General features: G+C 42.0%; 4 protein-coding genes across 8 annotated transcripts; 2 read left to right on the top strand and 2 right to left on the bottom strand.

Annotated features, from left to right (window-relative positions):
• Positions 1-11087: 11087 nt before the first annotated feature.
• On the top strand, positions 11088-27651 carry LOC308334973 (myosin heavy chain, fast skeletal muscle-like). 3 transcript variants are annotated; one of them, XM_080791882.1, is made up of 39 exons: positions 11088-11302; positions 11413-11556; positions 12218-12374; positions 12467-12494; positions 12611-12722; positions 12852-12944; positions 13034-13097; positions 13181-13279; positions 13367-13470; positions 13777-13915; positions 14146-14264; positions 14755-14904; positions 14997-15167; positions 15379-15682; positions 15806-15870; positions 16010-16097; positions 16958-17075; positions 17862-17985; positions 18114-18250; positions 18624-18879; positions 21857-22099; positions 22192-22368; positions 22450-22595; positions 22723-22813; positions 22898-23287; positions 23392-23518; positions 23690-23808; positions 23900-24096; positions 24511-24694; positions 24785-24950; positions 25078-25202; positions 25326-25634; positions 25743-25946; positions 26043-26168; positions 26352-26522; positions 26607-26711; positions 26794-26889; positions 27336-27464; positions 27560-27651. In XM_080791882.1, the coding sequence occupies exons 1-39, from the start codon at positions 11096-11098 to the stop codon at positions 27578-27580; spliced, it is 5805 nt and encodes a 1934-aa protein (XP_080648008.1). In that variant the 5' UTR covers positions 11088-11095; the 3' UTR covers positions 27581-27651. The 3 variants fall into 3 exon arrangements, with proteins under 3 accessions (XP_080648008.1, XP_080648010.1, XP_080648009.1); XM_080791884.1 differs by lacking the exons at positions 11088-11302; positions 11413-11556 and adding an exon at positions 11759-11831; XM_080791883.1 differs by lacking the exons at positions 11088-11302; positions 11413-11556 and adding an exon at positions 11942-11991.
• A 3346-nt stretch (positions 27652-30997) lies between these two features.
• Positions 30998-46275, bottom strand: LOC308334990 (myosin heavy chain, fast skeletal muscle-like). The gene is made up of 39 exons (XM_080791909.1): positions 46061-46275; positions 45807-45950; positions 45280-45436; positions 45160-45187; positions 44949-45060; positions 44727-44819; positions 44575-44638; positions 44393-44491; positions 44202-44305; positions 43756-43894; positions 43407-43525; positions 42761-42910; positions 42500-42670; positions 42002-42305; positions 41814-41878; positions 41590-41677; positions 40624-40741; positions 39716-39839; positions 39449-39585; positions 38818-39073; positions 37720-37962; positions 37451-37627; positions 37224-37369; positions 37006-37096; positions 35624-36013; positions 35393-35519; positions 35103-35221; positions 34815-35011; positions 34152-34335; positions 33897-34062; positions 33646-33770; positions 33207-33515; positions 32895-33098; positions 32673-32798; positions 32140-32310; positions 31951-32055; positions 31773-31868; positions 31191-31319; positions 30998-31095 (listed from the first exon to the last, which is right to left on the bottom strand). Exons 1-39 carry the CDS (start codon positions 46265-46267, stop codon positions 31075-31077), a joined length of 5805 nt encoding a protein of 1934 aa, XP_080648035.1. The 5' UTR covers positions 46268-46275; the 3' UTR covers positions 30998-31074.
• Positions 46276-50182: 3907 nt separating this feature from the next.
• On the top strand, positions 50183-58189 carry LOC308335731 (glyoxal reductase). 2 transcript variants are annotated; one of them, XM_080792901.1, is made up of 6 exons: positions 50183-50207; positions 51513-51854; positions 52463-52608; positions 53773-53912; positions 55001-55159; positions 57810-58189. In XM_080792901.1, the coding sequence occupies exons 2-6, from the start codon at positions 51592-51594 to the stop codon at positions 57987-57989; spliced, it is 888 nt and encodes a 295-aa protein (XP_080649027.1). In that variant the 5' UTR covers positions 50183-50207; positions 51513-51591; the 3' UTR covers positions 57990-58189. The 2 variants fall into 2 exon arrangements, with proteins under 2 accessions (XP_080649027.1, XP_080649026.1); XM_080792900.1 differs by having other exon boundaries at positions 50187-50207; positions 51522-51854.
• A 629-nt stretch (positions 58190-58818) lies between these two features.
• Positions 58819-67399, bottom strand: badb (BCL2 associated agonist of cell death b). Of its 2 annotated transcripts, XR_013966088.1 has the most exons (5): positions 67207-67399; positions 65525-65695; positions 64907-65100; positions 59281-63455; positions 59204-59244 (listed from the first exon to the last, which is right to left on the bottom strand). XR_013966088.1 is itself a non-coding variant. In XM_080792902.1 (4 exons), exons 2-4 carry the CDS (start codon positions 65685-65687, stop codon positions 63315-63317), a joined length of 498 nt encoding a protein of 165 aa, XP_080649028.1. In that variant the 5' UTR covers positions 65688-65695; positions 67207-67399; the 3' UTR covers positions 58819-63314. The 2 variants fall into 2 exon arrangements, 1 of the variants encoding a protein (XP_080649028.1); XM_080792902.1 differs by having other exon boundaries at positions 58819-63455.
• Positions 67400-70913: the final 3514 nt, after the last annotated feature.

Genomic DNA, 70913 nt, shown 5'->3' with positions numbered 1-70913 from the left:
TGCGCGACTGCGCGTGCATGCTCCCAGTGGAGTGCAGTGTTGAGTGTGAAGTCGGTAGGATGATCGGTCCTCCAGAACGCTGCAAGCAGCCATACTGTAGTTCTCCACAATGCTGTAGTTCTACTGTGTGCCATACTGTAGTTCTCCACAATGCTGTAGTTCTACTGCGTGCCATACTGGGACCCAAGGAAACAGGCCGTTCTGTATGGCATGTGCTCTGAACTGGTACTGCATTAATGCTTTGAATTATGTCATGTGTAATTGTGTATACGTACGTGTGCACGCATGTACAGATGTGCTGTACACAGTATTGTCAATATTGAGACACATGTACAGTACATGTGAGTACAGTATGTACATTGACTAAAGTATTTCCCTGCCCTGACCTTCGCAACATGTGCACACACACACACACACACACACACACACACACACACACACACACACACACACACACACACACACACACCCTTATCGCTGGTAGACTTCCTCACTTTGGTTAAAGTTCTACCTTTCACTGGCTGTCCTTATGAAGGTCATCTAACCTGAATGGACTTCTCTCTCTGTGTGCGTGCGTGCGTGTGCGTGTGTGTGTGTGTGTGTGTGATTAGTCTGATTGAATGACGTATTCCATATAAAGAGTGTAAACATAGGCCTACAGTATAACAAGGGGACATGAAGTGGCTCAGGGCTAGAATGGCCGGATGGGAACCGTGAGGTTCCCGGTTCGAACCCTGTGGGCTCCTCCAGAGGTTGTGTCGAAGTGTCCTTGAGCAAGACTCTGAACCCCTAATTGCTCCTGATGTGCAGGTTGGTGCCTTGCATTTCCACCGCCATCGGTGTGTGAATGTGTGTGTGTGTGAATGTAATGCACAAATCTAAAGCGCTTTGGCTAACAGCGCTATATAAATGCACCCTTTTCAATTTAAAAAATGACAGTCCTGGCGATTGGTCAATTTATCTATTTAGTGTTTTCTCTCGCAGTGTTGAAGCCACCAACTGTTGAAGTAAGAGCTGAGCTGGTTGGAGTAGAATACTATGTAATTGTATAATGCTGCTGTAAAACAAGTGTTTTCATTTTCTTTGTTTAAATCTTAACTGTTTTTATACCCTAATCAATGCTTTATTGTTTACTACACGGAACCTTTATGACCAAATAAATATAAGAAATAATGTTAAAGCTGGTTGTAATTGGCTTCCTTTGACAATCCATGTGAACGCAACATTAGAAGTCAGTCCACCCAGGAGAACACAGCTGGTGCTTTTACTGTGCTGCGGCCTCATGTGGGGAGACACTGTATGGTCAGAGATGTACATTAACCACTTACTGTACATTTACTGAAGTAGGGAGCGTACCTAGATTTGTCCTGCTCCATATTAGTATATAGCCCACGGTCCAAAATGATGAGAAACGATGCCAACTTTTTTTTTCAAAATTTCAAAAAACATGGGCTATAACCAATCGTTTTTGTAAAATTGCGGAATTGCGGAAATTGCGTAAATGGTAATTGCGGAAATTGCGTAAATGGTAATTGCGGAAATTGCGCGAATGGAAATTCCGGAAATGGTAATTGCGGAAATTGCGGAAATGGAAATTGCGGATTTAAAAAAAAATAAAAATTCAAATCCTCAAAAATGATGAAAAACGGCGCGCTATAGTATGCCGTACGATATGGGCTATAGCCCATGGTCCAAAATGATGAGAAACGAGGATAACTTTTTTTCAAAATTTAAAAAAACATGGGCTATAACCCATCGTTTTTGTCATTTCGTCATTTTTTTCAAATCTTCAAAAATGATGAAAAACGGCGTGCTATAGTATGCCGTACGATATAGGCTATAGGCCCTGGTTGGTTATAGCCTGGTTCCAGACAAATAAAAAGTACACAAACCTGTGGATTTGCGCCCTCTACCGATATTGACGTCAGACTTCGATGCTCTATTGCAAAGACAGGTGAAGGCTGGCGGCTATGCAGGTTTGACTTCTCTCCCCTTATTGGATGAAATATTGGTATCCTGACCCGAAATGTCTGTATTTTTGAGGGGCGCTATCCCCTCCCATCATCCCATGTCCAGCTTTGAGGGTTTATGTCACTTCACATGGGTGTGATTTTTCCGTTTACAAAAGAGCTGGGGAGATGGCACGATCCATGTTACTGAACATTCACTCTATAGCAATTATTACAATGATTGCTATCAGAAAAAGATAAGTGACAAAGTGAAATTATGTAGGCTATCATCTAAATGTATTGTATCATGCATGGATTCAATATATTTTAAACAATACTGTTCTAATACCATGACATTTAAGTACCAACTAGTTGCTGAATCTTTCCTCTAGGTGTCAGTGTAGTGTCAGGAGAACTGATGATGCTAGTCTGAGTGCTCTATATTTGCCTTATATGAATCTTATGATGCAATATTATATTATGTTCTAATAATGTGAATTGTAATGTAACGTCGTCTCACAGCAAGAACCTTTGTGCCTTCTATGAATGTATTGTGGGGGTTATGCATGAGGCCTTATCTTACCTTTACTATTAGGAATAGTGGACAATTACATATTAATCTGGGGTTCCTTGATGTGAAGAAATGTGGGAACCACTGGTTTAAACAACATTAAGCAACTGCTAAAATCCAAATTCCAATAGGCCTACCCCAAATCTCGGGGGTCCACTTAATTGTTCAATTCATCAAAACATTTATAAAGAACAGAAGAACAGAACAGGAATTTATCATAAAGTTAGCAGAAAGGGAAAAGAAACATATACAGGTCTTTAAATATGTGGCCTGCATACTGCTATTGAACTCTGCAAATATACAAACTGCATTGATTTACATTCGGAAACTCAACTGACAGTATGCGATTGTATACACACATATTTCAACAGGTCACCAATTTCATCGTAACACCACCATGCTGAACTTAAGTGAGTGAGCGATCGTGGCCGAGATTTTGGCTATAAACAAGCCCAAAAAAACACAACCAGCTACCAATAATTTATTTACAAGCGACTTTACAGAAAAACAAGCAAAAGGTCGCTTATAATAAGCAGACACGTATGGCAATATACTGGCTGAAGGAAGGAAAATGGGTGAGTTGTCTTGTTAATTAAGGAGCCCCAGCCACCCGAAATTGCCAGCAATAAGGTGCTACCATAGGTGCAACTTCCCTAGCCCAAACATTTAGCCTCTACGAGAATCTAAATGTTTGGGCTACAACTTCCCATAGACAGCCCATTCATCCAAACAGAACAGTCTTATCTAATTGTATTAAATAACGTCAAACTCGCCAACATGCTGTAGCCTACGGAAAGCTTGATTTATCTGCAATGTGTTTGTTTAAAAAAAATCACACCCTGAAGTGAGGGGCGCTAATATTATTAAAGTCTACTCATGTTGATTAGGTGTTGTAATGGTGATGTGAAACAAACGGTGCCAACACAAACATTAAACGCCATTAACAATAAAGAGACAATATGACATAAATGTTCCCTTAATTGTCAAACAATGTGTTTACTAAACAAACAACTAAAGACAAACATTAAACCTGTGTATAGGAAGGCCCAAAAATCCACTGTAGACATACTCCCTGTCAAGAAATTCCTTGCAGATGATATTTCTCTGTGCTGGAGTATCACTCAACAAGTGTTTGTTTAATACAAATCCACCATAGACATTTTATGAGCTACTTCCTATCAATAAATTCCTTGCATGTGATTGTTTTCTAAGTGTTGGAGTTTGGAAGCACTCGTTGGGCCCATGTGTACCACCTGTTTTGAATTTGCACATAGTGCAGGAGGCAGCAGGAGGTTGCTTTACGGATAACGAGCGCTTCCATACTCTCATACCTAGAAAATAATCATCTGCAAGGAAGTATAGCTCATAACATGTCTACGGCATGGATTTTTATGAAACAATAAACACTTTACAGATGGAGGATAATTCAAGCTTTCCCTACAGCTGCAATGTTGGTGAGTTTGGCATTGTTTAATATGATTAGAGAGGACTTTTCTGTTTGGATGATTGGGCTGCTATGGGAAGTAGCACTTTGCCAGCACCTTGCTGGCAAGATGGCTGTGGTCTGAATGAAGACAATATGTGTACCATCTGTTTAGAATTTGCACATAATGCAGGAGACATAATACAATTAAATAGGACTTTTCTGTTTGGATGAGCCACCACCTTGCTGGTAAGATGGCAGCCGTGTGCATCCTATAAATGTGCCACGGCTCTGTGTGTGTGTGTGTGTGTGTGTGTGTGTGTGTGGTTGTAATGCACGTAACCTGAGAACCGTTTGCCCCACCGACTTCACATTTGACACGTGTTCCACACCAATGCAGGGAGTGCAGTGCCCGGTATCGAGTCGGTCGGCCCCACGGTTCTCCACAGGACCACAACCACCACAAAAGGCTCTGGCCAGGCTCTGCCAGTGGGCCTAATCAGCCTAAGTCCCCTCACCTGTGCACCTCTGCCTCAGCCAATATTGATTGCCATGGCAACCCCACACCTGCCAATTGATTACTTAACCAGTACACTTTTCAGTCGGTTTGCACTCTTCAGGCACAGGCAGACAGACAGATACAGAGATCTCCATATACAGTATGGGCACAAAAGGGACACAGACAGATAGTTAAAACGGGTGCTATGACAAGTTGACAACGGGTATTATTTTGTTCCCAAATTGCATCGTTCTCAAGTAGGCCGATGGCCAACGGGCACGTACAGGTGAACATGCTGGGGAGGAAATTTCACTCGTGTTCACTTGATAAATCTCTTCAGAGCATACTGCACTTCCCTGTATACCGCCCCCTTGTGGGTTAAGTTCAGGAAAGCAAGCACTGCAGATTGCTTATGATTGCGTATATTGTTGGTGGAGCAGCAGTGCAAGCGAGTTATTCTGTAGTGTGGGAGTATACACTTTTCATGCTTTATTACTGTACAAATGTATGTGTTGGCTCAATGAGTCTCAAAACCTTATAATTATGCTGCTGACTAACCCCAGCCTCTGTAGCCTATAACTAGGTATCGATCTGCTTTTTGAAAGCACTGGTATAATTGATTATCGTAAAACTGATTAGTTAGGTTAGTTAGTTTATTTTGTATACAGTGTTTTATCTTGTCTGTTTTTATTGGACCCTGAGTCTGGACAAATATAGTTGATTGATTGTTGTCCTTCAGTAGAAGTGGGACTAGTGTGTAAGGGAGTTCTGCATATTTCTCTGTCAAATTAACATCTGATGTAGTCTGTTGCAAATAGTTGATAAAGTAACTGTCATTAGGGGTAAGGGATGGCACAAGATAGGGCCCTATAACTCTAAACTCCAAATCCTGTAAAGAGTGACGTTGCCTGGTTAAAGCAGTTGCATTTCTGGTGAAATGTGGGGAAATATACTTATTGTGGTAGCTTTTACGTTAACCACGTGACACCTTTGTGATGACACTATTTTGGGCATGTCATTATTGGTGCCAAAATGCCAGACAGGCCCCTCACAATCACATACAAGCCATACGTTCTTAAGACTCTGTGGAATTACAAGTTCTACTGGCAAAATGACAGCATGAGAACTGAAAAGGCTCCCTGGGGCCATCCTGAAGGAACCTGGATGTAACCCTCCCCACCTGCCTTCCTCCAAACAAACATTTATTTTAGTTGGAGCGCCAGGCTCAGCTGGAGTCTCCACCGTGGAGGATTTGAAACCCTAGTCTCTGCAGCGACGGGCAGAAACTTTACCCTGAGCCAACGCTCAGACACCTAATGCAGTCATAAGTTACAAATAAAATGGAGTGTGGTTGGCCACAGGGAAACCAGACTATTGTTAGTGTCGAAGTGTCGTTGAGCAAGACACTGACTGAACCCCGAATTGCTCCTGTTGTGCTGGTTGGTGCCTTGCATGGTTTCCGCCGCCATCGGTGTATGAATGTGTGTGTGTGTGTGTGTGTGTGTGTGTGAATGTATGCACAATCTATGTAAAGCACCTTAGATAAAGGCGCTATATAAATGCACCATTTACCCCATAGATCCTTTTTACAATAAATATCATGAGATCAATCAATACTGCAATGTAAAAGTCCAGTTCAAAATTTAAAAAAGTACAGAAGAAAATATACTCATTATGCAGAATGTACCATTTCAAGTTTTCAAATGTTTAAACATCTTGATGCAACGCATTGTGAGCCTTGTAGATCAGCTATTTTCAAATGATTAACTTTAAGGTCTAGGTTGTCACTCCTAGTTCCCTCCCAACTGAACAGGCCCCCTGGCTAACCTGGATAGACTAGATGAGATAATCCTCCCCACCTGCCAAGTCTATGTTTGTTTAGAGCCTCACACCCGTGAAGTGAGGGGCGCTCTTATCATCATGCATCATGATACATCAGCCAATCAAATCATCACATTCCGTGCTACAAACACACTCCGACTCCGAGCTCAAACACATTCCATGCTCAAACACACCTACACACAAAGCTGTGCATAGGAGGGGCTAGCGCCCCTCAAAGATGTTTGCCAGCCAAGTCTATGGACTTCTATGGAATAATTTGTTTCATACAAGAAACAAGCCAAGCCAGGATGGACAATGGAAAGAATCAATAAAACTGTAACCAAGTGACTTACAAAAGCAAAAGGAAAAACAAGGCGCCCCTTACTTCACATGAGTGATCAGTTTAGTCACTGACTTACGGGCCTAAGTGGTCGGTTGGAGGGTTTTTCCCATGTAAGTCATGGTTAAAACAGTTTTTTTTGTTAAAAGGAAAATGCATTTTTGTTTAATAAAAAAGCAGGAGCAGCACTATACCAATGAGTACTATCACAATATAGAGATATTTAACACTTATTTCAACCAAAGAAAATCACTTCAGCCCTACCTTTTAATGACTTCTTAACTAATTTGGAGTGTTGGTTCACACTATTCCTCCTAGTTCCTCGCCCAACTGAACAGCCCCCCCTGGCCAACCTGGAGGACAGAAATAGCCCTCCCCACCTTGCCTTCCTGGTCCGTACATGGTCATTTATCTTTGTTGGAGCGCCAGGACGGCAGGACCAGCTGGACTGCTGGAGGCTCTAGGGAGTTGATTTGAAACCCTAGTCTTTGCAACGAGGGGCAGAACTTTACCCCCTGTCCCACCAGAGAGAACCCTATAGAGCAGGCAGAGGCCGGGGTCCTATCGGGTCAAGGGCCAATTAGCAGAGAGAGAGATGAAGTTTCTACCTTTATGCCCTCTAGTCTAAATCACGACAGTTTTCTGAAAAACCTCATGTTTCTATTCTGTCCTTCTCAAACATTTTCATGTCAAGGACCCCCAAGATTATATGTAATTGGCCGCCGACCCCATCTGAAAATATGTTGTTCCAGGGACCCCCCCCCCCCCCAGAAGCAAAGATTTTAGTTAAAAACGTTGGCTCTGAAAGAATATATTCAAAGATTTGCACTACATTTTCACGATTAAAGAAAAATAGCAGACCTACGTACAAGAGTGCCGCGCTATGAGCTTGTAGATCTGCTATTTTTCAATAGCTAAAGTACCGTAACCAAAAAGGGTTCCCACCCAAAATGGGTTAAGTGCATTTTGATAACAATACTTGTGTGTTTTTTACTCAAGTAAATGTTGAGTACCAGACTTTTACTTGTAACAAGCACCACTGGATTTCAGATCTATTTCACATGGGAGCCCTGTTTGGGGCAGCAGAACAAAAAGATTCAACTGACACAACATTGTGATCGTGTGCATGTTTAAGACAAGTCACAGTCATATGACATATTTGTGTTGCAGGTTTATTTATTGACACTGAATGTAAATTGTTTGTTGGTCATGCCTGTCTGTCCTCTGCAGAGCTGCCAATCTAATCCTGTTGATTGGAATGGGCCAAGCACTGTAGAGGAGGAGGGGTGTTTGTTCATTTTGGTATTATGTTTTGTCTTATTTATATTATACTCTGTAAATTAATTGCCACAGGGAATCGGTTAATGCTCCACCAGAGAACTCCATCCCTTTCCAGACGCAACATTAGTGACTTCCTCCTGGGGGATCCTGTCGTTCCAAGGCCAGTGAGTCGATGTGATCCCTCCATGTGCACCTCGGTCTGCCCGGGGGTCTCCTCCCTCCCAGTGGGACGCACCTCAAAAGGGCGGTAGGGCTCATTCACCTTTCACCTTTTTAGGAGCCCAGCTACTTCTGTGCTCAGCCCTGACCATAGTCTATTCATCATCATCGTCATACTTCATACTAATAATTCACTCAATCGTCTGAATGAATGTCTGAAACACTGTCGTAGCTCCTCACTGGCTGCACCAATCGCTCCGACTTTTCACACAGGCATTGACCATAATATTACGGAGGTCTTAATGTCTTTTTTCTCTTTAACAAATTATTGATTAATAATGAATTTATTAGTGCATTAAAACTTCCCATCGACAATGCGAAAACTCAAATGTTACAAACAACACTTGGAGGGGAGGTTCAGAATAATTATTAAAATTAATGTAATAATTACATCAGTCGGCCTCATGGTGGCGCTATAACAGCCCACTTTACATTTCGCCTTATAACTCTTGAACCATAGGTCGTAAAATGCGTCAGGATAGATTTTCTGCCATTTTGACTTTTCTTCAAAACACACTTTTTGCTCTTCCACCTACAGCTTTAGTGCAAATCTCACAGAAAACGGTACACATGATCTCTGGACCTATCCGATTAAAACACCACAGGCAGAATTTTCATAGTCCGTATCGTTCGGCTGTAATCGGCCTCCAAAGTTAGTGGGAGGGGCCTGTTTTACAAAGAATGACACAAATCACCAACGGAATGTAATATTAAGCCACTGGATTTGGGTTTAGGCTACTGTACTTTGTGCTTGATTTGACACTGGCAAGCTGTGACGAGAAGTTACCACAGACTGTGTCAGCTGTGTGAGGCTGTGTGTGTGTGCAATTATCTGTCACTGAGTCTGCTAATGAATGCATTTATGATGAAATGTAATGCTGAAAGGAAATGTGATGAGTACAAGGAATGGAAATAAAGTTACGGTAGGTTGTGCCAAGGTTACCAGTAAAGGATTGCGTGACGCTGCCCTTACAGTTAAGCCAGTGGCAGTTAAGCCAGGATTTGTTGGCGTATAGTTAACAACTCATTAACATCTGAACTATGACCATGACTATAAAAAAAAAACACACAAAAAACAACCGTAACTAAAGCTCTCAAATTAAATTTGACAGCTGCACTTCAGGAGGAATCTTCACTACATTTTAGAATTCCTCCTGGAATGCAGTGTAGTGGAAGTATGAAGTAGCATACACTGGAAATACTCATACCTCAAAATACCTCAAAATTATACTCGAGTAAAGTATTTGAGTACTTGCTTATTGGCCTTCCTCGCTGAATATTAGCATGTTCCAAGTAATAGTAATAGCTCAGATTTATGGGGGGGGGGGGGATAATTGCTAGAATAAAATGATAAAAATGTTAAGCATGCGTTGGGGAGACATCTTAATTAGACCATCAGTAAATAATGTATCTGACAAGACGTGAAGTAATGTAATGAATTTAGATGAGGAAACCCAGCACCCTACTACCACCCTGCCAATTACACTATTTATATTCCATAAAGTAATTGGCATGGCTTCAGCCGAAGCAACAGGCCTATGAATAACTTTATTACAGGCTCGTAGGGCCCACGAGGTAAGACAGTACATCACATATACGAGAATACAAATAAATAAATATTTACCCAGCCCCACAGGTTACTACTCTAGGCGAGGCACTCATGCCAGTGTCCTCTGATGATGGTAGAAGTGTAACCTTACAGAACTACGGCCTGGTGTCTGTCATCTGTCCAATGAGTTTATTCAGTGAGCGATCCAAGCCTGCTCATGAATTTGAATGTCAGGTTCCTGAGTCAACAGAGCTATATGAATGTACAGTAGTATAAGTGTCATGTGAGTGTTGGAAGTATAACTTTACATGTTCATTAATAGATCCTTTTTCAAATGGCTAAATGGATGAGAATTGCGATGTCAACTGGAATGAAAACAGACCTTGAAAGGCAACTCCCACTTTTACTTTCTGCATGGCCTGCAATTAACACCTCATATAAGCATGCTGGGATGGTTGACATGAACCCATTGCAGAGGAGTGCAACGTTCCATTTGCCGGTGAGACTTCCATCGGTCCGTGATGGTCATACTGCTAATCTTTTAGTGATGTTGGCTATTCATAGTAATCCACTGTAAATGTTTTAGAGATGTTACAGTAGCTACATGTATTCATAGTCATATAATATTATCTATTAGACATATTAGCTCTTCATTTTTAACATTACTCTGTATAGTGTTATGTAGCTATACTGAGTTTACAGACACTGAACAGAATAATTTATACAGTTAATAGTTATATGATCTGTACAGTTATATTGTACAGTTTTAAATGATTATTTTTATTTATAGTGATATGGTTTTGGGCCAGATTGGAAATGGCTTTCGTTTATTCATTTTATTTAGATATTTGATTACTTTAAATCATTTGCATTGTATGTGTTTTTACTCTTATGAATCAAGTACTTCTTTGGAAGAGTACAGATTGGCTAGTCTACACATGCCCCTGGAATGTAACCTTAATTCATACAATGGAATTAAAGTGTAGGAAAGAAATGCTTCAGTAAAAAGAAAAAAAAAAAAATTACAAAAAAAAGCTGAATTGTCAAATATTAATTTCATTTCATTGCATGTTATAATAATATTGAAATGGATCACGATTTTCAGATGTGGAACGGATGAGGGATTTAAAAATGTCTCTTACAAAGTGGTGTGTGGCAAGAATGTACATACCGGTATATGACATATGTCAATAACATATGTTCATGTCCTCAAAATTATGTGTTTTTTCCCACCACACTTAGGGGTTGCTCAAAATATTTCACTGCTTGGTAGAGGAGTGAAAGGTGAGTGTTCATATCTTTTTAATAATACAATAAGCTATAACCATAAGAATATAGTCCTACATACAGTAGTCCTATAATTAGGCCCATCTGCTCAGACCTCCGGTCAGAAAAAGGCATCAACGCCTGCATCTATTTGTCCGTCTACAGAAAGCCGCCACCATGAGTACGGACGCTGAGATGGAGCAGTATGGCAAAGCCGCCATATATCTCCGTAAGCCAGAGAGGGAGAGACTCGAAGCCCAAACGGCGCCCTTTGATGCCAAAACGGCAGCATACGTGGCCGACAAGGCAGAGCTCTACGTCAAGTGTAAGATCATCAGTAAGGCGGACGGCAAAGTCACCGTGGAGACGCTGGAGAAGAAGGACGTGAGTAGAGCTGCGTCTGAAACCAAGTAGTGGCAGCATAGTACAATTGTAATCAGAATACATTCTGAAGTTCTGTGTTTGTTTGTTGTTGTTGTTTTTACATTTCTTAGACAAGAACTGTCCCTGAGGATGATGTGACCCCTATGAACCCTCCCAAGTATGACAAGATTGAGGACATGGCCATGATGACCTACCTCAGTGAAGCCTCTGTCCTGTATAACCTCAAAGAGCGTTATGCAGCCTGGATGATCTATGTAAGTACAGTACAGTACAGTACAGTACAGTACAGTACAGTACAGTACAGTACAGTACAGTACACACTACACATGGCCATGATGACCTACCTCAGTGAAGCCTCTGTCCTGTAAAACCTCAAAGAGCGTTATGCAGCCTGGATGATCTATGTAAGTACAGTACAGTACAGTACAGTACAGTACAGTACACACTACACATGGCCATGATGACCTACCTCAGTGAAGCCTCTGTCCTGTAAAACCTCAAAGAGCGTTATGCAGCCTGGATGATCTATGTAAGTACAGTACAGTACAGTACAGTACAGTACAGTACAGTACAGTACAGTACAGTACAGTACAGTACAGTACACACTACACATGGCCATGATGACCTACCTCAGTGAAGCCTCTGTCCTGTATAACGTCAAAGAGCGTTATGCAGCCTGGATGATCTATGTAAGCTTTTCTACACGCTGAGAGCAATACACTATTTCACCTTTTGATAGCAAAGAAAGAAAAATAAAGAGTACACGCTATGTCAAGTGAAAACCATAGAAATTAAGTTGCTCATTAGTTCATGCCACTTGCAACTCGTGACTGTAATCAGTTGTCACAGATGTGTGGCATAGTCGGTGCTATGTATGTTGTATGATGTAAATGTTCTCTCTCTTCTCCCCTTCAGACATACTCTGGCCTGTTCTGTGCAACTGTGAACCCCTACAAGTGGCTCCCAGTGTACGACCAGGAGGTTGTGAATGCCTACAGAGGCAAGAAGCGTATTGAGGCTCCACCCCACATCTTCTCTGTCTCTGACAACGCCTTTCAGTTCATGCTGATGGGTACGTACTAGTCAGGACAATGTAAACAAATGCAGAACTATAATGGTTTTGGGCTGTATCCATGACTAAAAGTTTTGCTTTACATTTTACAGATAAAGAGAACCAGTCTGTCCTGATCACGTAAGTTTCCATCATCTATACTATTATAGTATATGTAGGCATTAAAAAAAGAACATTGTACAGTACACAAATTGTGCAAAAAGTGCATTTCTCTGAATGTATGAATTTATAACCAGTGGAGAATCCGGTGCTGGAAAGACTGTGAACACCAAGCGTGTCATCCAGTACTTTGCAACAGCTGCAACTGCCTCTGGAGAGAAATCGGCGGCTGATAGCGGTAAAATCAAGGTATATTGTATGTTTTTAACTTTAACAAATACATGTTTTGGAACTTAAAGCATTTATATGCAATATAGCAATTCAATTTAAAAGAATTCGGAGCTAATTCTAAACTGGGCGATGTCTAAAACATTCTAGGGGTCACTGGAGGATCAGATTATTGCAGCCAATCCCTTGCTGGAGGCCTATGGTAATGCCAAGACTGTGAGGAATGACAACTCCTCTCGCTTTGTAAGTGTAAAATAATGTAATTTTATGAGGAAAATCTGCAATAATTCCACAATGTAGAGGGATGCAACAAATTGTGCTGTATCAAACAGGGTAAATTCATCAGAATCCATTTCAACAATGCGGGTAAATTGGCCAGTGCTGATATTGAGACATGTAAGTATGAAGTTCACAGATGATAAATTGTATATTCCTCCATGTAGATTATTATTAATAAGAGTTATGTACAACCCATATAGATCTGCTGGAGAAGTCCAGAGTGACCTACCAGCTTCCTCTAGAGAGAGGTTACCACATCTTTTTCCAGATGATGACAGCCCACATCCCTGAGATTATTGGTAAATGGAATGACTGATGATGCAGTGAGAACATAAATAAATGAATAAAAACACATGCTCACCCATAGCTTTGTAATGCCTTTTCAGATATGTGTCTGATCACCACCAACCCCTACGACTTCCCGTTGATCAGCATGGGTCAGATCACTGTGGCCAGCATCGACGACAAAGTGGAGCTGATGGCTACTGACGTGAGTCTTCCTACTGCTCACTGTGTACTGCACAGTCAGTTGCTCTGCACAATGTCTTTTCTACAACACCTCCCAAAAGAATCCTATTTTAACTTTGCATTGAATTTAGTTTGTTTATGTACTTTTATTTTGACGCAGTAATGGTCTTTAAATGTTTAGGTATTGAAAGGTCTTCTTAAAAGTCACTTCAGAAATGTGCAGACACTCCTATGCAGTATGTTGGTTTGTTGACTGTTGAGTTGTAGACCGTTTTAAAGGATGTTTGTTAATCTAATGCTTAATCTCGTCTCTGCTTATTTCCATCAGGATGCTATTGACATCCTGGGCTTCAACAAGGAGGAGAAGCACTACATCTACAAGTTCACCGGTGCAGTGATGCATCATGGAGTCATGAAGTTCAAGCAGAAGCAGCGCGAGGAGCAGGCGGAGCCAGATGGCACAGAGGGTGAGAGGAATGAAATGAAATAATGCTGACTTTGTCACGCGTATTGAATTTACTCATATTACAAATGAATTGTCACACTTAGACTGATTGTTTGGATTTCCTGTGTTACTATCTCTACGCATTAATTTGACGTACCTTGCGTTTAACTTCCGTACTGTAAGTCACTCTCTGGATTTAGAGTGTTTGCTAAATGCCCAAATTATAAATGGCAAATTGTATGAATATTTCAGAGGCTGACAAGATCTGCTACCTGATGGGTCTGAACTCAGCAGACATGCTTAAGGCATATTGCTACCCCAGAGTGAAAGTGGGAAACGAGTTTGTGACCAAGGGCCAGACTGTGCCACAGGTGAGTAGTACCCCTCCCACTCACCCAGATCAGCTAACGCAGGGAAGCTGTCAGAATCTTCCCTAAAACACCCGGGACAGACTCTTCTCCCTTCTGGCTCCCAAACTGTGAACTCCCTATTGCAGTTAGAACTGCAGACTCACTCCAAATCCTCCGCCGTAATCTGAAGACTCCACTTTAGCCCGTAGCACTTGCCCTAGCCTTGACACCATTACAGGCTTATGTAAAGACTAAAACGTTATTTTGATAGCATGTTATGTAGACAGATGCCAGGTTAATTTTGTAGACCTGGCATCTAGTGTGTAGCCTATAGTTTCAAGACTGATGATAGTTTCTTGGTTTACCGATCCTAGATTACTATTTCTATGCATTCAATGTTGTTTTACTTACTGTACATCACACTGGATTTAGAGCGTCTGCTAAATGTCTAAATTGCAGTTTGTAAATTGTGTAATTCACACCCCTACTAATAATGTTCCTATTTCCTTAGGTAATGAACTCAGTTGGTGCCTTGGCCAAGTCCATCTATGAGAAGCAGTTCTTCTGGATGGTCATTAGGATCAACGAGATGCTGGACACCAAGCAAGCGAGAAACTACTACATTGGTGTGCTGGACATCGCTGGTTTTGAAATCTTTGATGTAAGTATAGACTTGTTTTAAATGGGGGACTTATTATCTTTTTCACAATTACACAAGAGATTGGGCTAATGAAATGTCCACTCCACTCACAGTTCAACACCCTGGAGCAGCTGTGCATCAACTTCACCAATGAGAAACTGCAACAGTTTTTCAACCATACCATGTTTGTCCTGGAACAAGAAGAGTACCTGAAAGAAGGAATTCCCTGGGATCTCGTTGACTTCGGCATGGACTTGGCTATCTGCATTGAGCTCATTGAGAAGGTAGGTACATGGACTTGGCTGTCTGCATTGAGCTGATTGAGGAGGATTATTATTATTATTATTATTATTATTGCGTTTTATATTATGTATTGTCATAGACTTGTCTGTCAGCATTGCGTTCATTGAGAAGGTATACTATTATTTTGTGCTTTAATGGACATGATGTAAATGTTGTTTTTGTTGATTTGTCTGTTTTGTTTCCTTTCCAAAGCCCTTGGGCATCTTCTCCATCCTTGAAGAGCAGTGCATGTTCCCGAAGGCTACAGACAAATCCTTTGCAGAGGCGCTGGTTTTAGCGCATATGGGAAAGAACAAGGCCTTTGAGAAGCCCAAGCCCGGCAAAGGCAAGGGCGAGGCTCACTTCTCCCTGGTCCACTACGCTGGAACGGTGGACTACAGCATCACAGGCTGGCTGGACAAGAACAAAGATCCTCTTAACGACTCTGTCATTCAGCTGTACCAGAAGTCTTCATGTAAACTGCTATCCCTGTTCTATCCCCCACCTGAGCCTGAAGGTATGTTTATTAATATAATATAATGTGTGTTCTATCCACCTGAGCCTAAAGGTATTGTTAAATGAATACTGTTATCATTCTGTATAACTAATGATAAATCATGATTCCAACTAATCTAAACAGATACGACAAAGAAGGGAGGTAAGAAGAAGGGTGGTTCCATGCAGACTGTGTCTAGTGCTTTCAGGGTACGAATATTTATTCATTATTATCAACATTATATCCATGATCCATGTATGTTTAATAATTGTAGTGGAGAGAAAAGTTCAATATTGTAATCAAGTTTTACTAACAATAAGCCTAATTGGCTATTTTATGTCTCAATAGGCTAACTTGGGGATGCTGATGACCAACTTGAGGAGCACTCATCCTCACTTTGTGCGTTGCCTGATCCCCAACGAGACCAAGGTTCCAGGTAAACACAGAAAATATATAACTAGATAAAGTGCCCCTCTGGTCACAGGTCTCCACCAGGGCAGGTCAAGTTGTGGCCTCCTGGTGGCGCTATAATAGGCCAATGCAATTGGATGATTTGAGGCATTTTGTTCCATTAATGAGTTTTGCAAAAATCCACCTGTTGGTGGCGATATAACAGGCCAATGTGAAAAGGGTGGGATATATTCCTCAGCCTAGTAGGAAAGTCTGTGAAAGATTTCACGTAAATTGCACGCTGCGTTCATGATTTGAGGCATTTTGCACCAAAGAAATGTGTTTTGCAAAAATCCACCTGCATGATTTGAGGCTTTTTGTTCAAAACGGGCCAATCCTGCCAACTTTGAAAGCCAATGTTAGCCAATTAGGATGGAATATGAAATATCGGACAGATCCGGCTTGAACACATGACTATAGAGATAATGTGTAACGATTTGAGGGATTTTTGGACAGAATATGGAGGAGTAATGTATAAAAAAAGGGTTTTTCAAATGTTGGTGCTATAATCAGGCCATTCTGGAAAATTTGGGCCAGAGGTTCGTTGGCATCCAGGGAGTGTGTGTGCCGGAGTTTAGTGGACGGACGGACAGACACACACACACACACACACACACACACACACACGGGCACACACACAGGCACAGTGACGGAGTGCAAAACACACTCTCTCCCCATGCCTTCGGCCTGGTGGAGACAATATATATATTATATGAATCCCAACGAGACCAAGACTCCAGGTAAACACAGTAAATAGCCATTTAAACGATGACAGTGAGGTGGTCAGTGAATGCAACTTTGGTCAGTGTCTAACTATTTAGTAATAATGAAGCAACATCTTTACAGGCCTGATGGAGAACTTCCTGGTCATCCACCAGCTGAGGTGTAACGGTGTGCTGGAGGGCATCAGGATCTGCAGAAAGGGCTTCCCCAGCAGGATCCCCTATGCTGACTTCAAGCAGAGGTATTCATTCTTTTTTCAGACTGCTTTATTGTCACATCACAGGTTTACAAGGTAAAGGTGGGAAAGTGGGAAAGCAGATTAACACAAATATCTACATATAGTACCAGAGAGAAACTATAAAGGCTGCAGGCACGTGAGCATAGCAGCAGATATGCTGTGCATTATGGATGTTAGTTAAGGTGCTAGAAAAAAACACAGAAATGGCATGAAGTTGCCAAAATGACAGTGTGTGTCAACCTCAATCCGCATAAGGTTGATTGACTGACAGTGGTATAATCTGCAAGTACAGTAGGTCCATGAGGAAGAGCAAAGAAAAGACCCTTGTCCCTGGTATAATCCATGGGTGTCCAAGGAAGAGCTAAGACCAAGTCACTATATTCCAGCAGCCTGATGACACCCCTGTCATCAGGCTGCTGAACAAGACTCATGCCTTGTTCAGTTGAGAACTGTTCATGAACCTGGTGGTGATGCTCTTGATACTGTGGCAAGGCCCCTTGCCCCGCCACGGTCGTTGTAGTAGAGGGTTGAACAGTTTGTGTGTGACTTCGGTGGGGCTTGTCCTTGATGATGCTTTGACTACACACCGCGTTTTCTACAGTCGCTGGAGTGCGGGCAGCTTGCCAGCCTCCCATGATGTGCCCTGCCGATCGCACTACTCGCTGTAGGCTTATCTTTTCTCGGGCAGTACAGTTTCCATACCAGGCCGTAACACAGCCTGATAGAACGCCTTCAACTGAGCTTTTAGTTCCGAACCGATATGCAAAATGACCCTCTTTTACAAAACAGGTACAAAGTACTGAATGCTGCCGCATGTCCCGAGGGCGCGTTCATGGACAACAAGAAGGCCTCTGAGAAGCTGCTTGGGTCCATTGATGTTCCCGTTGATGATTACCGCTTTGGACACACCAAGGTAAACACACTGTACCTCATGATGAGTATACAAGTTAAACGCACTGCAAATCTGATTTAACGTTATCCCGAGAGCATTAAAAGTCGATCTTACGGTTTTTTAGTTACAGTGTTTGTAACATTATTCAGGTGTTCTTCAAAGCTGGTCTGCTGGGTGTCCTTGAGGAGATGCGAGATGAAAAGCTGGCTGCTCTGGTCGGCATGACTCAGGCTCTCGCAAGAGCTTACCTCATGAGGAAGGAGTTTGTCAAGATGATGGTTAGAAGGTACTTTGAAAACACCAATTCAATATTAAGTACAATGTGTCATGTTGTACTTAATATTGTGTTGTCATTGCTGTTTAATAAAATAAATGTAAAGTCACACTCACTACTAGTAATACAATAGCAAAGATTGTTAAGCAAGATTGTGGTGATGTTGGCAAGGAAAAAACTCTATCCCCTTAAAAAGAAGAACCCTCAAGCAGAACCAGGCTCTTGGGTGGAGCACTTTGCCGGGGGAAACAACAGCAATAACAACAACAACAATATTAATAATAATAACAATAAGCTATAATAATAACGCCCTGCAGTCATATTTCATGGAAACTAGATCTGCAGCTCAGGGGGATCCTCAGTCATGATCCACTGTTTCCCACAGAGAGGCCATCTTCACCATCCAGTTCAACCTCCGCTCATTCGTCAGTGTGAAACACTGGCCATGGATGAAGGTCTACTACAAGATCAAGCCTCTTCTGCAAAGCGCTGAGACTGAGAAGGAGCTGATGAACATGAAGGAGAACTATGAGAAGATGACCACTGACCTGGCCACTGCCCTGGCCTCCAAGAAGACACTAGAAGAGAAACTGGTGGCTATAGTTCAGGAGAAGAATAGCCTTGCAGCCGCATCGGCATCAGTAAGTAGCTACACTTTACAGGAAATGTTTGCTAATATTTCATATCGTTTATCATCTTAAACCTTTTATCTAATGTAGAATGTAGATGTATTGTAGACCAGGGGTGGGCAAATTTGACGATGGAGATGGCCACTATATTTCCACTCTCGCTCGAGTGCCCCGATCTACAAGCTCAAAACGCGTTGCAGTGTGACTACTGACTAACTATAATTATAGTTATGTTAACTGTTAACTAAATACAAATACATTGGACATTAAAATAGACTTACATTTAATACTACCGTTTACTCATAAATTTGTTTGCATGTTTGGAATCTTAACAGCTGAAATTGTAATTTAAATGCCGAATAATGTTTTGCTATTTTTGAATTTGAATCCTGAAAATTGAATTTTTTATTTAATTTAGTTATAGTTATGTTAACTTTATGAACTAAATAAAGAGAAGAACATTTTAGTACTATAGTAATATATCTGATATATCAGTATTCTGATTCATTAAGTGATGGTGGGGGCCACGTACATGTGGCCCCCGGGCCCCAAGTTGCCCACGTATTTTGCAGAGTAGACCGTCGAATGGCCGTTGGCATCATACAATGTAGACCCAATTTGTGGTTCTTTTGTGGGGGAGGGTGTATGTGCATAATGCCACTACTATAGTCCATAGTATATCCTTTTAGAGGAGGTTGATAGCCTCCAGCTTCTTCCTTGTCCTCACCTCCGCCTAGGGTTGCCAACTATTAGATTTTCAAATAAGGGACATTTCTCGGGCACGCGGCGAAGCCTAGTGTCCGCTGCGTAAGGCGCGCGGCGAAGCCGCGCGCCGAATTTTTTTGGTGTCCCTTATTAAAAATTGGTGTCCCTTATTTGAAAATGTTATAGAAAAATTGGGTAATTTCCGGTCAAACCCCCCCCCCCCCCCCAATTTCAGGTCTAAATTACGTTAATCAATTACATTAAATTAAACAACACAGTACAATCTTTTGGCTTCCAGCGACCCCACATTGTTTTTTCAGGAACAATATTTCTAGTTGTAATATTGTAATTGTAATATAATATTATATAATTAATATCAAATACTACCTGACCTGTATTGACATGTAGGCCTATATGAGCTGTTTGAGAGTGTAAAAGTGCTACAGTGTATAGTATGCATTATTTTTATTATGAATAAATATTAGTCATTACATCTACTTGCATTATAATATGATTTAGTTGATTTTAATGGTTTAAAAAAAATATATAACAGTGTATCAGTGTTGGGGTACTTAATTAGTAATTACATTGACCATTTAGCAGTATGAAATTGACAAAAAACGAAATCTAAAAGTTAGTAAAGGTATGATTTGGAAAGTATACATGACTTTAATGAATCTGCAGTCTGCACTGACCTAAAACTTTGCTCTACCCTAACCCTTCCAACATATAGTTCATGCCATAAGGTTTTATAGGTTTAACAAACGGCATACAAAATATTAAGCCTTAAATGGCAAATGTTCAAATCATAAACTTGACCTTATTTCAGACCATTTTACAAAGCATACAGGCTTCTCAGTACCTGGTTTAAATTCACATTTACAGTTACTAAGCCAGTGGTTCCCAAAATGGGGTCCGGGGACCCCCAGGGGTCCTTGAGTGAGTTCCAAGGGGTCTCCAGCTAAATGATACTTTGGAACCAAATGGATCCTTATGGGTCTGTAACTCTGAGAGTGCAGGTCCATTTGGTTCCATTTGTATACTCTCAGAGTTAAATTAACATAGATTTTACAATATAAATTGGGGGTTCCAGAGGTAGAAAACTAGAAATGCCATTAAATGGGGGTCTGTGGACTAATGCATGACAAACTGGGTGTCCTTGAAATTAAACGGGTTGAGAATCACTGCTAGAGCCTTATCTTCTCTTATGGGGGTCCATGGCATTAGGTTTTCAATTGGGGGTCCGCAGGCTCATTAGTGTCAATTTGAGGGTCCTTTAGCCCTGGTCCAGTGCTTACAGCGGGGGTCCTTGACATGAAAAAGTTTGGGAACCACTGCTCTAGAGTTGCTTGATGAACAAGGAACTACAGTAGCCTATATGTGTCCCTGTCAGGGCTAACTGGCACATGATGACAGCACAGTCCTTTGCAATTTGCAACTCTAGATTTATTATAGCCTAATGATATGAAGTGACTTGCCATAAACCATCCATTAACTCCCCATTCATCCAATTTGCATCTGCTTGTATTAAACGACATTAAACTCACCAACATTGCAGCTGTAGGGAAAGGTTGAATATCCACTTTCAAACTGCAAAGCTTTTGTTTCATAAAAATCCACCGAATCTTTTTCCCACTCAGCTCTGCACTTCGTTTTTCTTCTTTTTTAGTTATATCTCACTACTAGAACTTTCTGACTCTGAGGTAGATAAGATGTTTGGCTGTGAACAGCATCCATTAGTTTTTTCAATGTTTTGGACCGGGAGCCTGGTGAAATAGTTGCTAAGATACGACACTGCATAGTGATTGGCTCTGCTGCATGCCTATGAAGAGTACTGACCAATGAGCTGTGCCTAGCGCCTCTCTAGACAGCAGGTTCCATGTATTCCTCCTGTTCCCATAGCTCAGATGGCTGCCCCTTCTGCTTGTGTGTGTATGTGTGAGTGTCCGCATGTGAGCGACTGAGAATCACCATAACGCGCTGTCATTCTTCCACGACCCCAAAATACGGGATTAAGTGCGTCCCGTATCGGTTCATTACGGGACAGGTCTTTTAGTTGTCAAATACGATACAAACCCGTATTTTACGGGACGGTTGGCAACCTTACCTCCGCCACCGCTTCCGTATACCGTCCAAGCTCTAACAATGATAGAGTCTGACCTTTTCAACACCTTGTTCAGTCTACTAATGCCCCCCCCCCCCCAGGAAGCAGCTTCAACTCATATATCTCACCCAGAACAAACACTGAAATTTTCCCTCACTTATCTTTTTCATTGACAACCAGGGAGATGAGGCTCTCAATGATGCTGAGGAGAGATGTGAGGGTCTCATCAAAAGTAAGATCCAGTTGGAGGCAAAGCTCAAAGAGACGACTGAGAGACTGGAGGACGAAGAGGAGATCAATGCGGAGCTGACGGCCAAGAAGAGGAAGCTGGAAGATGAATGCTCTGAGCTCAAGAAGGACATTGATGACCTGGAGCTCACCTTGGCCAAAGTGGAGAAGGAGAAACACGCCACTGAAAACAAGGTTCAACATTATACACTCTAGCCGACCGTCTCATCAAGTTATACAACAATAATGATCCATTCATTCACAACTAATCTGTTCTGCTGTTTTAGGTGAAGAACCTGACTGAGGAGATGGCCTCCCAAGATGAAGGTCTTTCTAAGCTGACCAAGGAGAAGAAGGCTCTCCAGGAGGCCCATCAGCAGACCCTGGACGACCTGCAGGCAGAGGAAGACAAAGTCAACACTCTGACCAAGGCCAAGACCAAGCTGGAGCAGCAAGTTGACGACGTCAGTATACATCAAGTCAATTGGGTGTTTTGAACTATATATTGTTGTACTGAATAAAAACACAAACATATTGTTGTGCAGTTGGAGGGTTCTCTGGAGCAAGAGAAGAAGCTCCGCATGGACCTGGAGAGAGCCAAGAGAAAGCTTGAGGGTGATCTGAAACTGGCCCAGGAATCCATCATGGATCTGGAGAACGACAAACAACAGTCTGACGAGAAGATAAAGAAGTAACGTGGACCACGATATGAATAAAATTATGAATAATAATGATTATTAATAATAATAACAAAATATGAAATGCAACGGAGAAAAACTACCACTAAAATATGATGTACGATGTACTGTATTCCACAGGAAGGACTTTGAAGTAGCCCAGCTTCTGAGTAAGATTGAGGATGAGCAATCTTTGGGCGCCCAGCTGCAGAAGAAGATCAAAGAACTCCAGGTATTTCTTTTTTTAATCTTCTTTAAAACCATTGATTATAAGTAAGTGTTTATTCATATTTTAATATGTTCCTTAATTTGAAAGGCTCGTATTGAAGAACTGGAGGAGGAGATCGAGGCAGAGCGTGCTGCTCGTGCTAAGGTTGAGAAGCAGAGAGCCGACCTCTCCAGGGAACTTGAGGAGATCAGCGAGAGGCTGGAGGAGGCCGGCGGCGCCACCGCTTCTCAGATCGAGATGAATAAGAAGCGCGAGGCTGAGTTCCAGAAGCTGCGTCGTGACCTTGAAGAGTCCACCCTGCAGCATGAAGCCACTGCTTCTGCTCTCCGTAAGAAACAGGCGGACAGCGTCGCAGAGCTGGGCGAGCAGATCGACAACCTTCAGAGAGTCAAGCAGAAACTGGAGAAGGAGAAGAGTGAATACAAGATGGAGATCGATGACCTGTCCAGCAACATGGAAGCTGTTGCAAAGGCAAAGGTAGTATAGAATGCTTGTGTGAAATTCTTGACAAAATACAAAAAAACGAGAAAATGCATTGTAGGTTACTTCAATGATTGAATATGTCCAATGTTATTCAACAGGGAAATCTGGAGAAGATGTGTCGCACCCTTGAGGACCAACTCAGTGAAATCAAGTCCAAGAGTGATGAGAATGTTCGCCAGCTAAATGATATTGGAGCTCAAAGAGCTAGACTGTTGACGGAAAATGGTAAATGTTCATCATAAAGTCCACTAGCATGCATGGTCTGTCAATGGCACTTGAGCTAATTACATAATTAGAGATAATGCTTTGATCCGCAGTTATCCCACGGATTTAAGGATTATGTATTCAACAAAGATTATTTAAATGTTTGAAACTAATATTTGAATGTCTAACTAGGTGAGTTTGGTCGTCAACTTGAGGAGAAAGAAGCTCTGGTCTCTCAGCTTACCAGAGGCAAGCAGGCCTTCACCCAACAGATTGAGGAGTTGAAGAGACACGTTGAAGAGGAGGTTAAGGTATGAGGAACAGCCTTACGAATAGGCCTGATTCTATTTTGTTTGGTAATTTTATCCAGCTGACATTATCTGGGTATTTTTCTTTTGACAGGCAAAGAATGCTCTTGCCCACGCTGTGCAATCAGCTCGCCATGACTGTGACCTTCTGAGGGAACAGTTTGAAGAGGAGCAGGAGGCGAAGGCGGAGCTGCAGCGTGGAATGTCCAAGGCCAACGCTGAGGTGTGTCAGTGGAGGAGCAAGTATGAGACTGATGCTGTCCAACGCACTGAGGAGCTGGAGGAGGCTAAGTAAGTGGGTTACACCATCATTTACCACTCACTATACAAAACATTGGTTTACTGGTACCACTCACTATACAAAACATTGGTTTACTGGTACCACTCACTATACAAAACATTGGTTTACTGGTACCACTCACTATACAAAACATTGGTTTACTGGTACCACACACTATACAAAACATTGGTTTACTGGTACCACACACTATACAAAACATTGGTTTACTGGTACCACACACTAAACAAAACATTGGTTTACTGGTACCACTCACTAAACAAAACATTGGTTTACTGGTACCACTCACTATACAAAACATTGGTTTACTGGTACCACTCACTAAACAAAACATTGGTTTACTGGTACCACTCACTAAACAAAACATTGCTCACAATAATTTGATTCCATTCAAAACCGATCAACAGGAAGAAGCTCGCCCAGCGTCTTCAGGAAGCTGAGGAGCAAATCGAGGCTGTGAATTCCAAATGCGCCTCTCTGGAGAAAACCAAGCAGAGACTCCAGGGTGAGGTGGAAGACCTCATGATTGATGTGGAGAGGGCCAATGGTTTGGCTGCCAACCTTGACAAGAAACAGAGGAACTTCGATAAGGTGCTTTGACATAATGTTTTTTTGATACAAAATAGTGCATGCCTTCTTGAAATGTGATAAATGACACATTTCATTCCTGCTGCTCTGCAGGTCTTGGCAGAATGGAAGCAGAAGTTTGAAGAGGGCCAGGCGGAGCTGGAGGGCGCTCAGAAAGAGGCTCGTTCTCTCAGCACTGAGTTGTTTAAAATGAAGAACTCATTCGAGGAGTCTCTGGACCAGCTGGAGACCATGAAGCGTGAGAACAAGAACCTGCAACGTGAGTTTCCTCCACATCATTCTTTTAATAACCGTTAAACAAGCTTGAACACTATTCAAATGCAAATGCAAATAGTTTGCTGATTGTGCAGTTAGTTCCTCATTGATTCTTTTCAACCTTGGTGCAGAGGAGATCTCAGACCTGACTGAACAGATTGGTGAGACTGGAAAGAGCATCCATGAGCTGGAGAAGTCCAAGAAGCAGACAGAGACAGAGAAGTCCGAGATCCAGACAGCCCTGGAGGAAGCTGAGGTGACACCTTAGCTCCTAGATCAACAACGCATGTCTATATTTTACATTTCTTTCAAGACGTTTTACATTCAACCAGCATAGCAGTATAATCCTACAACCTTTTGATCCTGTATTATATTTCAGGGTACTCTGGAGCACGAGGAGTCCAAGATTCTTCGTGTCCAGCTGGAGCTCAACCAGATCAAGGGTGAGGTCGACAGGAAGCTGGCAGAGAAGGATGAAGAGATGGAGGGGATCAAGAGGAACAGCGCAAGGGTGGTTGACTCCATGCAGAGCACTCTGGACGGTGAGGTCAGGAGCAGAAACGATGCCCTGAGAATCAAGAAGAAGATGGAGGGAGACCTGAACGAGATGGAGGTTCAGCTGAGCCACGCCAACCGCCAGGCATCTGAGGCCCAGAAGCAGCTGAGGAATGTCCAGGGACAGCTTAAGGTGCAAAACATAGTCGTTGGACACATATTCAAACAACGGAACTGCTCTGAAGAAGTCACATTCTGATGTTTCTCTTAACATGACCACCTCAAATGTGATTTATTTTAGGATGCCCAACTGCACCTGGACGATGCTTGCAGAAGCCAAGAAGATAGTAAGGAACAAGCTGCCATGGTGGAGCGTAGGAACGGCCTCATGGTCGCCGAGATCGAGGAGCTGAGAGTGGCTGTGGAACAGACAGAGAGAGGCCGCAAAGTGGCTGAACAAGAGCTAGTGGATGCCAGTGAACGCGCTGGCCTGTTGCACTCCCAGGTATAAGTCAATGGAAGAACTCTCACCATATTTATCATACAAGTCATGCATACTTGCTGTTGCTCATGCATTGCTAAACTGAATGTTTTATTTTAGAACACAAGCCTTTTGAACACCAAGAAGAAGCTTGAAACCGACCTGATCCAGGTCCAAGGTGAAGTGGACGACTCTGTTCAAGAAGCAAGGAATGCTGAGGATAAGGCCAAGAAAGCCATCACTGATGTAAGTTAGGATGACAAACCGCTGCTTAACCATTATAATTATATTTGTTATTATATTAATATACCAGGACAATTGGACATCCTTGTGGCATGCTTAAAATATACATTATTGTCTGTGCTCATTGTCTGTGTATGGCATGGAGACCAAGACATGCGGGACAATTTTTTTTAATGTTCTTTCCAGGCTGCTATGATGGCTGAGGAGCTGAAGAAGGAGCAGGACACCAGCTCTCACCTGGAGAGGATGAAGAAGAACCTGGAGGTCACAGTCAAGGACCTGCAGCACCGTCTCGACGAGGCTGAGAACCTGGCCATGAAGGGAGGCAAGAAGCAGCTCCAGAAACTGGAGAGCAGGGTAAGATGAGGTTTACTTCAACACAGCTTATAGTCAATGAAATAAAACTGAATTTATTTCATGATGTATGGTTCCATTGTGAAGGTGCGTGAACTGGAGACAGAGGTTGAATCTGCACAGAGAGGCGGAACTGACGCTGTTAAAGGTGTCCGCAAGTACGAGAGGAGAGTGAAGGAGCTGACATACCAGGTATAATATCTTATCATGTTCACTTTAATGACCATCATGCCATTGACGAAAAACTAATGTTCTCAATTCACTCTCACTTCAGACTGAAGAGGACAAGAAGAATCTTGGCAGGCTTCAGGGTCTGGTAGACAAGCTGCAGATGAAGGTGAAGGGCTACAAGAGGCAGGCTGAAGAAGCGGTAAGACAAATATACATTTGGTTGCCATGGGCAGAGTGTTGTTGTCCTATAACTAAGGAATAATGGGAATCAGTTATGTATTCATGGGCATTGTGGAGGCTCTGATCTGTTACTGTAAAGAAAGGCAAGCTTCACATACTGAAGACACAGGCAGTGTGATTCAGGGATATTCAGGCAAAATGGACTACAGAAAGCAATGGCTTTTGTTTCCTATAACTAAGCTGCAATGTTTGGCTTCGGGTGCCGAACAAGAACACAGCTATGATTGTGCTATTCCAATGAGAACCTGTCGGGGCTAATTCATGTGACCACATGGATGTCACTCATGAATACTGCTTGGGCCACAACCACACATTACAATGCCCTGAAATGGTCTTGTTTGGACTATGATTGTAAGATGTTCTTTTCAAGTATTGAGGCTTTGAACCATCTCTATCATATTGTAGGAGGAAGCAGCCAACGTTCACCTCTCCAAGTGCAGGAAGGTTCAGAATGAGCTGGAGGAAGCTGAAGAACGTGCCGACATCGCTGAATCCCAGGTCAACAAGATAAGAGCTAAAAGTCGTGACTCCAAGGTAATACATGTTCAATAGTAGGTTCATTATGTTGACTATCTTTAACTAAGATTCATGAATGTTGAATATCTAAACTTATATTCCTATTGTTACAGGGAAAAGAAGCTGCTGAATAAGTTCTCCAATTCAAGTCACTGTACATAAAGTCATACAATATGACCCATTGTATTCAATAAAGGTACCAAAATTAAGTTATTCATCATTTCTTGTATTCATTACTTTGTCTTATACTTTGTCAATACTTTTTTTATTGTGATGTTTTGAATTCTGGGTCCAATACATATGGTATGTCCACTATACGATTTTATAAACCCATTGCACAGAGAAGTACTTAAAGGGAAGCGGCATATTCAAATACATTCACTTTCAAGTTTGGAGGTAAAAGTATGAAGGTGTAGCCTTTCTAGACTCGCTAATGCACTGTACCAGCAGGGCGCGCTGCGAGGCTGCAGCCCTGTCCCCGTTCTCTTAGCTCATGCCGGCTTTTCTGTACTGTTATTCTCTAAAGTAACGTTCGGCGGCCGCGCACTGTCGCTCAAAGTAGCTCCACTTATTTATTTTTTTTTCACTTAATTTTTATTGAAGGAAGAACAGACAAGAAAACACAACTAACAAGACTATACGGAAAGAAAAAGACAAAAAGTAAAAGAAAAAAGGCTGCATTTTTACAAATTACAAAAAACATTCAATGAAATCCTATTGCAATATCGCTAGGCTGAGAGAAGAGATTCCACTTTTCCCACTTTTTATAGAATTTATCCTCTTGTAGTTAGTTTTTCCATAGTATACAGTTCCTCAATAATGTCCATCCATTTGATCTTTCGTTGGAGGGTCCTGTTGGCACCAGCGTCGTGCGATTGCTTTTTTACTTGATGAGTAGCTCCACTTCTGACACCATGTTATACTTTAGAGGCAAGGAAAACTACAAGAGCTTTCATTAATCAAGTTTACTGAGCAGTTGTTTGCAAGATAAACTAGAAATGCACTCTGTTGAGGTGCTAACTTGCGCGCGCGCAAGCGGAGCACGCAACCTACTGTCCGCCCCTCTATAAAATATAAAAAACCACACCTGTGTGAAGTGAGTGGAGCTCTTATCATACATCATCTCATGAACAACTGAATGTATGTGATTGGTTATAGCCGATTTGCTCGTCTACATATGATGTAAATTTTCTTTTTTAATGTTTGTCATATTTGAGGCACATACAGACCTAATTTCTCCTTTCATTGTCACCGACCTTCCTCGGTACATACAGTATACATACATGTAATCTGAAACCTATCTTTATTACGTCACCATTGCGAGCCAGAGATTTGAAAGTTCGTAGCTGTTGATAGTACTTGCGCGCTCTGCTTGCGCACTAGACTAGTAGGTCATTTATGGCCTACTTGTGTGCTAAAGCGCAAGTAGGCACTCGACAGCGTGCAGTTCTAGTTAGTTCAATGTTTGTTTTGTAAACGCCATTGACAATGACGGGAAACTACGTCATAATGAAACTCAGCGTTTAATGTTTGTGTTGGCACCATTTGTTTTACATCACCATTACAACCTAATCAACATGAGTTAGACTTTAATATATTAGCGCCCCTCACTACACACGGGTGTGATTTTTTTTATTAATAACAAGACATCTAAAAAAAAGAAAATCTTATGCATAACTTTGTGAGTTTGTCAAAGGCTAAGGAAGAACTGATTAAATTGAATTAAGCCAAAATCATAGAAAGGTGAAATAACTTTCACCAACAAATTCACACAAAACTTTGCCAGAAATGGTAACGGAGCAAAGGAACAACTAATTAACTTAATTAAGATGAAGTTGACCAAATTCCGTTGGGCCAATAGGGTATGTGAGCATGCATGGCGGCACTACATTTTGTGAACAGGCTGCATTCTGATTGCTGTCTGTGCACTTCTGAACAGTGGTTGTAACTTAAGTCATTATAATAATAACTCAATACCTTGTCATAACCAACCTTTCTTTTTTTATATATCTTTTTTTATCCCATGATTTCGTAACCCATTCTTCACCCCTGTGTCAATTATCTAATGCGATCCTGGGCTCTACACACCCTCCGCCAACCTAGTCCCCATATATATATGGGGGAGAGCAACAGACTTGAACTCATTTTTCCTTCATGCCTGAGTGTCCAAGTTGCTCCTTTACACCTGACAGGGGGGAGTTTCCCTGGTTGGACGTAGCGCGTGGAAGGAACACGTTATTCCAACCAGTTCCTTTCCCCTCCATCAGGCGCCCCGGCAGGCCAGGGGGAGGCAGTTTAGAGACCAGGATTACTGCATGTTTTTTGTGAGGGTACCTACCCTATAACCAACCTTTCAATCTCAATCTCAATTTCAAAATTCTTTATTGGCATTATAAAATAATATGTTCTACATTGCCAAAGCATACAACAAAACAATGAGACAACAAACATCCCAACAATAATGAACAACAAGCAATACAGTAACAATGAAAATAAATTAACAAACATAAACATAACGGCAACTTAATGACCCTGTTAAGCCAGATATACCTGGCTCTTCTGTCCACTGGCTGTCCCTCAGTTGACGACAACTCCACAAGTATTTTGCTGCCAAAAAATTACATTTGGACTGTTCTCCCAGAACATATTGAAATGCTGAGTTATTAATGGATTCAAATTCTTTATATTTTTCTTTAGGTATATTCAGTGATTTCACTTAATTCAAATATCACCTTTTTTTTGTTTTGTTGTGATAATCCTCTACTATAGAGTGTGCTGACCATATAAGGAGTTCCTCCCTGTCCCCAGTTAACCCCTGGGGGTCAACAAACCTTAGGTTTTGTTTTGGCCTTCAATCAGGATAGAGAGTGGCCTTCCGCCAATCATGATTGAGCGGGGGCGGGCCTTGGTGTGCGTGCTGTTGGCCTGTTGCGTGTTCCCCCATGTGTAATGCGTGCATGTGTCAAAATCACCCAAACCACTGAATGCTCCTTTAAATTTAGGGAAGAATGATTCTCTAGTCTATATATTTGTCACATTGTATAACGGAATAAAGTGTATAGCTCCGTCTCCACCTCCCCTTGAGAGCAGAGTGAACACATGCAGTCTCTAGGCATTCTTCCTCAGTTTTGGATCAGTAACAGTGGGCGGGTAATTTGTGTATTCTCGGTTGAGGGCCAAATAATTTACTTTGTGTTTTTGTTGTGTTTTTCCAATATGTGATGTAATTAGCAGAATAAGCAGAACATTATTTGAATAAACTGTTAATGAAGTGACATTGATTTGATTTCTGCTCTCTCTCTCAAACTTTACCATATAAAGGGCACTTCACATTCAGTTGATCAGTCATTACTCTTTCAAACAATTGTTATGAATTGTGATTCTTTTTTTCAAATCAATATATTTATCAATTTGATTTTTTTTTTCTGATTGAAAAAAGTAAGTATGGCAATACATATACCATACATATACTCCATATGACCACTATTGGACCCATAATTCAAACATCACTTTAAAACAAGACAAGGTAATGAATACAAGAAACGAAAAAATACTGTTGTTGCCACCTTTATTGAATACAATGGGTCATATTCTATGACTTTATGTACAGTGATTTGAATTGGAGAACTTATTCAGCAGCTTCTTTTCCCTGTAACAATAGGAATATAAGTTTAGATATTAAACATTCATGAATCTTAGTTAAAGATAGTCAACATAATGAACCTACTATTGAACATGTATTACCTTGGAGTCACGACTTTTAGCTCTCATCTTGTTGACCTGGGATTCAGCGATGTCGGCACGTTCTTCAGCTTCCTCCAGCTCATTCTGAACCTTCCTGCACTTGGACAGGTGAGTGTTGGCTGCTTCCTCCTACAATATGATAGAGATGGTTCAAAGCATCAATATTTGAAAAGAACATCTTACAATCATAGTCCAAACAAGACCATTTCAGGGCAATGTAATGTGTGGTTGTGGCCCAAGCAGTATTCATGACTCATGAGTGACATTCATGTGGTCACATGAATTAGCCCCGACAGGTTCTCATTGGAATAGCACAATCATAGCTGTGTTCTTGTTCGGCACCCGAAGCCAAACATTGCAGCTTAGTTATAGGAAACAAAAGCCATTGCTTTCTGTAGTCCATTTTGCCTGAATATCCCTGAATCACACTGCCTGTGTCTTCAGTATGTGAAGCTTTCCTTTCTTTACAGTAACAGATCAGAGCCTCCACAATGCCCATGAATACATAACTGATTCCCATTATTCCTTACTTATAGGACAACAACACTCTGCCCATGGCAACCAAATGTATATTTGTCTTACCGCTTCTTCAGCCTGCCTCTTGTAGCCCTTCACCTTCATCTGCAGCTTGTCTACCAGATCCTGAAGCCTGCCAAGATTCTTCTTGTCCTCTTCAGTCTGAAGTGAGAGTGAATTGAGAACATTAGTTTTTCGTCAATGGCATGATGGTCATTACAGTGAACATGATAAGATATTATACCTGGTATGTCAGCTCCTTCACTCTCCTCTCGTACTTGCGGACACCTTTAACAGCGTCAGTTCCGCCTCTCTGTGCAGATTCAACCTCTGTCTCCAGTTCACGCACCTTCACAATGGAACCATACATCATGAAATAAATTCAGTTTTATTTCATTGACTATAAGCTGTGTTGAAGTAAACCTCATCTTACCCTGCCCTCCAGTTTCTGGAGCTGCTTCTTGCCTCCCTTCATGGCCAGGTTCTCAGCCTCGTCGAGACGGTGCTGCAGGTCCTTGACTGTGACCTCCAGGTTCTTCTTCATCCTCTCCAGGTGAGAGCTGGTGTCCTGCTCCTTCTTCAGCTCCTCAGCCATCATAGCAGCCTGGAAAGAAGATAAACAGAATTGTTTCTAAAATTGTTTCTATAATAGTTTTAAACTGATTTTGCCACCCTATAATAGGGCCCTCCCATGATATCTATTTTTTGTTTAGTGAAAAGTCATGATGAAATATTAAAGAGTACCTCAATTTGCCTTGTAATGCTGTACTTCCAAACGAAATATTTATCATCAAAACATATTGAATATTTTACATTGGGCAAAATATACCCGTGTTTAGTGAGGGTGTGACAAAAATATGTTTAGTGTTCTAGGCTTGCCACAAGGATGTCCAATTGTCCTGGTATATTAATATAATAACAAATATAATTATAATGGGTAAGCAGCGGTTTGTCATCCTAACTTACATCAGTGATGGCTTTCTTGGCCTTATCCTCAGCATTCCTTGCTTCTTGAACAGAGTCGTCCACTTCACCTTGGACCTGGATCAGGTCGGTTTCAAGCTTCTTCTTGGTGTTCAAAAGGCTTGTGTTCTAAAATAAAACATTCAGTTTAGCAATGCATGAGCAACAGCAAGTATGCATGACTTGTATGATAAATATGGTGAGAGTTCTTCCATTGACTTATACCTGGGAGTGCAAAAGGCCAGCGCGTTCACTGGCATCCACTAGCTCTTGTTCAGCCACTTTGCGGCCTCTCTCTGTCTGTTCCACAGCCACTCTCAGCTCCTCGATCTCTGCGACCATGAGGCCGTTCCTACGCTCCACCATGGCAGCTTGTTCCTTACTGTCTTCTTGGCCTCTGCTAGCATCGTCAAGGTGCAGTTGGGCATCCTAAAATAAATTACATTTGAGGTGGTCATGTTAAGAGAAACATCAGAATGTGACTTGTTCAGAGCAGTTCCGTTGTTTGAATATGTGTCCAGCGACTATGTTTTGCACCTTAAGCTGTCCCTGGACATTCCTCAGCTGCTTCTGGGCCTCAGATGCCTGGCGGTTGGCGTGGCTCAGCTGAACCTCCATCTCGTTCAGGTCTCCCTCCATCTTCTTCTTGATTCTCAGGGCATCGTTTCTGCTCCTGACCTCACCGTCCAGAGTGCTCTGCATGGAGTCGACCACCCTTGCGCTGTTCCTCTTGATCTGCTCCATCTCTTCATCCTTCTCTGCCAGCTTCCTGTCGACCTCACCCTTGATCTGGTTGAGCTCCAGCTGGACACGAAGAATCTTGGACTCCTCGTGCTCCAGAGTACCCTGAAATATAATACAGGATCAAAAGGTTGTAGGATCATACTGTATACTGCTATGCTGGTTGAATGTAAAACGTCTTGAAAGAAATGTAAAATATAGACATGCGTTGTTGATCTAGGAGCTAAGGTGTCACCTCGGCTTCCTCCAGGGCTGTCTGGATCTCGGACTTCTCTGTCTCTGTCTGCTTCTTGGACTTCTCCAGCTCATGGATGCTCTTTCCAGTCTCACCAATCTGTTCCGTCAGGTCTGAGATCTCCTCTGCACCAAGGTTGAAAAGAATCAATGAGGAACTAACTGCACAATCAGCAACTATTTGTATTTGCATTTGAATAGTGTTCAAGCTTGTTTAACGGTTATTAAAAGAATGATGTAGAGGAAACTCACGTTGCAGGTTCTTGTTCTCACGCTTCATGGTCTCCAGCTGGTCCAGAGACTCCTCGAATGAGTTCTTCATTTTAAACAACTCAGTGCTGAGAGAACGAGCCTCTTTCTGAGCGCCCTCCAGCTCCGCCTGGCCCTCTTCAAACTTCTGCTTCCATTCTGCCAAGACCTGCAGAGCAGCAGGAATGAAATGTGTCATTTATCACATTTCAAGAAGGCATGCACTATTTTCTATCAAAATAACGTATGTCAAAGCACCTTATCGAAGTTCCTCTGTTTCTTGTCAAGGTTGGCAGCCAAACTGTTGGCCCTCTCCACATCAATCATGAGGTCTTCCACCTCACCCTGGAGTCTCTGCTTGGTTTTCTCCAGAGAGGCGCATTTGGAATTCACAGCCTCGATTTGCTCCTCAGCTTCCTGAAGACGCTGGGCGAGCTTCTTCCTGTTGATCGGTTTAGAATGGAATCAAATTATTGTGAGCAATGTTTTGTTTAGTGAGTGGTACCAGTAAACCAATGTTTTGTTTAGTGAGTGGTACCAGTAAACCAATGTTTTGTATAGTGAGTGGTACAGTAAACCAATGTTTTGTTTAGTGAGTGGTACCAGTAAACCAATGTTTTGTATAGTGAGTGGTACCAGTAAACCAATGTTTTGTATAGTGAGTGGTACCAGTAAACCAATGTTTTGTTTAGTGAGTGGTACCAGTAAACCAATGTTTTGTATAGTGAGTGGTACCAGTAAACCAATGTTTTGTATAGTGAGTGGTACCAGTAAACCAATGTTTTGTATAGTGAGTGGTACCAGTAAACCAATGTTTTGTATAGTGAGTGGTACCAGTAAACCAATGTTTTGTTTAGTGTGTGGTACCAGTAAACCAATGTTTTGTTTAGTGAGTGGTACCTGATGGTGTAAACCACTTACTTAGCCTCCTCCAGCTCCTCAGTGCGTTGGACAGCATCAGTCTCATACTTGCTCCTCCACTGACACACCTCAGCGTTGGCCTTGGACATTCCACGCTGCAGCTCCGCCTTCGCCTCCTGCTCCTCTTCAAACTGTTCCCTCAGAAGGTCACAGTCATGGCGAGCTGATTGCACAGCGTGGGCAAGAGCATTCTTTGCCTGTCAAAAGAAAAATACCCAGATAATGTCAGCTGGATAAAATGACAAAACAAAATAGAATCAGGCCTATTCGTAAGGCTGTTCCTCATACCTTAACCTCCTCTTCAACATGTCTCTTCAACTCCTCAATCTGTTGGGTGAAGGCCTGCTTGCCTCTGGTAAGCTGAGAGACCAGAGCTTCTTTCTCCTCAAGTTGACGACCAAACTCACCTAGTTAGACATTCAAATATTAGTTTCAAACATTTAAATAATCTTTGTTGAATACATAATCCTTAAATCCGTGGGATAACTGCGGATCAAAGCATTATCTCTAATTATGTAATTAGCTCAAGTGCCATTGACAGACCATGCATGCTAGTGGACTTTAAGATGAACATTTACCATTTTCCGTCAACAGTCTAGCTCTTTGAGCTCCAATATCATTTAGCTGGCGAACATTCTCATCACTCTTGGACTTGATTTCACTGAGTTGGTCCTCAAGGGTGCGACACATCTTCTCCAGATTTCCCTGTTGAATAACATTGGACATATTCAATCATTGAAGTAACCTACAATGCATTTCCTCGTTTTTTTGTATTTTGTCAAGAATTTCACACAAGCATTCTATACTACCTTTGCCTTTGCAACAGCTTCCATGTTGCTGGACAGGTCATCGATCTCCATCTTGTATTCACTCTTCTCCTTCTCCAGTTTCTGCTTGACTCTCTGAAGGTTGTCGATCTGCTCGCCCAGCTCTGCGACGCTGTCCGCCTGTTTCTTACGGAGAGCAGAAGCAGTGGCTTCATGCTGCAGGGTGGACTCTTCAAGGTCACGACGCAGCTTCTGGAACTCAGCCTCGCGCTTCTTATTCATCTCGATCTGAGAAGCGGTGGCGCCGCCGGCCTCCTCCAGCCTCTCGCTGATCTCCTCAAGTTCCCTGGAGAGGTCGGCTCTCTGCTTCTCAACCTTAGCACGAGCAGCACGCTCTGCCTCGATCTCCTCCTCCAGTTCTTCAATACGAGCCTTTCAAATTAAGATATGTAACATATTAAAATATGAATAAACACTTACTTATAATCAATGGTTTTAAAGAAGATTAAAAAATAAATGTGGTATATTAATGTTCATAATGGTGGAGGATATACCAGGCAGGTTGTATAAAAAAGAGAGGGTCCAGGCAGTGTCCTTTTCTTTCTCATGTTGAGTTTATTTGAGAACACCAATGAGCTTGCCACAATCATGACCAAACAGGACCCAATATTCTCTGAGAAGCCCCGTTCATCCTACCACAAGGCTCCTATATACTGAGTCTCACACATCCAATCCCGTGCATGTGCGTAGATTTGTATAGGTGTCAGTGTGTGTGTCAGAGTGTGTTTGTGTTCAGATGTATTACCCTTGTTCTAAACACCTCCTGGCTCCCTGACCTGCTTGACTCTCGTCCGGCCAGATGCCATATAAATATATAGGCCTTCTGCCCTGGGTCACTATTTGGAACATAGCCTGTGTCATAATTCACCAACCCAACAAAAGGTCATTGTTCTAGTGATCCTCCGGACTCTCTGATCGTATGTCAGTAAACTCCCTAGTATCAGCTTCTCACATCTTGGCTTATTTAATGTGACATACCTATATCCTTCACCTAACCGACAATTTCTACTAGATGTGAACTACATGTCATATCAATCAGGTCTTATGTTGTGGATGTAAGTACAGGTGTCCTATATGTATATTCATGACTTGATCAAACAATTATAACATACTAAAGATGAAAGGCTCTCTCTCTCTCTCCAAAGGGGAAAAGCCTAGGGCAGGGGGTGGTTATGGTCTCTTCTGCATACCCACTTAAGGCAGCCCAGATGCGTTCACTAATGGTTTCACCCCACATATTTTAGGTAACCAGGGCATCTTTCACTCAGTCTCACATAGACATAGGCTCTGTGGCCTTTTACCACTATTCTATATTTTATGTGTATTATTGTTAAAGTCTGGGCTCCAATACACTACATAAATACCTGGAGTTCTTTGATCTTCTTCTGCAGCTGGGCGCCCAAAGATTGCTCATCCTCAATCTTACTGAGAAGCTGGGCTACTTCAAAGTCCTTCCTGTGGAATACAGTACATCATACATCATATTTTAGTGGTAGTTTTTCTCCGTTGCATTTCATATTTTGTTATTATTATTAATAATCATTATTATTCATAATTTTATTCATATCGTGGTCCACGTTACTTCTTTATCTTCTCGTCAGACTGTTGTTTGTCGTTCTCCAGATCCATGATGCTTTCCTGGGCCAGTTTCAGATCACCCTCAAGCTTTCTCTTGGCTCTCTCCAGGTCCATGCGGAGCTTCTTCTCTTGCTCCAGAGAACCCTCCAACTGCACAACAATATGTTTGTGTTTTTATTCAGTACAACAATATATAGTTCAAAACACCCAATTGACTTGATGTATACTGACGTCGTCAACTTGCTGCTCCAGCTTGGTCTTGGCCTTGGTCAGAGTGTTGACTTTGTCTTCCTCTGCCTGCAGGTCGTCCAGGGTCTGCTGATGGGCCTCCTGGAGAGCCTTCTTCTCCTTGGTCAGCTTAGAAAGACCTTCATCTTGGGAGGCCATCTCCTCAGTCAGGTTCTTCACCTAAAGAAGCAGAACAGATTAGTTGTGAATGAATGGATCATTATTGTTGTATAACTTGATGAGACGGTCGGCTAGAGTGTATAATGTTGAACCTTGTTTTCAGTGGCGTGTTTCTCCTTCTCCACTTTGGCCAAGGTGAGCTCCAGGTCATCAATGTCCTTCTTGAGCTCAGAGCATTCATCTTCCAGCTTCCTCTTCTTGGCCGTCAGCTCCGCATTGATCTCCTCTTCGTCCTCCAGTCTCTCAGTCGTCTCTTTGAGCTTTGCCTCCAACTGGATCTTACTTTTGATGAGACCCTCACATCTCTCCTCAGCATCATTGAGAGCCTCATCTCCCTGGTTGTCAATGAAAAAGATAAGTGAGTGAACATTTCAGTGTTTGTTCTGGGTGAGATATATGAGTTCCAGCTGCTTCCTGGGAGGGGGGGGCATTAGTAGACTGAACAAGGTGTTGAAAAGGCTATCAACCTCCTCTAAAAGGATATACTATGGACTATAGTAGTGGCATTATGCACATACACCCTCCCCCACAAAATAACCACAAATTGGGTCTACATTGTATGATGCCAACGGCCATTCGACGGTCTACTCTGCAAAATACGTGGGCAACTTGGGGCCCGGGGGCCACATGTACGTGGCCCCCACCATCACTTAATGAATCAGAATACTGATATATTATTGATTTCAGCTATATTACTATAGTACTAAAATGTTCCTCTCTTTATTTAGTTCGTAAAGTTAACATAACTATAACTAAATTAAATAAAAATGACACTTTTCAGGATTCCAATTAAAAAATAGAAAAACATTATTCGGCATTTAAATTACAATTTCAGCTGTTAAGATTCCAAACATGCAAACATCTTTAATTACTTCCGTCTAAATTAGTAGCTTAATTTATGAGTAAACGGTAGTATTACATTTAAGTCTATTTTAATGTCCAATGTATTTTTGTATTTAGTTAACAGTTAACATAACTATAATTATAGTTAGTCAGTAGTCACACTGCAACGCGTTTTGAGCTTGTAGATCGGCACTTGAGCGAGAGTGGAAATATAGTGGCCATCTCCATCGTCAAATTTGCCCACCCCTGGTCTACAATACATCTACATTCTACATTAGATAAAAGGTTTAAGATGATAAACGATATGAAATATTAGCAAACATTTCCTTTAAAGTGTAGCTACTTACTGATGCCGATGCTGCTGCGAGGCTATTCTTCTCCTGAACTATAGCCACCAGTTTCTCTTCTAGTGTCTTCTTGGAGGCCAGGGCAGTGGCCAGGTCAGTGGTCATCTTCTCATAGTTCTCCTTCATGTTCATCAGTTCCTTCTCAGTCTCGGCGCTTTGCAGAAGAGGCTTGATCTTGTAGTAGACCTTCATCCATGGCCAGTGTTTCACACTGACGAATGAGCGGAGGTTGAACTGGATGGTGAAGATGGCCTCTCTGTGGAAAACAGTGGATCATGACTGAGGATCCCCCTGAGCTGCAGATCTAGTTTCCATGAAATATGACTGCAGGGCGTTATTATTATAGCTTATTGTGTCATTATTATTAATATTGTTGTTGTTGTTATTGCTGTTGTTTCCCCCGGCAAAGTGCTCCACCCAAGAGCCTGGTTCTGCTTGAGGTTTCTTCTTTTTAAGGGGATAGAGTTTTATCCTTGCCAACATCACCACAATCTTGCTTAACAATTTTTGCTATTGTATTACTAGTAGTGAGTGTGACTTTACACTTATTTTATTAAACAGCAATGACAACACAATATTAAGTACAACATGACACATTGTACTTAATATTGAATTGGTGTTTTCAAAGTACCTTCTAACCATCATCTTGACAAACTCCTTCCTCATGAGGTAAGCTCTTGCGAGAGCCTGAGTCATGCCGACCAGAGCAGCCAGCTTTTCATCTCGCATCTCCTCAAGGACACCCAGCAGACCAGCTTTGAAGAACACCTGAATAATGTTACAAACACTGTAACTAAACAACCGTAAGATCGACTTTTAATGCTCTCTGGATAACGTTAAATCAGATCTGCAGTGCGTTTAACTTGTATACTCATCATGAGGTAGTCAGTGTGTTTACCTTGGTGTGTCCAAAGCGGTAATCATCAACGGGAACATCAATGGACCCAAGCAGCTTCTCAGAGGCCTTCTTGTTGTCCATGAACGCGCCCTCGGGACATGCGGCAGCATTCAGTACTTTGTACCTGTTTTGTAAAAGAGGGTCATTTTGCATATCGGTTCGGAACTAAAAGCTCAGTTGAAGGCGTTCTATCAGGCTGTGTTACGGCCTGGTATGGAAACTGTACTGCCCGAGAAAAGATAAGCCTACAGCGAGTAGTGCGATCGGCAGGGCACATCATGGGAGGCAAGCTGCCCGCACTCCAGGGACTGTAGAAAACGCGGTGTGTAGTCAAAGAATCAAGGACAAGCCCCACCGAAGTCACACAAAAACTGTTCAACCCTCTACTACAACGACCGTGGCCGGGCAAGGGGCCTTGCCACAGTATCAAGAGCATCACCACCAGGTTCATGAACAGTTCTCAACTGAACAAGGCATGAGTCTTGTTCAGCAGCCTGATGACAGGGGTGTCATCAGGCTGCTGGAATATAGTGACTTGGTCTTAGCTCTTCCTTGGACACCCATGGATTATACCAGGGACAAGGGTCTTTTCTTTGCTCTTCCTCATGGACCTACTGTACTTGCATATTATACCACTGTCAGTCAATCAACCTTATGCGGATTTAGGTTGACACACACTGTCATTTTGGCAACTTCATGCCATTTCTGTGTTTTTTCTAGCACCTTAACTAACATCCATAATGCACAGCATATCTGCTGCTATGCTCACGTGCCTGCAGCCTTTATAGTTTCTCTCTGGTACTATATGTAGATATTGTGTTAATCTGCTTTCCCACTTTCCCACCTTTACCTTGTAAACCTGTGATGTATCATGTGACAATAAAGCAGTCTGAAAAAATAATGAATACCTCTGCTTGAAGTCAGCATAGGGGATCCTGCTGGGGAAGCCCTTTCTGCAGATCCTGATGCCCTCCAGCACACCGTTACACCTCAGCTGGTGGATGACCAGGAAGTTCTCCATCAGGCCTGTAAAGATGTTGCTTCATTATTACTAAATAGTTACACACTGACCAAAGTTGCATTCACTGACCACCTCACTGTCATCGTTTAAATGGCTATTTACTGTGTTTACCTGGAGTCTTGGTCTCGTTGGGATTCATATAATATAATTATTGTCTCCACCAGGCCGAAGCCATGGGGAGAGAGTATGTTTTGCATTCCGTGTGTGTGTGTGTGTGTGTGTGTGTGTGTGTGTGTGTGTGTGTGTGTTTGCACACACACTCCCTGGATGCCAACAAACCTCTGGCCCAAATTTTCCAGAATGGCCTGATTATAGCACCAACATTTGAAAAACATTTTATTTTAATATTACTCCTCCAGATTCTGTCCAAAAATCCCTCAAATCGTTACACACTATCTCTATAGTCATGTGTTCAAGCCGGATCTGTCCGATATTTCATATTCCATCCTAATTGGCTAACATTGGCTTTCAAAGTTGGCAGGATTGGCCCGTTTTGAACAAAAAGCCTCAAATCATGCAGGTGGATTTTTGCAAAACACATTTCTTTGGTGCAAAATGCCTCAAATCATGAACGCAGAGTGCAATTTACGTGAAATCTTTCACAGACTTTCCTACTAGGCTGAGGAATATATCCCACCCTTTTCACATTGGCCTGTTATATCGCCACCAACAGGTGGATTTTTGCAAAACTCATTAATGGAATAAAATGCCTCAAATCATCCAATTGCCATCAAAGGCAAGAATTTCACATTGGCCTATTATAGCGCCACCAGGAGGCCACAACCTGACCTGCGCTGGTGGAGACCTGTGACCAAAGGGGCACTTTATCTAGTTATATATTTTCTGTGTTTACCTGGAACCTTGGTCTCGTTGGGGATCAGGCAACGCACAAAGTGAGGATGAGTGCTCCTCAAGTTGGTCATCAGCATCCCCAAGTTAGCCTATTGAGACATAAAAGAGCCAATTAGGCTTATTAGTAAAACTTGGTTACAATATTGAACTTTTCTCTCCACTACAATTATTAAATATACATGGATCATGGATACAATGTTGATAATAATGAATAAATATTCGTACCCTGAAAGCACTAGACACAGTCTGCATGGAACCACCCTTCTTCTTACCTCCCTTCTTTGTCGTATCTGTTTATATTAGTTGGAATCATGATTTATCATTAGTTATACAGAATGATAACAGTATTCATTTAACAATACCTTTAGGCTCAGGTGGATAGAACACACATTATATTATATTAATAAACATACCTTCAGGCTCAGGTGGGGGATAGAACAGGGATAGCAGTTTACATGAAGACTTCTGGTACAGCTGAATGACAGAGTCGTTAAGAGGATCTTTGTTCTTGTCCAGCCAGCCTGTGATGCTGTAGTCCACCGTTCCAGCGTAGTGGACCAGGGAGAAGTGAGCCTCGCCCTTGCCTTTGCCGGGCTTGGGCTTCTCAAAGGCCTTGTTCTTTCCCAGATGCGCTAAAAGCAGCGCCTCTGCGAAGGATTTGTCTGTAGCCTTCGGGAACATGCACTGCTCTTCAAGGATGGAGAAGATGCCCAAGGGCTTTGGAAAGGAAACAAAACAGACAAATCAACAAAAACAACATTTACATCATGTCCATTAAAGCACAAAATAATAGTATACCTTCTCAATGAACGCAATGCTGACAGACATGACAATATAATATAATATGCAATAATAATAATAATAATAATCCTCAATCAGCTCAATGCAGACAGCCAAGTCCATGTACCTACCTTCTCAATGAGCTCAATGCAGATAGCCAAGTCCATGCCGAAGTCAACGAGATCCCAGGGAATTCCTTCTTTCAGGTACTCTTCTTGTTCCAGGACAAACATGGTATGGTTGAAAAACTGTTGCAGTTTCTCATTGGTGAAGTTGATGCACAGCTGCTCCAGGGTGTTGAACTGTGAGTGGAGTGGACATTTCATTAGCCCAATCTCTTGTAATTATGAAAAAAATAATAAGTCCCCCATTTAAAACAACTCTATACTTACATCAAAGATTTCAAAACCAGCGATGTCCAGCACACCAATGTAGTAGTTTCTCGCTTGCTTGGTGTCCAGCATCTCGTTGATCCTAATGACCATCCAGAAGAACTGCTTCTCATAGATGGACTTGGCCAAGGCACCAACTGAGTTCATTACCTAAGGAAATAGGAACATTATTAGTTGAAGTGTGAGTTACACAATTTACAAACTGCAATTTAGACATTTAGCAGCCGCTCTAAATCCAGTGTGATTTACAGTAAGCAAGTAAAACAACATTGAATGCATAGAAATAGTAATCTAGGATCGGTAAACCAAGAAACTATCATCAGTCTTGAAACTATATAGGCTACACTCTAGATGCCAGGTCTACAAAATTAACATGGCATCTGTCTACATAACATGCTATCAAAATAACGTTTTAGTCTTTACATAAGCCTGTAATGGTGTCAAGGCTAGGGCAAGTGCTACGGGCTAAGGTGGAGTCTTCAGATTACGGCGGAGGATTTGGAGTGAGTCTGCAGTTCTAACTGCAATAGGGAGTTCACAGTTTGGGAGCCAGAAGGGAGAAGAGTCTGTCCCGGGTGTTTTAGGGAAGATTCTGACAGCTTCCCTGCGTTAGCTGATCTGGGTGAGTGGGAGGGGTACTACTCACCTGTGGCACAGTCTGGCCCTTGGTCACAAACTCGTTTCCCACTTTCACTCTGGGGTAGCAATATGCCTTAAGCATGTCTGCTGAGTTCAGACCCATCAGGTAGCAGATCTTGTCAGCCTCTGAAATATTCATACAATTTGCCATTTATAATTTAGGCATTTAGCAAACACTCTAAATCCAGAGAGTGACTTACAGTACGGAAGTTAAACGCAAGGTACGTCAAATTAATGCGTAGAGATAGTAACACAGGAAATCCAAACAATCAGTCTAAGTGTGACAATTCATTTGTAATATGAGTAAATTCAATACGCGTGACAAAGTCAGCATTATTTCATTTCATTCCTCTCACCCTCTGTGCCATCTGGCTCTGCCTGCTCCTCACGCTGCTTCTGCTTGAACTTCATGACTCCATGATGCATCACTGCACCGGTGAACTTGTAGATGTAGTGCTTCTCCTCCTTGTTGAAGCCCAGGATGTCAATAGCATCCTGATGGAAATAAGCAGAGACGAGATTAAGCATTAGATTAACAAACATCCTTTAAAACGGTCTACAACTCAGCAGTCAACAAACCAACATACTGCATAGGAGTGTCTGCACATTTCTGAGGTGACTTTTAAGAAGACCTTTCAATACCTAAACATTTTAAAGACCATTACTGCGTCAAAATAAAAGTAAATAAACTAACTAAATGCAATGCAAAGTTAAAATAGGATTCTTTTGGGAGGTGTTGTAGAAAAGACATTGTGCAAAGCAACTGACTGTGCAGTACACAGTGAGCAGTAGGAAGACTCACGTCAGTAGCCATCAGCTCCACTTTGTCGTCGATGCTGGCCACAGTGATCTGACCCATGCTGATCAACGGGAAGTCGTAGGGGTTGGTGGTGATCAGACACATATCTGAAAAGGCATTACAAAGCTATGGGTGAGCATGTGTTTTTATTCATTTATTTATGTTCTCACTGCATCATCAGTCATTCCATTTACCAATAATCTCAGGGATGTGGGCTGTCATCATCTGGAAAAAGATGTGGTAACCTCTCTCTAGAGGAAGCTGGTAGGTCACTCTGGACTTCTCCAGCAGATCTATATGGGTTGTACATAACTCTTATTAATAATAATCTACATGGAGGAATATACAATTTATCATCTGTGAACTTCATACTTACATGTCTCAATATCAGCACTGGCCAATTTACCCGCATTGTTGAAATGGATTCTGATGAATTTACCCTGTTTGATACAGCACAATTTGTTGCATCCCTCTACATTGTGGAATTATTGCAGATTTTCTCATAAAATTACATTCTTTTACACTTACAAAGCGAGAGGAGTTGTCATTCCTCACAGTCTTGGCATTACCATAGGCCTCCAGCAAGGGATTGGCTGCAATAATCTGATCCTCCAGTGACCCCTAGAATGTTTTAGACATCGCCCAGTTTAGAATTAGCTCTGAATTCTTTTAAATTGAATTGCTATGTTGCATATAAATGCTTTATGTTCCAAAACATGTATTTGTTAAAGTTAAAAACATACAATATACCTTGATTTTACCGCTATCAGCCGCCGATTTCTCTCCAGAGGCAGTTGCAGCTGTTGCAAAGTACTGGATGACACGCTTGGTGTTCACAGTCTTTCCAGCACCGGATTCTCCACTGGTTATAAATTCGTACATTCAGAGAAATGCACTTGCAATTTGTGTACTGTACAATGTTATTTTTTAAATATTTATAGTATAGATGATGGAAACTTACGTGATCAGGACAGACTGGTTCTCTTTATCTGTAAAATGTAAAGCAAAACTTTTAGTCATGGATACAGCCCAAAACCATTATAGTTCTGCATTTGTTTACATTGTCCTGACTAGTACGTACCCATCAGCATGAACTGAAAGGCGTTGTCAGAGACAGAGAAGATGTGGGGTGGAGCCTCAATACGCTTCTTGCCTCTGTAGGCATTCACAACCTCCTGGTCGTACACTGGGAGCCACTTGTAGGGGTTCACAGTTGCACAGAACAGGCCAGAGTATGTCTGAAGGGAAGAAGAGAGAGAACATTTACATCATACAACATACATAGCACCGACTATGCCACACATCTGTGACAACTGATTACAGTCACGAGTTGCAAGTGGCATGAACTAATGAGCAAGTTAATTTCTATGGTTTTCACTTGACATACTGTAGCGTGTACTCTTTATTTTTCTTTCTTTGCTATCAAAAGGTGAAATAGTGTATTGCTCTCAGCGTGTAGAAAAGCTTACATAGATCATCCATGCTGCATAACGCTCTTTGTGGTTATACAGGACAGAGGCTTCAGTGAGGTGGGTCATCATGGCATGTGTAGTGTGTACTGTACTGTACTGTACTGTACTGTACTGTACTGTACTGTACTGTACTTACATAGATCATCCAGGCTGCATAACGCTCTTTGAGGTTATACAGGACAGAGGCTTCACTGAGGTAGGTCATCATGGCCATGTCCTCAATCTTGTCATACTTGGGAGGGTTCATAGGGGTCACATCATCCTCAGGGACAGTTCTTGTCTAAGAAATGTAAAAACAACAACAACAAACAAACACAGAACTTCAGAATGTATTCCGATTACAATTGTACTATGCTGCCACTACCGGATTTCAGACACGGCTCTACTTACGTCCTTCTTCTCCAGCGTCTCCACGGTGACTTTGCCGTCCGCCTTACTGATGATCTTACACTTGACGTAGAGCTCTGCCTTGTCGGCCACGTATGCTGCCGTTTTGGCATCAAAGGGCGCCGTTTGGGCTTCGAGTCTCTCCCTCTCTGGCTTACGGAGATATATGGCGGCTTTGCCATACTGCTCCATCTCAGCGTCCGTACTCATGGTGGCGGCTTTCTGTAGACGGACAAATAGATGCAGGCGTTGATGCCTTTTTCTGACCGGAGATCTGAGCAGATGGGCCTAATTATAGGACTACTGTATGTAGGACTATATTCTTATGGTTATAGCTTATTGTATTATTAAAAAGATATGAACACTCACCTTTCACTCCTCTACCAAGCAGTGAAATCTTTTGAGCAACCCCTAAGTGTGGAAAACAACACTTCATTTTGAGGGCATTGACATGAAGGATTTAATACAATTTATATTCATAATTTAAATTGGATTATATGAATCCTATAATGTTCATTCTTGCTGCCACACACCACTTTGTAAGAGAGGCATGTTAAAATGTCTCACTTGGTTCCATATCTGAAAAGAGTGATCCATTTCAATATTTTCAATCTGTTTGTTTGTTTATTCTTAATTTCACCAAGTTATTATAGCCATGTTTCTTGTTTTAGTTTTCTTTTTACTGAAGGAATGCTAGATTTCTTTATTACACTTTTATTCCATTATATGAAGTGAGGTTATACATTCAGAGGTAGGTAGGTGGACTAGCCAATCTGTACTCAAGTAAAACTATTGTTACTTTAAAATAATAATACGGTAACTCTAATAGATGTAAAAGTACTCTTCCAAAGAAGTATACTTGATTAAGAGTAAGTAAGTATCTGGTATAAAACACATACAATGCAAATTATTATTTAAATAACCGTAACATCATTGAAATGTCTAAATAGAAATGAACGAACAAAAGCAAATTCCAATCTGGCCTAAACCCATATCACTATAAATAAAATAATACACAATAGAACATAAATCATGCTGCATGTGTAACCATGGTTCATAGCTACTGTATGTGGCACTATGCACTTAATAATGCTAAAAATGAATAGCTGGCATGTCTATACATGACTAACATCACTAAAACATTTATATGACTATGATGGACACAGATTAAAGTCACTCACCAGCAAATGGAACGTTGCACTCCTCTGCAATGGGTTCATGTCAAGCATCCCAGCATGTTTATATTAGGTGTTAATTGCAGGCTATGCAGAAAGTAAAAGTAGGAGTTGCTTCCTGCATATAGGGTTTTATGTCGATGCCAGTGGCTATAGTATACAAATAGTATTGGCAGGGTGGAGGTAGGGTGCTGGGTTTCTTCATCTGGTAAAGTCGTCGCATTACTGCCCGTCTTGTCAGATACGTTTGCTGATGGTCTATAGTTACGATGTCTCCGCCAACTTTTTATGCTACCACTCATCTTTTGTTTTCTTCTTTATTTTTTATTTTTAATACAGTTGGTTCCTTCCTTATCTCTATAACATGACTTTGGGTACTTCAAAGTGCCATATAAATCTGCGCTATATAAAATGGTAAATGGTGCATTTTTATATAGCGCTTTTATCGAAAGCACTTTACATAGATTGTGGATTACATTCTCACACACACACACACACACACACACACACACACACACACTAGGGTGACCAGATCCAAACTGTTAATTTGAGGGACAGAATTATCGCTTGTGTGGGACAAGTGGGATGGGGGGACACCGTCCCCCCATCCCACTTGTCACACACAAGTGATACTGGAGTACCGGGTTAGCAACTTACTACTTGAGTTGCTATTAAATGCCTTGGTGTCATATTCGACCATAGGCCTATTGGCATTTATAAACTCCTCTTTTATGCCATTTTAACAGGCTTAAAAACACATCTTGCAGGAAGAGACAATGAGAGAGCTTTACAACAGAAGGCCAACTATTAGGGGACTAACTATTAGAGCATTTGAACACTGATGCCTGCCAGTCACAATGTGGGACAGGGTCTCAATTTGAATTTGTGGGACGCCTGAAAAGTATTGGAAATGAGGGACTGTCCCACGCAAAGAGGGCCATCTGGTCACCCTAACACACACACACACACACACACACCAATGGCAGAGTCTTGCTCAAGGACACTTTGACACTAACTCTGGGGGAGCCCGGGTTCGAACTGGGAACCTTGCTGTTGCCATCCAGCCGCTCTACAGGCCACAAGAGGCGTTAATTAATACTTATTATTATTATTATTTGTTAATATTCAGTGGTAAATAAGGTAAATAAGTTAGTAGGCTACTCAAATACTGTGCTTGAGTATAGTATGGTAGGCCTATATAGGCTAGTTGTCATTTTACTTCATACTTCATACTTCCACGTCCACCCAACTGCATTTCAGGAGGAAAGTCACTACATTTGTAACATGTGTCATCTTTAGTTACGTTTATGTTTATATGCGTTGGTGTTTTTATAGTCCAGATGAGATTAATGAGCTGTTAACTGCTCCAACAAATAGTCTGGCACTGACTTCACGGGACTTGCTTCACTGTAGGGCCGGGCACCGTCACTTAATCCTTCACTGGCCCGTGACTTTATTTCCATTCCTTGTACTCATCACATTTAATTTTAGCATTACATTTCATCATAAATGCATTTATTAGCAGACTCAGTGACAGATAATTGCACACACAGCCTCACACAGCTGACACAGTCCAAGGTACGCTGCTGTCACAGCTTGCCTATCAAATCAAACATGCAGATACTTGAGTAAGTGGGTTTAATGAATAGACTATGGTCAGGACTGAACACAGTAGCTGGGCTCCTAAAAATAATGTGTGTGTGTGTGTGCGTTTGCGTGTGCGTGTGTGTTGACCAATAGGACCCCTAGGATTCTCTCTGGTGGCACAGGGTAAAGTTTCCGCGCCTCGCTGCAGAGACTAGGGTTTCAAATCCTCCACGGATAACAACTAAAATGCATGGCCATGTTTGGAGGAAGGCAGGTGGGGAGGGTTATGCTCAGGTTCCTTCAGCATGGCCAAAACTGCAGAAGCAAAAAAACCTGCAACATATGATGCACTCCACATTAGAAGAGTATTCTTATAGCTGCAAGGCTCAGAGGTATACAAATGGAAACCAAGGAAAAGCCAGCACAAAATAAACATCCTTCATTTTCTAAATTTTTTTATCCCACGATTTTGCAACCCATCATATTATATTAGTCTGTCTAAAAGCTGACCCTCTACCAGCTCATGAATGAATCTGGAAATCTGCTTGCCATGTCTGCTTTTTATAAGCGACTTTGGGCTTTGGGTTGTTTAAAGTAAACCAGTGATTCTCACATTTTCATATCAAGGACTCCACAATTGCACAACATGTACAAATATTTTGTGCCAGGGAGTAGGGAGTCTAGGGACCCCCATACCAGATTTGTGTACATTTGTCACTTTTTCCCAAGATTTATTCTTTGAAAATAGAATATCTACAAACGCGTCACATCGAGACGTGTTGTGAGCTTGTAGATCTGCTATTTTCAAATCTTGGGGGCTTGATTTAAGGTGTAACCAACATTTTAGTGTTCTTTTCCTAATGTTAATAATTAATGGGTAACGGCCTAATTCTGCACTGGTGTTCTGCACTAATTCTGAATCTGCACCTAATTCTGCACCAATTCATTGGTTGGTGTTTTTCTTTGGATGTTTAATATGGACCTACAGAATTCTGCATGCAGGGTTTCTATGGGATGTTTGTCCCATCTAGTGTAGTCTTGGTGACTGATTTATCCAAATTCTAACGGGGATATCAATTTTGTAGAATTTTCTTTTAATAGCATAAAAGGCTCTGCATGCTTTCTCTTTCAGTGCGTTCACTGCCAGACCAAAATTACCTGAGGCACTAATCTTTAGTCCCAGGTAATCATAATACAGACAGGGTATGATCTAACTGTGTGTTTCCTAATTTAAATTGATATTTGATTATTATTATTATTTCTCTCACACAATCTGGCAACACGGGTCACGGCGCATGAGTCATGACTGTCACGTGACAACGACGTATGGACTGATGACGTAAACAATAGACACTCGTTTAAACCTGCTGCGAGCCTGCGAACGAATTGTGAGTATTCAACTTCAAACCAAAGCACAGTTTTACTTTTATTACGTTGAAAGTAAGTCTTTACTTCAGCTAGCCCCAGTATGTTCCCTCAGAATGAGCGTAGGGACCGAGGGAACATATTGGGGCTATAGTCTATACTTCAGCCAGTGCCTGGCTAATGGTTAGCCCAGCTGGTCCAGACCAGACGTACAGGTAGTCAGGTACAGACCCATCTCCCGCTCTTTCTCTGTCTCTCTCTACACACACACACAACATAACACAACACAAGATGTCATCTACGAGAGCTTGTTTTTGTCAAACAGTGGAAGAGGGGACACGTACTAGGTTAAAAGGTAGCCTCTCCTCTTTAGTGTAAATAAAACGAATGTTTTTGCTACTCACCAAAACAAAGGCGGGTTCAGGGTTGTGTCATTAGACAGCCTACTTTCCTTAGTGGAAGCACTCTGAGCCCCCCCCCACCACACGTATAAACAAAAGGGATGCAGTCTACAAGCTCACAATGCGTGAGCTTGAAATGGGACATTCTGCACAATGAGTAGTAGGCCTACTTTTACTTTTGGTACCAATACTTTTGTACTTTTACTCAAGTATATTTTGAATTCTAGCAGTGGTAGTCTGGTAGAGTGGTAGACAGAGTAGTGAACCTCCAGTACTTGAGTCAAAATTATACTCCAGTTCAAACATTACTTAACTACAAGAAACCTTCACTAAGAAGAAACATCACCTATAAAATAAACCCCACAACAAACATAAAAACAACACAAACAGACACAAACCCTACTAAAATTCTAACTAACTAAAATTCTAACTCCCTACTTCAGCAGTTCTCAGGTTTAAAGTTAGTTTGGTTGCAGTGTCCAGCCTGTTCCACTGGGTGGCACCAATGTATCATGTCAAAGTGTCCTTTACCTGTCAGAGACTCACAGTCACACATTAAAGAATCTCTCTCTCTCTTTGTGTTTGTGTCTACATGTGTGTCCCCCCACCCCCCCCCCCCTTTCCCCTCACTGTATGTTTCTTTTCCCTTTTTGCTTCCTTTATGATGAATTCCTGTTCTGTTCTTTAACTATATAGAAGTGTCTATTTGTACGTCTCTAAATGTTTTGATGAATTGAACAAAGTGGAACCTGTTGTAAACAAGTGTAATGCTTAATTGGGTCGTCCACTCACGGTTAACAGTCTTTGTATTGAGTTTGTGCTTGATATGTACTGTAATTCTGCAAACTGTTAATACATATTTCAATCAATCAATCAATCAATGTCTCTCTCTCTCTCTCTCTCTCTCTCTCTCTCTAAACCCTCTAGGTGGATGAGCAGTGGTCAATGAGACCGGCAGTCAAAGGAAAAGGTGCCGTAATTGAAAAAGTGTCCAATCCATACCGACATGTCTTCCACCTCCTCCTCCTCCGCCCCGGGGGGCCCTTACGTGGTCCTAAACACCGGGGCCCGGATGCCCCTCCTGGGCCTGGGGACCTACAAGCTGTGTGGCGCCGAGGACGTCCGCTCGGCGGTGGACGCCGCGCTGGCGTCGGGCTACCGGGCCTTCGACACGGCCGCCGTCTACCGCAATGAGGCCGACCTGGGCCGAGCTCTGAGGGAACTGCTGCCCAAACACCAGCTGACCCGACAGGATGTGTTTGTTACCAGGTATAGAATCAGACGTCATCTTTATTATTGTCACACCATACTGTCTTTTTTCCACAAAGAAAATTACACACATTGGTACCTGAGATAGTAAATATATATATATGGTCCGTGAGCATAGCAGCCATTGTGTGCTGTGCTATATATATACAGTATATATTAGTTCTGCACGATTTTGCCTAAAAAAAACCTCATTTAGATTTTTTCAGTAAAATAAATATAATCAATATATCATATATAATCAAATATGTTTTTTTTTTTAATGCAAACAAATGTGAATTTTCCTATTGGAATAAAGTCCAAACCTTAAAAGGATCCGTGGCTAATAAAGAAGTATCTTTGCATCTGCCCGCGTGAACGCACAGATTGGGCTCTCTGGAAATCAGAAGGTAGCCACAGTTCGACCCTTTTGCTCGCCCAGCTGACATGTCAAAGTGTCCCAAGCAAGACTGTTAACCCTGTGTGCTCACTGCTCATCAGACCCATGATATGTCAAAGAGATTCCGTCTGTCTGTAGCCCCGAAAGACCAGAGAATACTGTCCATTTTGGCATGTTCACTGATCTCCATGGCTCATTTCCAGCCTGTTTCTCTGTTCCTTCCTGCTTCCAGTAAGCTGGGTCCCAAGGACCAGGGTGTGAAGGCCGCGGACGGAGCCCTGCACAGCCTGTCCCAGCTGGACTTGGATTACATCGACCTCTACCTCATCCACTGGCCCGGCACACAGGGACTGCTGGTGTCTGACCAGCGGAACCCAGGTCAGGATGATGCACAATAAAGGCATTTATACACCAAGAGTTATGTGAATAAATGGCACCAAATTGCAATGAGTGAAGAAAGAGTGAATATGGTCCATAGAGCCTCGGGGGGGAAGATTTGTTCGTCCATTTGCAATGTTTCAGTCAATCATATTGATTTGCATTATTCCTGCGGTGCAGCTGTGTGACAGAAGAAAATCGGGTCAGCCATTAAATCAGGCAGTCATCTCACATACAGTATTTTTTACTGTCGACTACAACCATTGTTTGGCTGCGGTTGTTGGGGTAAAAAAAACAACCAAAATAACAAATCAAGCCAGACGATAGAATATCCTTACATTGCATTTGTTAAACAGTTTTATATATTCTTTTTTAGATTTATAGAGATACTAGCTTAGCTGCTAAACATCCAGTATAAGTAGGCAAGCATGTTTTGAAACATGTTTTCATGATTGCCAACAGTAACAAAGCCTTCTTTTGTAGTGCAGCAGGCTAGCCGGTGCCTCTAAGACCTCAGAATAGAGCACCGAAGTCTTTAAGCCCCGTCTTTCTGAAACCCCATATATGTGTTTATATTAAAATTGCATCACATAAGAACTTCTTATTCCAAAAATAATACGAAACTTCCCATGCATCACCGATACGAATATTTACTCCTCTGCACTACATTTACAATTAGGGCTGGGAACCAATAATAAAATTATTATTTTCTCTCAAATATATTTTGTTGTAATAGACCAAATCAATTAGTCTGATTAAGTACTTACCCCTGAACTTATTAAATGGTGAAAATAGTTGATCTACAAGATCAACTATTGAGCAACATGTGAGCCTGTACATACGCTAATTTCACTACCGGTATTTCAAAAATAATCATTCGTTAATCGTAATCGAGGCAAAAGTTTAGAATAATTGTAATATTGATTTGAAGTCCCATCGCCCAACCTTGTTTACAGTTTTTAACACTTACTGACAGTTGTACAGGAATTGCCTTCAATGCCTTGACATTATCATGAACATATTTTCTGCAACGCTATCTTGTCTTTTTCTTGGATAACTATTGGTTGACAAAATAATATAAAACATGCTCTTTTTATAAAGGCAAGCGCCCCCTTGTGCTTTGGCGTCTGCTTTGGGTCTGATGCGTGTCTCTCTGTTCCCCAGAGAACAGGGCTCAGAGCTGGGCTGCTCTGGAGGAGCTGCAGGCGCAGGGCCGACTGAGGGCCATCGGAGTGTCCAACTACACCGCAGCACACATGACACAACTGATGCTCGGCTGCAAGGTCCCTCCGGCTGTGCTGCAGGTTAGAAGACCATTCACAATGTAGAATAGTGGATGACGTGGTGTCAGTCACACCGACGTCTGTATCAGAAGATCATTCACAATGTAGAATAGTGGATGACGTGGTGTCAGTCAGTCACACGTCTGTATCAGAAGATCATTCACAATGTAGAATAGTGGATGACGTGGTGTCAGTCAGTCACACGTCTGTATCAGAACAGAAGATCATTCACAATGTAGAATAGTGGATGACGTGTTGTCAGTCAGTCACACGTCTGTATCAGAAGACCATTCACAATGTGGATGACGTGGTCAGTCATTCGTCTGTATCAGAAGATCATTCACAATGTAGAATAGTGGATGACCTGGTGTCAGTCACACGTCTGTATCAGAAGATCATTCACAATGTAGAATAGTGGATGACGTGGTGTCACACGTCTGTGAATCAACCAACAAAACAACCATTATGGTCATGCCATATAATATATGGTCACGCTGCCAAATATTAGTCCATCAGTGGTTTGGGGCTACAGTATATTAGTCACAGTTCAAATCCAAACAAAGGCATGCGACGGGGTTGTGAGCTTGTAGCAGGGTTCCCACGCCCCACGGCCATTAAATTCCTGGAAATATACAACAAATAAAATTAAAAAATGAAAAGGAAAAGGTTTGGAATGAATCAAATGAAAAATGTGTCCATGTCCCATGTGTAGCATTACTGTACTGTATGTGAAATATGTGTGCCCGGCCTAATGTACTGTATACATTACAAAAATGATAGATCTACTGTACAAGGTGCATCTGTATGTTGCACCGTGATACGTTGTTAGCTTGTAGATCTGTTCTGTTCATCACATGACAACATTTGCACAAGTCTTGGTGTCTTGGTGCATTGATGGAACACTGGTGTATATAGACTCAATATTGCATCGTATGATTGCTAGAATGCCTGGAATAGGGTATAATATTTTCAAAATAAGTTTGGAAAATTCATTGTTAAAAATGTGTGGGAACCCAACCCTGTTGTAGATATACTGTAGGCTATTTCGTTTGGGGAGGGGGGAACATATTTCAAAATGTATCAACATGTGTGTGTGTGTGTGTGTCCAGGTGGAGTTTCACCCACGGCTGTGTCAGAAGGAGCTGAGGCGACTGTGTGAGGAGCAGGGCGTGTGTTTCCAGGCCTACTCCTCTCTAGGAAAAGGAGAACTGCTTAGTGACCCTGTGGTGATGGAGGTGGCACGGAGCTGTGGACACACTGCTGCGCAGGTATGTGAACGTGCACACACACACACACACAGCACCCACAGCACCCTCTGAAACAACGCTACAGTAGCCTCGGTCCCAGGCTTACTTATCTGCGAAAAGAAAAGCCTGGTCACAACGTAAGGCAGAGAAGCTATCGGCGGATGTATCCTCCGGAACATCCGTCGGATACGATTTCCCCCGGATACGATATTTTCCCGACCGATCACAACACTTGTTTCATTCGCGGAGAATGTGAACTGATTTGTAAAGCATCAACGTCATTTCCTTCGGCGATACTTCCGCTAAAATCCCGCAACTTCCGATGATAGTCTTTTCAGCGTACAGTAGGTCTTGCCCAGGGTGACGCTACACGGCTACAGTATGTGACAACATTATTTGTATAGCAGTTTTCAAAAACAAGTTTACAAAGTGCAATACATAAACAGGCAATTCAAATCAACAATGGAAATTAATAAAATACAAAATATTAAAAGCCTTTCTATGATAGTGGGTTTTTAAGAGTCTTTTAAAAGTGGACACTGAAGTGGTCTGTCTAAGTTCCAGAGGTAGCAGTGAAGGCTCTGCCACCTTGAGTCACCAGCTTTGTGTTGGGGAAGGGGTCAAGTCAACTTTAAAATCAATTCTGAACACGACTGGTAACCAATGCAATGCAGTGAGGTGAGAACGGGAGTAATATGGTCATATCTCCTGGTTTTTGTAAGCACTCAAGCTGCTGTGTTTTGGCCTAGTTGAAAGGCGATTGATAGACTTTTTTGGGAGTCCAGAGAAAAGAGAATTGCAGTGTAATGTGGTCAATTGATTTGTTGGCACACACACGCACAGAAATACGCTTCTCGATGTTAGAAAAAGTAAGTGATAAAATAATAAGCGATACTTGCAGACCTAAACATAAAACAAGACACGCAGTATGTTTTCACCCCAAAGGTTCTGTTGCGTTGGGCGGTGCAGCAGGGCGTCCCGGTGCTGCCTAAGTCGTCGCGCCCCGACAGACTGGGGGAAAACACCAAGCTGTTTGACTTCACACTGAGGGACACAGACATGGACACACTGTCGTCTCTGGACTGTGGGCACAAATACTGCCGGGACGCCTCGGAGATCATATAAAGAACTTCTTATTCCAAAAATAAACAAAGGAGCATGGTGGTTTGACTCATATGGACAGCGAGAAAACTGCTGAATTCATTACATTTTTGCCAGAAATAAACAAATGAAATATGAGTGACTATCGTTAACGATACAGAGCCACCTCCCTGACAATATCGCCGGGACATTTTGTTTCGTTTTGGACCACAAAGCTTATATGAGACGGTTTTAAGATAATAACACAATGTTATTCTCCATAGAGAAATTACTTCCGTGACCCAGCGGACTTCGGTAATGGGTACTCTGTGCTCCTGATATTAAATTTAAATATCATGCAGTCTGGTCAAAGCTCATCAGGGACGTTTTACTATGAGGTTCAGGTAAAGGAGAACATGGAAGAAGAGAAAAACGAGCACTCTCAGTCAAAACATGCAGTTTACCGGGTACACGGCTCACAAAGAATCACTGTAATGGAGAGATAGCTAGGAAACCGAAATCCATTTAAGGTGTATTTATTGCATTGTGCAGCACGGATAGACAGACAAAACACGTACGTGTTATGGCATCAATCCTATACACGCTGAGGAAGGCTTGACCGCCGAAACGCGTCCGTGTTTTGTCTGTCTGTCCGTGCTGCACAATGCAATAAATATACCTTAAATGGATTTTCGGAGTGCTGGCTATCTCTCAGGTAAAAGGGAAGACTAGTTGGGCTTTTGGAGTGGCGAGAACGTCTATACAGTATGTGTATAATACTGTATGTGCAAGTCTATATGCGGTTAATGTCCACTGGACTTTAATTGTTCTTGTTCACACATATATTTTATGCTTAATTTTTACATTGAAAGTCAGTGGGATTCGGACCTGGTTGAAACCTTGCACAAAATAATACTACTGTGATATCCACATGGGAGCCACGCCTTTTCCATGTGGATCCTGACGGACATGATTTGATTTCATTTTAAAAATAAAATTGCTACTGTCAACCACATTCGTCAAAACCTCTACTAAAGTGAATCAATGTGAATTATGTGATCCTGCTCCTCACTGCTGCTAACCACATGAAACCTAGTCTCTGTTTTCTGGGTATGACAAGATATCAGGTCTACAAGCTCACAACTAAGAGATTTGGTGTAGAGGGGAAAATGGAGTTCAGAGCTATAGGCTCTGGGGGATCGTAGTCTACAGTATATATAACTTATGTGGTTAAACTATCACAACTAAAAAGCCAGTTGGAGATCTAAGATTTGTAATGAACATTTTCTATTTTCTTCGCACAACAAAGTATAAAATAATGTGGTCAATTGATTTGTTGGCGCACACACATGTACAAAGAAATACGCTTCTCGATGTTCGAAAAAGTAATTGATAAAATAATAAGCGATACTTAGACCTAAACATAAAACAAGTGCCAGTGGTGGGAAGTAACTAAGCACATTTACTCAAGTACATGTGCAAGCTTAATTTGTAGATCTGCTATTTTCTAAATATTTCTATACTAAAACCAGTGCAAAGCGCTAGGCCGGGGGACTCCCATTGACACACGCAGTATGTTTTCACCCCAAAGGTTCTGTTGCGTTGGGCGGTGCAGCAGGGCGTCCCGGTGCTGCCTAAGTCGTCGCACCCCGACAGACTGGGGGAAAACACCAAGCTGTTTGACTTCACACTGAGGGACACAGACATGGACACACTGTCGTCTCTGGACTGTGGGCACAAATACTGCTGGGACCCCTCGGAGGTGGCGTGACGCACCGCCGGCTTTTGTCTTTTTGATTGTGATGTCACTTTGAAGTCATATCGCTCAACTGCCATGTTTTCATAATTGCCAACAGTAACAAAGCAGCCTTCTTTTGTAGTGCAGCAGGCTAGCCGGTGCCTCTAAGACCTCAGAATACACCGAAGTCTTTAAGCCCCGTCTTTCTGAAACCCCATATACAGTATGTGTTTAAAATTGCATCATATAAGAACTTCTTATTCCAAAAATAAACAAAGGAGCATGGTGGTTTGACTCATATGGACAGTGAGAAAAATTACGAAACTTCCCATGCGTCACCATAAGAATATTTACTCATCTGCACTACATTTACAATTAGGGCTGGGAAATTAACTGACAATGTGTCAAACTCAAAACTGATGTTTAGAACCAATAATAAAATTATTCTTTTCTCGAATCAACAAGAGAGAAATTCAAATATATTATTTTTGTAATAGACCAAATCAATTAGTCTGATTAAGTACTTAACCCTGAACATATTAAATGGTGAAAATAGTTGATCTACAAGCTCACAACGCGTCACATCATGGCCCGTTGTGAGCTTGTACATACGCTAATTTCACTACCGGTATTTCAAAAATAATCGTTCGTTAATCGTAATCGAGGCAAAAGTTTAGAATAATTGTAATGTTGATTTGAAGTCCCATCGCGTTTAATACTTACTGACAGTTGTCCAGGAATTGCCTTGACGTTATCATGAACAAATATTTTCTGCAACGCCATCGTGTCTTTTTCTTGGACCACTATTGGTTTAACAAATATAAAACATGCTCTTTTTATAAGATGTTTCATAAAATTCTTTATTGTTCAGCACAGGATATACCAGCAGTGGCACAATAGTAGAGAAAAATACATTTACAAAAGTCATTACAAAAAGAAGAAGAGAAAAAAAAAAAAGTTAAAAGTTGGAGATTCTCCTCCACACATATCTTTAGATTCAAGTAATATCAAGGATTGATGCAAAGCAACTGGTGCACACAGACAGGCATGGGGTTTTCTATGGAGTTTACTGTCACGAACTGTTGCTTAAACCCATTTTGGTGTTTTAAATTTAGCAGATCTACAAGCCCATAGCACGCCAACGAGTGGCGCGCTACGAGCTTGTTGGTATGCTATTTTTGAAAACTAGATTTGAGTTATATTTAACTCAAATCTGTCCTCCTGGGGGGGGTCCCTGCCTGGAACTACATATTTTGAGATGGGGGTCCGTGGCCCAATAGAGCTAATTCTGGGGGTCCTTGACGTGAAAAAGGCTGAGCACCACTGACATAGAAACATGGGTTTTTTAGAAGACTTTTCTTTCCAGTCCAAAATGGTTTAAAGGAGCACTTTTTCAACTTTATCTTCATATAATTGGTCCTCACTAATGCTCATTATAAGATAGCACCATTTCTCTACCAGTGGTGGAAAATTACTCAACTTGTTTTACTCAAGTCAAAGTATCAATGCCGCAATGTAAAAAATATGTTACAATCTGTTACAAGTGGCCGGAATACAAAATTTACTTGAGTAAAAGTACAAAAGTATTGGTATCAAAATGTACTTAAAAGTATCAAAAGTAGAAAGTACTCATTATGCAGAATGTCCCATTTCACAAGTTCTTAAAACAAAATAATAATAATAAAACGTATTTATTTTGAATATGGCAATTTTCAAATGGCCGAAATGTATAGGGCTGAAGTGGGTAATGTATGTTTTGTAATAATAGAAATCTACAAATTGAGTTGAGATGTAGTGGAGTAGATGTAAAAGTATTTGGAAATGGGAAATAGTACAAATACCTCAACATTGTACTTAAGTAAATGTACTTAGTTACTTTCCACCACTACTCTACTCATTGTGTCTCATTGGTGAGCTGTGGACAGACGGTTCCTTCCTGTAATTTTCATGATCCATTAAAAGAAACAAAATTGCCGAACTTGCAGATCGGCTAAAGTGGTTAATTCATGCAAAACAAACTGCACCAAGAAAAGACAGTGTGATATCTTAGGACCATTCGTTAACCTGGTAACTAACATAAGGCATTTGCTTAATAAAAGAAAAGGGATGTGGCCTGTTTGTACCTGCGTGTGCACCTGAACACCTTGCATCACATCCCCACAAGCTGAGTGGAACTGAATAAGACACGTCGAACAAATCCACTGCATCACCACCACCTTCAAACAGTCACGTATTGTTTACAATTTTCACACACATAAGCCAATCCCTATGTATTCTGGTCTCTGGCTGAGTAGGAGTGCTGATCCCAGGTCAGGCCAGGGTCTTCATTTATAGGCTTTAGTTTAGAGTAGAACTGCAGGCTAAATCTGATTGTTTTCTCAGATCTGATCTACTGTACACTAGCAACGCTTCTCAAAATGGCGTCCGGAGACCCCCAGGGGTCCTTGAGGGGGTTACAGGGGGATCCCCAGTTAAAGTAGTTCATGTAGCATCAAAATCTATTTACTTAATCATATACTTACATTGGCTATATAAGAATAGCAGATCTACAGGCTCACAATGTGTTGCCAAACTCGCCATCTTGCAGATGTGCTATTTTCGCAAATAAATCTGGAAAGAACGTGACCCCAAATCTTGTATGGGGGTCCCGTCTCCCTGGCACAAAATATTTTCAGATTGCACACACAGGATCTTTTGGCTATGGGACCTGATTCCATTTTAATTTAATTTACGGTTTAAGATCTGAGGAGACAAATGGTTACAGGGCTTAAAGTTCTCAGTCCTATAGGGACGGATTTCAGTCTTGAGGGTTTCATAGGGGTCATTTAATGAGATCAGTGCAGATTTGCAAAAAACGCCAAAACATTTTCAGTCTTGGGATTTATTTTAGTTGCTTTAAGCCCTGCGGTTATTGATCTCGCAAATTGGAGTGTGGTTTCAGAGCCTACGGTATATCTGTCATTCAGAATATACAGTGTGGATGTAAAAGCCACCGTTAGGCTGAGCCCAGAGATAAGCACTCCTACTCCCAGAGGTCCCCGATAGATAAACCATTCCATCTACCCCCCGATAGATAAACCATTCCATCTACTCCTGCCAGTCAAATCCCAGCACAGAGCGACGTCTGTTGCATTGGAGAAATGAGGCCGAAGGCCGTTGTGTTTGGTTCCTTATACAGCAGTTAATTGATTACCACCTTAAGTCTTTTCTTAAATATTCACAAAACATCAACCCCTAAGAGACCCAAAGATTGTACACTGCCTATTGCTAGCTTGGCCAAAACGTGTATAATATAAAGATTCTGGTTAACTTGTGATCCTCAACACCCTCAAACTAATTATTTACAGTTTAACCACATTAATCCTCAATTTTGGGATTCATGTTTTTTTCTTTTTTTTTTAAAGAGGCAATGGAAGATCTACAAGCTCACAATGCATCATGTTGTGATGTTTCTGAGCTTGTAGACCAGCTATGTTCACTATTTTCTCGTAATATATATATATATAGGGCTTAAGTGGTTAAAACCCCGGTGTCCACCTTTTTATTTGATTTGTTGGTGATTCAAGGCCTTTAAAAAGATAATATTCATGCTGGTTTGTGCTTTTTTTTTTATACATCTAATTTAATTTGACACTATTATCTGATAGAAATCTAAACCCTGAAGTTCAGTATACGCAAAGTAGAAACAAGAAGACTATTCCAGCAGTATCAGATTGTCTGTGTGTACAAGATTGTTTTTTTTTTTTACAAATCGATTGATGATAGTCTTCCTGCAGTTATTTTTTCTTCTTTCCTATAAAGATGGTGTTTGGCTTGTCTGTAACTTAATGGGAAAAAGAGATAAAGGACTCATTTGATTACTTTATCTTTCTTTCCTCTTATTTGTCCTCTGAATTATCAGAGGGGGCACTTCATAAGCCAGGCGGGAGAGCCGGCCTGTTCCATGCATACACAGTGTTCTCCATAGTAATATAATGTGCTTGGTAACAAGACAACTCACCCCGTTTCTGTTTTCCTCCCAGAATTTTCCCCAGTGAGGGGTGGGAGAGGCTGGACAGCAGACGGCTGGACTTTGAATTTCTCTAACTATAAACTTTCATGACAGCAGACAGCCTAAGTACAAATATAATTTATGAAAAGCTACTACAGTGAAGTCTGTTCACAGAAGTTGTTGTAGGATATGTGGGGATTATCTGACGAGGTACCATTTGAGTGGGCAAAACCTTACACATACTAAATAATACTAAATTGTTTATAGCCGTCAATATAAGTAAAATACTATAGCCTTTCCACAGGAGTATCTTTTTATATTTTTCCAAAAAGAATACAAACAGCCAATAGTATATTACAAAGTTATCCCCCTCACTGATGAAAATTCCGGGAGGAAAATCGGGAAAGCACCGGGGTGAGTTGTCCAGTATTCATGTGCTTGTATGTGATGAGAATGAAAACATGCATGAACGCGACTGAGCTTTTATTGCACGGCCAGTCCTGTGCCATGTCCTGACTGTTGTTCTGAATAAGACTCCCCGGCTCCAGTTCATCCGTTTCCCGAACGCAAACGTCACCACTGAATTATTAAACAACACGAGGAGAAGAACCGGCAGCCCATTGTGGGGATTATACAAAAAGAGGCGTAAATAGCTATATTTCAGTGTTTTATCTCTCCCTCTATGCTGCGTATAGCGTTCACGGGAGAGACGCATCAAAATGGAAAGCCTCTTTTTGCTGCCAAGTATTTCCTCTTTCCCATAATTCTCCCTTTCTATCCCCTTCTATATTCAGTCAATTTCAGTGCAGTTATTTCCAGAGCTTTACCTTTTTTCACAGGCAGAGTATGGTGACAAAGTTATTAATCACCTTCAATTTAACCAGCCACACGCATGCAAGTGTGAGCAAAATGTGTCGACACACCTGACATTAATGTGACTGGTCAACAAAAAGTACAACTAAAGAAAAAGACATTTACTTCAGACAGTGTGATTATATCACTGTATATATGAGACCATATGGTGCGGAATCTATACAGACAGGAGGCGATTGGACCAGTGGTTCTCAAAATGACCCTTACAGGTCTGTAACTCGGAGAGTGTACAAATGTACAGTGTACATTTTGTACTTTCTCTCAGAATTAACGGGATCCTCAAAATTTAAAATGGTTTGAGAATAACTGGATTGTACCCTGCTTTTTGCTCTCTCGACAGTCGACTTCCATCTGTTCACTCTGTGTGGAAATGCATTGGTGGCAATGAATTTCACTTGTTCAGCCTCTAACCAACAACCATCCCCCCCCCCAAAAAAAACCCCCAAATAAAACTAAAGAAAAGGTGTCCATGAACCTGGTTGATGTGGGAGTGTCTACTCCGTGCGACTACTGTGGCTGTCGTGGCTGTGGCTGTTCTCTCCCTCTGTCTCCTGGTGACTAAAGAGGTAGTTCCACCAGCTTTTAGAGTGGTGCATCTGTCCTGTGTTCCCGGAGCTCTTCACCCGCCTTATGCCCTGCAAGATAATAATAATAATAATAAAACGTTATTTGTATAGCACCTTTCATGACATGAAATGCAGCTCAAACTCAAAGTGCTTTACAGAGCAATGGAGAAAAAAAAGAAAAGAAAAGCAAGGCATAAACATTAAAAAACAAGAGCAGTAATGCAATACAGGGAGGACATGAATAACACAAAAATTAAAGATCAATTAAAAGCAAGGGTGTAGAAGTGGGTCTTGAGCTGTGCTTGAGATGGACAGAGAAAACCCAAAATAAATGTTTTATAGGCATCACCAGTGGTGGAAAGAATATCTGCAAGATAGTGTGTGTGCGTGCGTCATTGTGATGTGTCCGTAGTAGCAGCCTGGTAATAAACGGTTCAACACACATGGGATCATTGGTATGCTAATGATTCCAGGGTCAAATCTGTGATAATTGGTGCCAAGCTGCTTCACTGACATGATTTCGTTTGTGTAAAGAAGGACAACGATATGCAGATCCCAGTTTCAGAATACGGTGCTGGATCCAAAAAATGACTAAATGAAGAAAAAAGCTCTGTCTTTTTTATTTCAACCTAATACAACAACGTTTCGTTTGTGTTCACATTTAAACCAGCCAAGCTTGTGCTTGATTGAACGAATGGCCGTTTTTGGCTGGGTTTTCAAATTGCTCCGTGGTCGACCAAAAAGGACCGCGGCGATCGACCAGTCCATCTAAATTCTAACATGACATCCAGCATACAGTATGACCCAGTGTCCATTCAGTGTATCCCATATGATGATATATCTGCATATAACTATAAGTGCTGTCTCTACATTCCCAGGAGACTGTTTGTCTTCCATTTGACCATGCACCTTATAGTATGCATGTATATATTGGTTTTTCTCTAGGCATACTCTCTTCCATTCTTATGCCTATTAGTTCTGAAACTTATTTTTTCTGGTAAACAATAATTGTACCCGCTCTTTTACACTGGTATACTTGTGATGTGACAATAAAGTTGAAGTTGGGTTGAAAAAGGTTGCGGTTTCTGCCATCTTCCTCTTTCTCCATTTATATTTCAGTCCATGAAACATGAAACAACACCGGGCACTCGCCACTGTCTCTTAGGCCTTACCCCTTTGTCCACTGACTCTCAGGCCTTACCCCTTTGTCCACTGACTCTCAGGCCTTACCCCTTTGTCCACTGACTCTCAGGCCTTACCCCTTTGTCCACTGTCTCTTAGGCCTTACCCCTTTGTCCACTGACTCTCAGGCCTTACCCCTTTGTCCACTGTCTCTTAGGCCTTACCCCTTTGTCCACTGACTCTCAGGCCTTACCCCTTTGTCCACTGACTCTCAGGCCTTACCCCTTTGTCCACTGACTCTCAGGCCTTACCCCTTTGTCCACTGTCTCTTAGGCCTTACCCCTTTGTCCACTGTCTCTTAGGCCTTACCCCTTTGTCCACTGTCTCTCAGGCCTTACCCCTTTGTCCAGCAAGCTGTCAAACTCGTCGCTCATCCGTCGGAGCTGCCGGCCGTATTTCTGGGCTGCCCAAAGGGCGGGCGGTGCCGACAACGACCGGCCCCGGAACGGGACGCCGTCCTCGCTGTCGAGGTCATCGTCTCTGGAGGCGATGGCGGCGTTGGATTCTGAATTCAGTCTGATCCGCCCGCCCGCTGCAGGGTGTGATTCACAGACAGAGAGAGGATGAGAGGTTGATTCACATAAATAGCTGTTGGACAGTTACGTATATGCGCAATACGCACTGTGTAGGGCAACACGCCGAGGGGGTCAACAAAATGTGTCAAGTGCTTAGCCGAGTAAGCCGACCCTCATAATAACAAACTTATCCGTGGCTGTTGTAAAAGAAAATGCGGTCACATAATTTCCTGCGTAATCAGCCAAAAGGCACAGATTATGCATTTTTTCTAAAAGGACGCATAATTGTTCAACCGCATATTTTGCAACTTCCCGCATATTCCACCGCATATAATCACATAAAAGCCTGCATATTTCAAAGCAAAATCAAGCATTTTTGCCCACGTTTTTCTGGACTGTCTACTATATACACCGGCTATATGAAAATAGAATGTTCTTTACCTGACATTCTGGGCTCGGGTAGGATGAGGGTGTGTCTGTCATGTGGTGGAACTGCCACGCGGTGGAACACTTGCTCGCCCGGCGACTGGTCGGTTTCTGACCCCTCTACCTCCTCCGAGGGCTCTGATTCGCTGTCTGACATGCTGAACTGGGCGGCCTGCATGGTGACATCTGCAGGCAGGACACAGTCACTTGAAGAGTTAGTGTGTGTGTGTGTGTGTGCACGCGTGCTTGGGTGGCGTGTGCGCACGCAAGGAAAATCGAACCATAGGTCTCCCGCGTGGAAAGCCAACATCTTAACCACTAAGCCAAAGGCAATTGCCTATATGGCTCGGGGGAGATATTATAGACTTTTGAGTCCATCAGGCTCAGGCTGTGAGCCACTCTGCTATACACTCGCCGCCCATTTGACGACCTCCCATGGGGAAACCGGATCCGGGTCACGGCACAATTTGAAACAGCCAGGAATCGAACCCTGGTCTCCCACACATGGAAAGCCAACATCTTAACGACTATATAAGCTAAAGGGATATCCCCATGACTCTGGGGAGATATAGGTCATCAGGCTATATGAAAAGGCTAAAATAATGTAATTTAGATAGCATGTTATGTAGACGGATGCATGGGGTCATTATCGATCTGGCATCCTATAGTGTTTATGGTTTCAATGTATGGATATTCTACTGACGATATAGGTTCTTAGTTTACTGAAGATCCTATAGATTACTATTTCTATGCATTTTATGTATTACCTTGTGTTGTTATTGATTACTGTAACCTAAGATCACTCTGGATCAAGAGCATCCACTTGCTAAATGCCTGCTGAATGCGAACGGAAATAAATGCCTGGGTAGAGGCAAATGCCTAAAATTGTAAATAGCTGTATATAGCCTAATATTTACAAGAAAGCAAAAAAATATATAGACATGGCAGTCCTATATATATATGCCTGTTGGGTCTGAGGGTCACACACACATAATGCTGAGGCTGCTTACAAGAGTTATGTTTGTATAATGCAAGCGTTATGCTTATGCAAGATAGGGAAGTATATGAGAGATATGCGCCCATGCCTGCTAGGGAGGTAAAGAGTGAAACACACATGACTGAGCGTACTAGCACAACGGTACAACAACAATGTTGCATATTACTTTACGTACTACAAATGTATGCTGTCTTTAAATCTCTCCCCCCCCCATGCATAACTAGCTATCCTGGTTTCATTGTCTTTAGCCATCACAGAAAGCTTTAATAAGATAAGACTGACATTCCCTAAAACGAGTTAAGCTATACAACTACAACGCAACAAATGGCCATCTCTGTCAGTGTCACTCCTATACTCGCCGGTCCAAAGGTATATCCATGATGGAGCCCCCACGCGTTGAGATAAAGTGATCACTTCTGATGGTGCGACGTGCGTTTTGATTAAACACCTGATGTATAGTAACACAATCAACGACTGGTTCCAGCCATGCGTTACAACAGTGTAATAGACAGTGCATTATAAAACAGTGTAACAAGCGTGTTGTTGTTGGACTCCACGCGCTGTGACTGACTGACTGACTGTTGTGTTTTGTTGTTGTTGACTGTGAGAGGACAAAAGAAACTTGCGCGGAGTGGGGCGGATGCCGCCGAACGTGGGAGTCATCAAACAGTAGTATTAGTAATGTAATAGTTGTCCTTACCCGCGGTCTTTGTCGTGTGGAGCCCGAACGACGTCGCGGATGTGTGTGTGTGTTTTTAGCTGGCGGCTGGTTGGTGTGCTGTTTTGGTACGTGACTCGGGTCTCGGGGAGTCCGTACCGTGGGTACAATACACGGTAATGTGGGGTCGCTCCTCTCCTTCGCCCAATCGCGTCGTGGCCGTGGACAGCCTCGGCGTTGCTGACGTCACTGTTGCGAGCTAGGACTGGGCTGCGGCTTTGTTTTTCTCGCCGGCTCCCCGTAATGCACCGTGTAGAGGCGCAGCGGGAAAGTAGCGCACGATGATGATTGATTTATTGTCTCCACCAGGCCGAAGGCATGGGGAGAGAGTGTGTGTGTTTTTCCCTTGATTGATTGATTGAAATATTTATTAACAGTTTGCAGAATTACACTACATTTCAAGCACAAACTCAATACAAAGACTGTTAACTGTGAGTGGACGACCCAATTAAGCATTACACTTGTTTACAACAGGGTCCACATTGTTCAATTCATCAAAACATTTAGAGACATACAAATACACTATGTAGCTAAAGAACAGAACAGGAATTCATCATATAGGAAGCAAAAAGGGAAAAGATACATATACAGTGAGGGGAAATGGGGTGGGCGGTGGGGGGGATTCAGATTTTACGGGGGCCAGTTTCGAATTGCAGCCGTCCCTAGGTGCCCTTTGAGAGCAGTTTTGAAGGAGTCAAGGGATTTGCATGTCTTGCATGCCTACTTTTTATTTGCATTGTAGGGGTCATCCGTTTCACAGATGGACTTGAAGAATAACTGACTGAGCGAAAACACTAATATTACTGCTTAGATTTTCCCTAGAAACAGACTGGCTATAAGGCTGAAAACATTATCAGGGACATCCATCACCCCAGCCATAGCCTGTTCAAGCCACTTCCGCGCCCACGGCCGGGCAAACGCTAAATGAGCATCAAGAGCAGCACCTCCAGACTCTTGAACAGTTTCTATACTTGTCAACAATTAGACTGCTGAACAAGAACTAGGACTCGTGAGTCGTGACACCACACAGACTGAACTGAATTGGTCTCATTTTAGTAGAGACTACTTTATATATATGCACATAGGCTACATCACTATTATTAATTTATTTTTATATGCATACATATTGTACCATGTAGATTAGTCATGTACTTTGTCTTTTTTTTTAACTGCAATGATGAGCCTGCACAAACAAGAATTTCATAAATTTCATAAATAAATACACAATGTTTCGTTGGGGTGTCACAGCGGTAACCGGAGAACTCGCCGGTTTGCTGTCTCGCCACGGTTTAGTGCATTTTAGTTTTTCTTCACCTTTATTTAAATTGCATTGAATTGAGAGAGAAAATAGTTGTTTAGAGAGTTTACACTAGATGAAGTAGGAATGCTAAAGTTTAAACGCCAAAGTACCGAAACAATGTAATTCATTAGTAAACAATATCATCGGTAGCCTACTATCATTGGTATTCACATGCACACCTTTTAATCATTTATCTAGCTGACCATTTAATTGCATTAAATATGTTTTTATCACTTTGTAAATGAACTGTAACATCTGTGGGTTTGACATACAGTACTACACTGATGAAGACTGCATGTTAGCACAACGATGAAGACATCGAAACTTGTTTCTCTCCACTTTTCACTGCGGCGAGTTAGTAAACATTCCCTCAAGTTGGTAAACATTCCCTCTTGTTGGTAAACATTCCCTCTTGTTGGTAAACATTCCCTCAAGTTGGTAAACATTCCCTCAAGTTGGTAAACATTCCCTCTTGTTGGTAAACATTCCTTCTTGTTGGTAAACATTCCTTCTTGTTGGTAAACATTCCCTCTTGTTGGTAAACATTCCCTCTTGTTGGTAAACATTCCCTCGAGTTGGTAAACATTCCCTCGAGTTGGTAAACATTCCCTCTTGTTGGTAAACATTCCTTCTTGTTGGTAAACATTCCTTCTTGTTGGTAAACATTCCTTCTTGTTGGTAAACATTCCCTCGAGTTGGTAAACATTCCCTCGAGTTGGTAAACATTCCCTCGAGTTGGTAAACATTCCCTCGAGTTGGTAAACATTCCCTCTTGTTGGTAAACATTCCCTCTTGTTGGTAAACATTCCCTCTTGTTGGTAAACATCCCCTCGAGTTGGTAAACATTCCCTCGAGTTGGTAAACATTCCCTCGAGTTGGTAAACATTCCCTCGAGTTGGTAAACATTCCCTCTTGTTGGTAAACATTCCCTCTTGTTGGTAAACATTCCCTCTTGTTGGTAAACATCCCCTCGAGTTGGTAAACATTCCCTCGAGTTGGTAAACATTCCCTCGAGTTGGTAAACATTCCCTCGAGTTGGTAAACATTCCCTCTTGTTGGTAAACATTCCCTCGAGTTGGTAAACATTCCCTCTTGTTGGTAAACATTCCCTCTTGTTGGTAAACATTCCCTCGAGTTGGTAAACATTCCCTCTTGTTGGTAAACATTCCCTCGAGTTGGTAAACATTCCCTCGAGTTGGTAAACGTTCCCTTAAACCCGAGTTCCCTACCCTCTGGAACTCTCTCCCCAAACACATCCGAGATGCACCATCACTTCCTACCTTCAAATCTTCACTGAAAACCCACCTGTTCACAACCGCATTCCCAAGCTGATGTTTTAAAACTTGTCATATGCACTGTTTTATTGGTTTTATTATTTTAATTGTTTTATTTTTCTGATAAAGTTGTCCTTTTTCTTGTCCCCCCCCCCCCCCCCCCCCCCCCCCCCCCTGGCCCCAACACGTAAAAGCGTCTTTAAGTGTCAAGAAAAGCGCTATATAAATCCCAGATATTGTTATTATTATTCTCCGGTATTCGTCACAGCCCCCCCCCAACCAGCTTCTTCTCAGTCCTGAGTCCGTTCTCTTCTTTTGTTTTCAGCTGTGAATGCTGGACCATGAAGCCTGCTCTACAGAAGCCACTGACTGTGCTACAACCAGAATGCTACGTGCAGTGCCAAACATCAGCCAGGATGAACATGTTACCAACATTCATCTGTATGCGGGCCGGGAGGATGGGGCTGGTCGTCGGTCACTGCCATTGATACCGGTAGGCCTGTCACAATTATTTAGACAATCGCCTAATTATTTGAGGGAATCGCAATTATTTTAGCATAATCGTCAATCGTTTCCATGTTGAGAAATGTCCATACATTTTCAAACATAGCAGAAATAGCAGATCTACAAGCTTACAATACGTCACTTCGTGGCGTGTTGTAAACTTCTAGATTGACTATTTCCGCTATTTTGTAATTTTTCGGAAAGAAAACGATATTAAAAAGTGTCAGAGATTTCTTTGTATATTTAAGTTATTTGTCATATCTGCCCTGTGCAATTTGTGATTACGAAGCCTTAATAAAGGCAAAACAGAAATACAAATTGTCTTAACGTTCCAGTGTTCGATGCATAAAACACAATCTCATTCGTGTGACAATTAATCGTCAACTTAAATGTGTAATGGTGACAGCCCTAGGCAGCCAGGAGAATGGGTCTGGTCGCTCACTGAGGAGGAAGAACATCCGCACCATCCATCACTTCTCTGTGATCCGGCCGGTCACTGCCATTGACCACCGGTGGCTCCCATCCATCACTTCTCTTTCCTCCTCAGCTCCCTGCAGGCCAGCTGGGGAGGAAAGGACTGGCACGCTACACCGCTGGACGGCTCATCCAGG

This window comes from Protomyctophum bolini (genome assembly GCF_963924005.1).
Source record: "Protomyctophum bolini genome assembly, chromosome: 20".
NCBI lineage: Eukaryota > Metazoa > Chordata > Actinopteri > Myctophiformes > Myctophidae > Protomyctophum > Protomyctophum bolini.
The sequence above is the reverse complement of the archived record's forward strand: the minus strand, read 5'-3'. Positions and strand labels throughout refer to the sequence as shown.

Coding starts and splice junctions, on each gene's coding strand:
- LOC308334973 (XM_080791882.1), top strand. CDS start 11,096: ATGAGTACGGACGCTGAGATGGAGCAGTATGGCAAAGCCGCCATATAT. Junction 22,100..22,191: donor AACACGCCACTGAAAACAAG/GTTCAACATTAT, acceptor CTGCTGTTTTAG/GTGAAGAACCTGACTGAGGA. Junction 26,169..26,351: donor CCAAGAAAGCCATCACTGAT/GTAAGTTAGGAT, acceptor TGTTCTTTCCAG/GCTGCTATGATGGCTGAGGA.
- LOC308334990 (XM_080791909.1), bottom strand. CDS start 46,267: ATGAGTACGGACGCTGAGATGGAGCAGTATGGCAAAGCCGCCATATAT. Junction 45,061..45,159: donor AACCAGTCTGTCCTGATCAC/GTAAGTTTCCAT, acceptor ATTTATAACCAG/TGGAGAATCCGGTGCTGGAA. Junction 40,742..41,589: donor CAACGAGACCAAGGTTCCAG/GTAAACACAGAA, acceptor ACATCTTTACAG/GCCTGATGGAGAACTTCCTG.
- LOC308335731 (XM_080792901.1), top strand. CDS start 51,592: ATGTCTTCCACCTCCTCCTCCTCCGCCCCGGGGGGCCCTTACGTGGTC. Junction 51,855..52,462: donor CAGGATGTGTTTGTTACCAG/GTATAGAATCAG, acceptor TCCTGCTTCCAG/TAAGCTGGGTCCCAAGGACC. Junction 53,913..55,000: donor TCCCTCCGGCTGTGCTGCAG/GTTAGAAGACCA, acceptor GTGTGTGTCCAG/GTGGAGTTTCACCCACGGCT.
- badb (XM_080792902.1), bottom strand. CDS start 65,687: ATGCAGGCCGCCCAGTTCAGCATGTCAGACAGCGAATCAGAGCCCTCG. Junction 65,101..65,524: donor ACCCGAGCCCAGAATGTCAG/GTAAAGAACATT, acceptor CACACCCTGCAG/CGGGCGGGCGGATCAGACTG. Junction 63,456..64,906: donor ACAGCTTGCTGGACAAAGGG/GTAAGGCCTGAG, acceptor ATTATCTTGCAG/GGCATAAGGCGGGTGAAGAG.